The sequence below is a fragment of the Pecten maximus genome, chromosome 10 (assembly GCF_902652985.1).
Source record: "Pecten maximus chromosome 10, xPecMax1.1, whole genome shotgun sequence".
Classification (NCBI taxonomy): domain Eukaryota; kingdom Metazoa; phylum Mollusca; class Bivalvia; order Pectinida; family Pectinidae; genus Pecten; species Pecten maximus.
In genome coordinates this window covers 40,911,624-40,983,712 of record NC_047024.1, presented here as the reverse complement: position 1 = coordinate 40,983,712, position 72,089 = coordinate 40,911,624, and the positions used below count along the sequence as shown (strand labels likewise).

Below are 72,089 nucleotides of genomic sequence, written 5' to 3'. Positions count from 1 at the left end.
CGATTTCCCTGATCAGGCCCATTGCACTTGACTGTAATCTAGCCTGACTGGTATAACACAGCAACATGGAAACAAATGTAATAGGAGAGGAGAAAATGTAGTGGCCAGACCGGGGTTCGAACCCGGGACCTCCGAACACTAGCCGAATGCTCTACCAATTGAGCTACCTGGTCACCGATGATCGACCCAGTCCAGTCAAGCTACACGTCTCCCTCCTTTTTTCCAATTCTTCACCCTCGAAGACACACGAGACCCTTATACCACCAGCGTGTTTATTTTAAATGGGCACCAAATTTGTAATAGGAGAGAAGAAAATCTAGCGGTCAGACTGGGGTTCAAACCCGAAACCTCCGAACACTAGCCGAATGCACTACCAATTGAGCTACCTGGTCACAGATGATGGACCTAGTCCAGTCCCGCTACACAAATACACAGACATATAAACTACAATTATTAATAAACTGTATAAATATCCATTAAATATAATTGTAACATAATTACATAAATAGCATTTTTAGGTGGCAATTGTCACATCATCAACAACGCAAAGTACATATTAATATTATGATATATTTTCTTAATAAATAGATATATAAGATAGTAAGACAAATTTATGACTCGTGCCCTGATCGGGCCGCAAACTCATAATCTACAGCACCTAATTGCATAACCAGAAATACCTGCAGCTTAAACCATTATGTCAAATCCATGTTTTTTATAAGATTTCATATATATATATACATTCATTATAAGTGGTGCATGTTTTGTATAGATAATCAAATGAACTATGATTGTATTGATGATCAAGCCTATACAGTTGTTTGCTTTTATATTTTCGGTATTTAAACATAATGTTCAAAATTGTTCTCCTCACCTTGTACATTTTGTATTGTACCAAACATTATACTCGGATTTGATTCTTATGACTAGAAGCCAAATAAGTCACATGACAAACAGCTTTCTTCTTATTAAAAGATGGAATGTGAGGTTTAAAGTGTGAACAATGGTAATTGTAAGATTTATTCCATGTTGCCATAGAGACTAATTTTTATAATATTGTCAAGGAACCAACCACTGATGATCGTAATTAGTTCTGCATCATTATGAAATATTAAAAGAAATTACCTTCTATAAGCATATGTTTTTCAAGATATAACAGAAAACAAACTGTAAACTATACAATTGTAGTTATATTGTTGAAATCTTTTATAACATCAATATAGTAAGTCTGAGTTACTTAATGATCCCTCCATCATCAGACGGTGGGCTATTCAAATTGTCTTGTGTCCGTGGTCCTGGTCCGTCCATCTGTCCCTTTTTATACAATTCTTGTTACTGCTATATCTCTCTCAGAAAGTACTAGAGATCTTCCTCAGAATTCACATGTATGTTCCCCTTGATCGTTAGTTGTGCATATTGCATTTTGGGACCAGTCGAAAAACATGGCCGACAGGTGGCCATCTTGGATTTTGACAATTGAAGACCACTAGATCTCGGAAAGTAATGAAGGGATCTTTCTCATATTTCATATGGAGGTTCCCCTTGGTCCCTAGTTGTGCATAAAACATTATGAAACCAATCGGGGAAACAATGGCCAACAGGCAGCCATCTTGGACTTTTAAAATTGAAGTTTGTTTCTGCTAGTTCTCAAAAAGTACAGAAGGGATTTTTGTAGGTTTTCCTTGGTCCCTAGTTATGCATATTCCATTTTGGGACTGATCAGAGAACAGCATGGCCGACAAGCAGCCATCTTGGATTTGGATAATTGAAGGCCAATGAGCCTGTATCACTTCCCTTATTATTGAAATGCATGGCTGTAATTTTTGTCAATATCACAATGGGAACATCAAAGACAACCAAATAGAATATCTATCAGCAATATCAAAGGAGGTTTTCTGAACATCACAAAGAGAAATTTTAGTTGGAAGATTTTTAGCTCATATGGTATGAAACAGTGCCAATTGTAAGCTTCTCGAAATTTATAAACAACTAAGAACTGATCTTTGAGCATGAGTCCTTGCTGGCATAGAGTACGTCAAAGTGTAAATGACCTTGACCTATTTTCAAGGTCACAGATGTCAAATAAAATCCTTTGAGAATCTTCTCAAGTTCTAGAAGGTTCAAGCTGCTTATCTTTGGCCAGTAGGTACATACTGAGGAATACTATGAGGTTTCCTCACCACAATGGCATTGACCTAGTTTTAAGATCACAGAGGTCAAGCATGTTAAAACTTCATGAATAGGTTTATATTTTGCATGTGGGTTCCTTGGGCATAGTAATTTAGTTTCCTCATATACCTGAAATTGCCCTTGACTTATTTCAAGGATATGCAATTTAAATAATGAAAAGTTCCTTTGAGAATCTGCTTCTTAAATTCTAGAAGATCCAGAGTACTTCACACCAATGACCTTGACCTGTTTTCAAGGTCACATGTCACAATTATGTTAAAAACTAAAGAATCTTCTTTTTCAAGTTATAGAAGACCAGAAGGTTTGATAATTTGCCAACGGATACCAGAATGAATTGAATGCTTTAATGTTTTGACATACAAATAACATTGGGCTATTTTCAAGGTCGCCATCGTGAAATATGAAATATGTGACAAACTTAAAAAATCTCCTGAAGATCTCTAGATCTGATATACGGTCAGTAGGTATCTGCATTAAAGTACAGTAAATCCACCTAATTAATAACCTTTCCTCAAGGTCACAGGTCAAAAAGTTAATTTTAAATAAAATACTTCTTAATTCTTTTCTTGCGTTCTAAAAGTCTCATAGTACTGATAATATGCCAGTAGGTATCGGAGATTGAGTGCAATAAATTTCCAGGTATGTTTAATTTTGAAGGTCACTGCGGTCAAATTTTTATATAAAAAAAAATCATTTTCCAAAGTGATTCATCGACTTCTGCATGAAGCTTTTAAACTCAAAGTAGCACAAATGTATAGTCTTGTACTTCACAGGATCAAAAACATGCTTTTTATTGTTGTATGTATATGGGGGAAAGGGTTGAAAATGTGTGATTTATCAAAAATAAATAATGGGTAGCATTTTAACATATGGTATCTCATTACCATAAACAAATCATTGACGATGCATCAGTGGCTGCCTCGCATCACCTTTGTTAGCAATATTGAAACATCACTTACGTTAAGGTCAACATGAACACTTTAAATACAAAATGTAGTAATATTTTTATTCTACCTAGTCATGTAAGAAATTCAGGCCCACTGGGCCTTTTGTTTGCTAGATCTACATTATGCATCTGTATCTCTAGTTTCCTCCTTCATAGAGGAAACTGAACCTCCATCATGTGGAGTAAAAACTCCATCTATTTGATAACTACGAAAGCGGAGAGAGGTCAAATTTGAAGTGGCGAATTTTTTTTAAAAGTCGTTATTAAGAGAAATAATAAAATAATAGCGACTTTTCATAATTTTTTCGCAACTTCAAATTTGACCTCTCTCGGCTTTCGTGCTATTGAAACGGAGGGACATAACTCTGATAAACCAGAAGGTAATCTAATATGGCGTGATCAATAGTCAATAGGCTCTCTGCTATTATCTAAAGAAAAAAAAATCTCTGATAAACCAGAAAGTACATCTAACATGGCAGGATCCAGTCAATCAATAGGTTCTCTCCTAAAAAAAAAAAAAAAAAAAAAAAAATTACCCTCTGCTATTTTATATCATGTATCAGATTTTAACAACTTACCTTCTGCTATTCATAAAAAGATCGTTACCTTGGAGTCAAGGTAATTCATTTGAACTAATGCAGTGACCTTCATCACGACCCTTACTATTTTTTAATACTCAAAATTAAAAAAAAAAAAATTGACATTTGACCGAGTACATATTTGACTACATGTAATCCTGAAAGCAGGACCTTTTGAGATAATTCAAACTTGCATGTATCTGACTCAGTTGACATTGAAATTAGTTCAAGGTCATTCATTTTCCTGATATTGTTCTGACCACAGGCGTCTGGTTATGATTACACTGTAGTAGCAAAACAAAAATTCTAGTCCTTTATTATATTATATCAGAGACGAAGATAGTAGGAGAATACTAACCAGAAGCAGGCGCCTGTGTTCCGACACATTTTCCGGACTTACTTACTTTTCTTCAGAAAATAAGTTTTACACAAACTTGACAACGGACCGAAATACCAAGATATCGCTCGGAATCCCACCCAAAGGTCCATAACACAAATTTATACATGCATACCTTAACCCGTGGACGCCATAATGGTATTGTATCATACCACGTATTTTTCTGCAGTGATGGGAATACCAAACGGATTGAGTTATCTCCCCTACCACATTACAAAAAATAAAATGTCAAAATTGTTTTGTACAAGAGGAAGTTTCGGATTTTGGAAAATATACCAACATGTTTGTCTTCGGTATTGTTGCTAGTTAAGGGTGTACTAAGTATAATGAAACGCTTTAGACATTGTCAATTTTGACGGATATGTGTACAAATTGTACTACACTGTAGTACAATTTGTACACACATCCGTCAAAATACAGCGTGGCAGAAGTCTTTAATGTCTGCAGTTGGTGCCAGAGGAAAATTGGGCTAGATAGTCTACAAAAGAACTCATACATGTATTCCATACTCTTTACATAGCGGTAAAGATGGAAGAAGATATTGTAACAAGTCTGGGACGGCAGAGTAAATCTCTATAATTATATTTAGTACACAAATACATTTCACGTGCGCGAGTGGCAACGCATTAAGATAGGATGGACTCGTGCTTGGTGCAAATGTACTTGCGTAGAAACACCTTCACCGAAAGCAGATTTATTGCAATGGCTAGTAGCGAACCGTATAGTTCATAACATGAATTGTTTGATTTTGTCGAGAAGGAGGCGTGTTAAGACGTAAATATTTACACCACTAGAGAAAGAATTTTCTCGTCAAGACGTGTCAGAAGGGATGCCTATGAGGTGTCTCACTAATCGTTAATCCAGACCAGTTAATAATTGGTACATGTGTTAGTGGAAATGGTCTGCTAAAGTGTCGATAACTTCCCAATGATGGCCACAATTAGGCATGACGTGTATCACAACAACAACAACACATGATATGTACAATACCTGTATAGTTTATCAAGTGTAAAATGGTTTATCACAAGTACAATGGTTCATCACGTGTACAATGGTTTATCACGTGTACAATGGTTTATCACAAGTACAATGGTTTATCACGTCTACAATGGTTTATCACGTGTGCAATGGTTTATCACATGTACAATGGTTTATCACGCGTACAATGGTTTATCACAAGTACAATGGTTTATCACGTGTACAATGGTTTATCACGTGTACAATGGTTTATCACGTGTTCAATAGTTTATCACGTGTACAATGGTTTATCACATGTAGAATGGATTATCACGTGTAAAATGGTTTATCACGTGTACAATGGTTTATTACGGTTACAATGGTTTATCTCGTGTACAATGGTTTATAACGGTTACAATGGTTTATCTCGTGTACAATGGTTTGTCACGTGTACAATGGTTTATAACGGTTACAATGGTTTATCTCGTGTACAATGGTTTGTCACGTGTACAATGGTTTATCTCGTGTACAATGGTTCATTACGGTTACAATGGTTTATCTCGTGTACAATGGTTTATCTCGTGTACAATAGTTTATCTCGTGTACAATGGTTTATCTCGTGTACAATGGTTTATCACGTCTACAATGGTTTATTACGGTTACAATGGTTTATCTCGTGTACAATGGTTTATCTCGTGTACAATGGTTTATCTCGTGTACAATGGTTTATTACGGTTACAATGGTTTATCTCGTGTACAATGGTTTATCTCGTGTACAATGGTTTATTACGGTTACAATGGTTTATCTCGTGTACAATGGTTTATGACGTGTACAATGGTTTATCTCGTGTACCATGGTTTATTACGGTTACAACGGTTTATCACGTGTACAATGGTTTATCTCGTGTACACTGGTTTATAACGGTTACAATGGTTTATCTCGTGTACAATGGTTTGTCACGTGTACAATGGTTTATAACGGTTACAATGGTTTATCTCGTGTACAATGGTTTGTCACGTGTACAATGGTTTATCTCGTGTACAATGGTTTATAATGGTTACAATGGTTTATCTCGTGTACAATGGTTTGTCACGTGTACAATGGTTTATAACGGTTACAATGGTTTATCTCGTGTACAATGGTTTGTCACGTGTACAATGGTTTATCTCGTGTACAATGGTTCATTACGGTTACAATGGTTTATCTCGTGTACAATGGTTTATCTCGTGTACAATAGTTTATCTCGTGTACAATGGTTTATCTCGTGTACAATGGTGTATCACGTCTACAATGGGTTATTACGGTTACAATGGTTCATCACGTGTACAATGGTTTATCTCGTGTACAATGGTTTATTACGGTTACAATGGTTTATCTCGTGTACAATGGTTTATCTCGTGTACAATGGTTTATTACGGTTACAATGGTTTATCTCGTGTACAATGGTTTATGACGTGTACAATGGTTTATCTCGTGTACAATGGTTTATCACATGTACAATGGTTTATCACGTGTACAATGGTTTATCACGTGTACAATGGTTTATCTCGTGTACAATGGTTTATCTCGTGTACAATGGTGTATCTACGTCTACAATGGTTTATCACATGTTACAATGGTTTATCACAAGTACAATGGTTTATCTCGTGTACAATGGTTTATCACGTGTACAATAGTTTATCACGTGTACAATGGTTTATCTCGTGTACAATGGTTTATTACGGTTACAACGGTTTATCTCGTGTACAATGGTTTATTACGGTTACAATGGTTTATCACATGTACAATGGTTTATCTCGTGTACAATGGTTTATCACGTGTACAATGGTTTATCACGTGTACAATGGTTTATCACGTGTACAATGGTTTATTACGGTTACAATGGTTTATCTCGTGTACAATGGTTTATGACGTGTACAATGGTTTATCTCGTGTACAAAGGTTTATCACATGTACAATGGTTTATCACGTGTACAATGGTTTATCTCGTGTACAATGGTTTACGACGTGTACAATGGTTTATCTCGTGTACAATGGTTTATTACGGTTACAATGGTTTATCACGTGTACAATGATTTATCTCGTGTACAATGGTTTATCACGTGTACAATGGTCTATCACGCGTACAATGGTTTATCACATGTACAATGGTTTATCACGTGTACTATGGTTTACCTCGTGTACAATGGTTTATCTCGTGTACAATGGTTTATCACATGTACAATGGTTTATCACAAGTACAATGGTTTATCTCGTGTACAATGGTGTATCACGTCTACAATGGTTTATCACGTGTACAATGGTTTATCACGTGTACAATGGTTTATCTCGTGTACAATGGTTTATCACATGTACAATGGTTTATCACGTGTACAATGGTTTATCACGTGTACAATGGTTTATCTCGTTTACAATGGTTTATCTCGTGTACAATGGTGTATCACGTCTACAATGGTTTATTACGGTTACAATGGTTTATCACATGTACAATGGTTTATCTCGTGTACAATGGTTTATCACATGTACAATGGTTTATCACGTGTACAATGGTTTATCACGTGTACAATGGTTTATTACGGTTACAATGGTTTATCTCGTGTACAATGGTTTATCTCGTGTACAATGGTTCATCACGTGTACAATGGTTTATCACGTGTACAATGTCGATGTATTTCATATATATATCAATTAATATTGTATCTTTTTGTTTCATTCATTCTATTGCTTCAAGTGATTATTTGGCGCAAACATTTTTTTACGAGAAATGAAAAAGAGCTGAAATATACCGACAAAATGATGTACCCGACTTGGGGTCATTGAACATTCCTATAGTTCTACAAGTTCATGCTATTGAGTACATACGTATTGATATTGTTAAGCGTTATAAAATCTTATAAAATCTTATTTGAATCTAATCCAATCCAAGGCAGTTTTACACTGATGACAAGTATTCGTTCGTCTAGCCCGAGTTTTCTCTGGCCCTGTCACCATGTCTGGTGCCCTACACCAGACATGGTGACAGGGCCAGAGAAAATTCGGGCTATCGTTCGTCCTGTTTGTTCTTATGAACTTTGACATTTACCTTAACTGGTACACGCGCCATAGTTTTGAGGCAAAATTTTCAGTTTCTTGTGTGTATTACATATGTACCTTCAGGTGCACGTGCATGTACGTGTAATCACGCACGCACACTATAAATAAACAACGACGATATCCATGCACACTATTGTACTTCACGCAAACAGCATTCACGGGATAGCGGGTACAGAAGTTCATTCGATTTCTCTTATTTAGGGGATGGCAGGTACGAACGTTCACTCGATTTCTCTTATTCAGGGTATGACAGGTACAGAAGTTCATTTGCAGTGAAATTATGTAAAGATGAAGAACATCAATGGCTTACACGTTTATTACATTTCAGTGATAATCGATAGATTTGTCTCTAACTGATCATTAACCCAACGGCAGTGTCTACATACTGTAAACCTACTTTATTTGTCGTTCCAAATTTTAGCGCATTTCCGAATTTTAACAGATTAGCACATTGATTAATTGGCCACCAAAATTATTTTATATAGAAACAGTATATAAAAAAGTTAATTTAGCGCAATCATAATTTAGCGTTATGGTTCTGCGCCAAGGAGTTGAGTTGTTAAGGTGTTCCCACATTTTATCACTAGCTCTCCACCTCTAGGTCGCGAGTTCGAAACCTACGTGGGGCAGTTACCAGGTACTGACCATAGGCCGGTGTTTTTTCTCCGGGTACTTCGGCTTTCGTCCACCTCCAAAACCTGGCACGTCCTTAAATGACCATGGCTGTTAATTAATTAATAATATAATAGGACGTGAAACAAAATAAACTGAATTCTGAGCGAAAAGTGCTAAAATAAAACTATCGCTAAAAATGTACGTTTACAGTATATGAGTTTTATAAGACCCGAGACGGGACTTTTGCTCTTGTACATGTATTTCTTATTCTTTTAATCATACAAAAAAAAAACAACAATTTATAGGAAATTAAATTATCCTCACCTTCGATTGATATTTCAATTTTTGTTTTTATTTTTCAGTGTTTGGGCACAAGCTTCACAGACGAGTCCTAAAAGGATGTAACAACTGTATGACCTATAGGGTCATTTCTGGGCATATACTGTACTACTTAGATAATATGTAAATATTCACTATAGTTGTTGATAAGACGTTAAACGCTAATGAAATAAACCAAACCAAATGTAAATATTCTCTGATATTGTCCGTACAAAAATTTCCGGAATTGTAAGTGTCGATAGGACTTTAAACACTATATAACCAGTCAAAGTTCATTGTACCGTAAACGTGGTTATTTTCGCGAGTGGTTAATTTCGCGATTTCGATACGTAAACTATACGCGTGGGGGTAATTTTCGCGATCGACCCACCTTCGTTTGTAGTTCGAGTATACTCAAATTAATATCAAAATAACACACGCGGGGGGAAATTTTCGCGATCAAAAGGACTTAGCGTGAATTTCCCCCTCGCGTAAATTTCAGCGTTTACGGTATTGTCTTTTCCAGCTTAAACATTAACTGATGACTTTTAACATTTGGCTAAGGGCGTCCATTTCTCTAACTACAGATTGGTAAACCCTCAGTAGTTCACTGCACTCCAGATTTTGTATCTCCTAGTGGCATAATTCGATGTTTTAACAAGCTGTCAAAATAAAGCTAAAGACTGCCTCCTGCTACACCAACGTGGGTTAGTTTTTATATGACCAGATGTGATTAAACATTGTATGATGTTTGACTCTCAGGGCGTTCACTTGGATATGAAAACATTCGCGTACACACACCTATAAAGTAGAGGAAAGTCTTGTGAGATGGTCCAGAACATTGACCACTCATTGTATACGTTGACCATTCATTCATCATCTAGGGCTTGACAATTTGTTACAGTCTACGTGTATTTAAACCATGCTGACAGGCTAGATTAACCTAGTATAAACAACAGAGAGCGGTAATTTCCCCCTTAATGTGAATCTAGCCATACACGACGTCTGCAATCAGCCGATTCATATAATCTGTATATAGGATAGGTCAAAATACACATCGACTTATAACGATTTCTCCCCGTTTTCTGTTCTTCTCTCGGAGAAGAGGGCATTGTTCTATATAAAGTATATATCACTATGTTAAATACTTAAGGGATACCGTTTCCATATTGGTAGCAACTAAATACGTATGCATACGTGCAGTATCTAGACACGGATCATCCAATCTTGTACTCATCGCAAACTACCGTGAAAATAAAGGTGTTTATACGAGCTTTGACTGGTTGTGTCTAGTAGTGCCAGTTTATTTTTAGGTATACAAAATGTAATCGGTTTAAAAGCAGAGCGACGCTTTATCTCTGTAAACTGCTCTTAGTTGTTTCCTTTTTTTTAATTCGGTAATCAAAACACGTTATTTTATCATCCGATTCGCACCTAACAAAATATACCCTAGCTAGCACAATGTTGAAATTGACAATATTTGGTGAATTGTTTTTCAACCTCAGAATGTTGGTCATGTGGATATCAGCCCGATCCCGTACGTATTACTAGCACTACGGTAATCAAACACGTTTTCAACTTAACGCACACCGGAAGTGAAGAAAAGTCGAACTCGTATAGATCTATCACATTAGGCACACCGGTAGTGAGTTGAACTCGTAAATAGCGTCATACTAGACGTACCCATAGTGCACTTATCAACAAACCGGAAGTTGAATCAACACCAAAGGCAAACCGGAAACTGTACCCGTACTGAGCAGTACAACAGAAATTAAACTCGAAGCTGACAGCGTACCACACTTTGTACCTGTACCTGATGGCAAACCGGAAGCAGAACACGTACCAGCGCACGACCAACGCCGTACCCATATACTTAACGGCGATCCCTATGGCCGGAAGTTTACTCCTTATCTAACGCACACCGGAAGTTGAACCCACGACTACCTGCACACCGAGTGTCAAACGCGAACAACAACGCGTTAACAACAAAGAACTTTGTTTTGGTGAATGGTTTTGTTTTCATCTGCAATTAAATGCCATGTGTTATTACTAGGGTTAATATACATAGAAAACGCTACGTCACGAGTTTATGTGTTGTTATGTAGATCGTGAATTTTGTTTGGGGTTGAACGACCTCAGCCATGGTCAGGTGGAGATACCAGGTGTAAGATTGACCTTATCAACCTTGCAGTGATTATCGTTATCAAATCTTTGGCATCCAGAATTAATGGCTATTCTACGATATAAAAGAATACTTCAATCCCAGATTTCCGATTCACCCTTTTCGAAAGTAATCTTTCAAAATCTGTTTTTGTAGCACAAGGTCAGAAGTTCAAGGACAACACACACGTAGAGCATGCCTCGTTAATTTCTATCCAGTAAAGTTGTTTAGAAGTCCATTTATTTTAAACACCAGCAACGTTATTTTTATGTTTTTATTAATCAAATGTCTAAAGATTAAGGCAGAAGACCGAGAAAGTCCTTGACCTCTAGATAAATAGCGTGCCGTCTGTAAGTGTAATCCCTTTGAAAAAGTCACGCATGCGTAACGACACACGTGTCACTACGCATAAGTAAACACTGTAACTAGTCAAATGGAGGGAAACAAAGTGGCAGAGACTAAAGAAGGGAATTTTAATGTATCATGTATATAAATAATGTTCAAAAGAAATGTCAAAGAAAGAAATCAAATCTCCAAAGAAATACCATATGGAACCCGTGTCCTTTTCCGCGATAAACATAACCAGCATTGAAATCGGAAGACATGTTTCCAATTTTCACAATTTTTTGATAACCTGGATTAAGTAAGTTAAAAGTTGTCGGTGATGCCATTGGTCGCGTGGTTGCGCGAAATTTATTACCCTTGAACTGTTTTAAGGGTGATATTTGCTCCAGGTCTTTTGCCCCCTTTCGGGAAACTATTGACTGGTTGGTTGGTTGGTTCACCATTGACAATCTATTTATTCTGTTATCCCCTGGTGGAATTGTCATTTGACATATCTCACCTGATATGTAGAGACCGTCTTGGGGACATGCATTAATCTTCCAAGTGTTATATTGTGGACGTTTACCTTCCGGACTATTCATGACGTCATTGGCACTTCCGGTTGTCGAACAAATTATTATGGGATACATATAGAAAGTTTATTTGTATATTCTCCCGAGAAATGTTTTGTGGCGATGTGTGACCGTATCGTATCGTAATCAAAACATTATGACGGGTAATTGTAAAGTAAACAGTGTTCCGGTGATTTTGACCAAGAAGTCTCGATAATGATACAATCACAGACTGAATCGCGGTGCCGTTAATGGGTCTGAGAAAGATTTCTCCGATACTGGCCGTGAAAGTTTTCTTCTCAGTCTGTGGATCACATTTTGACGTGTAAACAACCGCTAGTACAAATAAATAAGGAGCTTACTATCTGCGTGCCCTGCGCGCGCGCGCGTGCTTATTGTTCCGACTGAGGTAGATAAGAGAGAGACAGATCTATACCAAAGTTCGGTACATAGTCACAGTGTTGTTTAACATGCCAAAATGCCGAACTGTATTATCTTTCAGTCATTCGTCAGCATTCCAAAGCTTCTTCTAATGTAATTATCTTTTTCTTGTTTTTTTTTATTCTATGTTTTTCTTTTTCTTCTGACAACGGGTTTATCTAAACCAGAAAATTATAGAAAAGTTATGCATATTGATTTCGTTTAAGATTAGTTTAATGTACATATTGATTGGTATAAGGTCCAATGATTAAAACTGTAAAATAGATATAAAATCTCGCTAAAGAACACAAGTATAGCTAAACCACGAAATAGATTAAAACGTCATTCTCAAAAATTAGATGCAACAAAAACGATAACATGTTTGACCAAGGAAGGTGGTATATGCTTAGGTGAACATCTGCTAATCCGAAAGTCCATTAGTCGGTAGATCAAATAGTCCGAGGACTCAGTATTCCGAAAGTCCATTAGCCCAAGGATCCAATAGTCCGAGAGTTCAAAAGTCAGAAAGTCCATTAATTCATATATCAAATATCAGAGGATTCAATATTCCGAGGACTCAGTAGATCCAAAAGTCCGAGGGTTCAACAGACCGAAAGTCCATTAGTCCAAGGATCCAATAGTCCGATGGTTCAATAGCCCGAAAATGCATTAGTCCATATATCCAATAGTTCGAGGGTTCAATATTCCGAGAACGCAGTATTCCGAAAGTCCATTGGTCCATAGAGCCAATATCAGAGGATTAACTATTCCGAATGCCCGTTATCCGAAGCATCACCATTTCCACTTAATATTGCCTTAATTGGTGAACTATTTTTCGGTAAAAGTTCTATAATAAAACTAAAAGCAGTTAAACAATGGCATTTGCCGTTCAAATTCATATTGGTGTGTCAGTTTATATTATTAGTGACTTTAAGTGTGGTAAACCAATTATAGTATCTGATTTTAGGTGAAGAATTTGTTTCAGGCAAAAAACACATTAATTTCACAGCGAAGAAAGTTAAAAGTTTAAGGTGACAACCAGGTGAAAATATCGAAGTGTCGGATCATCTTCTAAATGACGGACTGTCGGAAAAATGATTCTTCGGATTAATGACTCTTCTAAATGACGGATTGTCGGAAAAATGATTCTTCGGATTAATGACTCTTCTAAATGACGGATTGTCGGAAAAATGATCCTTCGGATTAATGACTCTTCTAAATGACGGATTGTCGGAAAAATGATCCTTCGGATTAATGACTCTTCTAAATGACGGATTGTCGGAAAAATGATCCTTCGGATTAATGACTCTTCTAAATGACGGATTGTCGGAAAAATGATCCTTCGGATTAATGACTCTTCTAAATGACGGATTGTCGGAAAAATGATCCTTCGGATTAATGACTCTTCTAAATGACGGACTGTCGGAAAAATGATCCTTCGGATTAATGACTCTTCTAAATGACGGATTGTCGGAAAAATGATCCTTCGGATTAATGACTCTTCTGAGTGACGGATTGTCGGAAAAATGATCCTTCGGATTAATGACTCTTCTAAATGACGGATTGTCGGAAAAATGATCCTTCGGATTAATGACTCTTCTAAATGACGGATTGTCGGAAAAATGATCCTTCGGATTAATGACTCTTCTGAGTGACGGATTGTCGGAAAAATGATCCTTCGGATTAATGACTCTTCTAAATGACGGATTGTCGGAAAAATGATCCTTCGGATTAATGACTCTTCTAAATGACGGATTGTCGGAAAAATGATCCTTCGGATTAATGACTCTTCTAAATGACGGATTGTCGGAAAAATGATCCTTCGGATTAATGGACCTTCTGTATGGAACGCCAAATTAACATATACATTTAATTATTTGAAGATATGTTCAATTAATTGAAGATGGGTTCAATTCAGTTGAAGATCGGTTCAATTCAATTGAAGATAGGTTCAACTTAATGGAAGATAGGTCCAATTATTTGTACCTATCTTTAAGTATTTAAAGATAGGTAAATTGAATTGAACCAGTCTTCAGTTATTTGAATATATGTTTATTGGGCGTTCCATACTTCCGAGTGACTGGCTGTCGGAAAAATGATCCTTCGGATTAATGACTCTTCTAAATGACGGACTGTCGGAAAAATGATCCTTCGGATTATTAGAACGCCATATGATGTTATGTTCATACCACGGTCATACCCTGTAGAAACAGTATACTCACTATATTACATACAGATACAGTATAATATATCTGTATCAACTAGATATTTGCCACGCCCCTTAGATTAAAGCTTGAAATGGCTTTAGATATAATAACGGAACAACGTTTACGAATTGAGGCTTGTTATTCTTTATCAAACACGTGTTGTAGAGAGTAAATATGTAACGGAACGTCACACTTGTTCGTGGGTGGTCTGACGGCACAGTGGTAACACATTGGCCTTCACAGGGGTTCGATTCCCCGTTCGGACGTGTAATGGTACCCGGTATGGGGTCTCCTGCCCGACCAATTAGGTTTTCTCCGGACACCCCGTTTCCTCCCACAGTAAGACCCCTCGCTCGCTTCCGTCTGACCATCAAGAATGATCAATAAATATCGAATAGAACTTGTTTCGCAATTGTTGTAAAATAAATAATGTTTACACTTACATAATATGTATACACCTATTGTTATGTAACTCGAGAAAGACATTTATCTCTTGCCTTGGTATCTCGCTTTGACGAGCAGACGATTCTACAATTAATCAATGATTTTGTTGTAGCTTCCTCGCTCTTAAGTCGTTATTTGAGCCGTCGAATCGTCCTGTTTGGCCTTTAATGCCACGCGAGAGTTGGTAGCATGTTAATTACCATACGAATACATACCGTTTGATCAGGTATCACTTTGCTCTGGGACCTAGAACAAAGGTATAGGTTTCATAACAGTGCAGACACTTAGTATTATTCCAAAGCTTCCAAAGTACTAACATTCTCATAACAACTGTGTCTAATCTCAGAATGCCAAATCGATTGAAAATATTCCCGACAATTTTTATCATTAAGAATATTGCATAACAATGGTGGAAATAACAGACTGATTGTTTATGAAAACGCGCCAAACGTGATGTGTTATGCTTTCCATTAATCTACTGCTTGGAGACTATCGGGCCAGCGAGTCGGGGTATCCCACTTTGGTGTTTAAAACGAGGCCCTATTTACCCAGAATTACAGTGGCGTTTTTTTCTCTCGCTCTTCCTACACAAACTTTGTAACGTCTACTCCCTCGGAGCAGTAATTTTAGCTCGGCCTGTTTATGAGTAGTGCAACATCAGTCAGTATGCAGGCTAGAAATGGACGAACGTGTTAACGCCCGTGTGTTGGTGAAATGACCAGAAGCCAAGCCCCGAGTGACCAAGCGTTGATAACTGTATGCTGAGGAGGGGTTCTATGACCTAATCAAATCGGCCATGATCTGATCTCGGGCCAAGAGCGGCGAGTAACACCGAGGTGCTCAACACCACACGTATATTGGTAGGTATATGATGGCGCGTGACGTCACACACTAAAAGTTCTGCCCTCGCGCTTTTTGCGCGTGCGAAGCATTGATAGGACCAGGTTTCAGCCCGCACATTCCAGTCTGGTCGAGGACTGGTAGGCGATATGGTAGCTGGTGGCAAAGGTGTGCCTGTAAAAACCGCAGTGGAATATCTATACCCTAGTAATCTCCAACATATGTGTCACAGTTTAATAACTTTAAGGCCGATATAGGACCCGTGAGTGTTCCATCAATTGGGTTGTGCACTATTCATGACATCGTGGATATCATTACTAACGGCGTGGAGGAAATGGGACCCCTTAACACTGAGCAGGTCTGCTACTATAAACTAAAGTAAGTACTTGGTATAAAAGACTGGTCACCAGCCCCTAATATTTTATTTTTGTAAAGAATTGCATCGGCTAACTTCTAATACTAAATTATCTCCCCTAGCTATAAACGTAAAATCTTACATCCTGGAGACCTAAATCATAAAGTCCAATTTCATTCATAAATTGATTATCAATATTCTAGAGACACGGTGCCAGTCTAGTTTGTTTATGGCTGTCCGATCGTCCGAGGAGATGTCCTTTATCCCGCCAAATAACCACCTTGTCAATCCTTTCTGTCACATCCCTTACAAGGGGTTCCGTCTCATCGCTGTCCGATCGTCCTAGGAGAAGTCCAGCTTGTCAATCCTATCTGTCACATCCCTATCAAGGGGTTCCGTCTCATCGCTGTCCAGGCGTCCGTTATATTGTATAAACATTACCGGTAATGTACGGAACTGCTCAGTTGATTGATAAATAATTTATTTGCGTGTTTTCTCTCCATTTATAATTCATTTATTTACGTATTTACATCTCTCCACCTAATATGTCCTACACATCACTGTCCATTTGTCTGTAATATGTCCATGACATATCCGTCCATTTGTTAGGTGTCCATAATATATCTGTCCACTTGCCTATAATATGTCCATAACATATCCGTCCATTTGTTAGGTGTCCATAATATATCTGTCCACTTGCCTATAATATGTCCATAACATATCTGTCCATTTGTTATGTGTCCATAATATATCTGTCCACTTGTCTGTAGTATGTCCATAACATATCTGTCCATTTGTTATGTGTCCATAATATATCTGTCCACTTGTCTGTAATATGTCCATAACATATCCGTCCATTTGTTAGGTGTCCATGATATATCTGTCCATTTGTCTGTAATATGTCCATAACATATCCGTCCATTTGTTAGGTGTCCATAATATATCTGTCCATTTGTCTGTAATATATCCATAACATATCCGTCCATTTGTTAGGTGTCCATAATATATCTGTCCACTTGCCTATAATATGTCCATAACATATCTGTCCATTTGTTATGTGTCCATAATATATCTGTCCACTTGTCTGTAGTATGTCCATAACATATCTGTCCATTTGTTATGTGTCCATAATAAATCTGTCCACTTGTCTGTAATATGTCCATAACATATCTGTCCATTTGTTATGTGTCCATAATATATCTGTCCATTTGTCTGTTATGTGTCCATAACATTTCTGTCCATTTGTCTGTTATATGTCCATAACATATCGTCCACTTGTCTCTTATGTGTCCATAATATATCTGTCCATTTGTTTGTTATATGTCCATGATACATTTGTCCGTTTGCCATAATATATATGTCCATTTGTCTATTATTGTACATAACATATCTGTCCATTTGTCTGTTATATGTCCATAACATATATTTCCATTTGTTATGTGTCCATGATATATCTGTCCATTTGTCTGTAATATGTCCGTAATATATCTGTCCACTTGTCTCTTATGTGTCCAAAATATATCTGTCCATTTGTTTGTTATATGTCCATGATACATTTGTCCGTTTGCCTGATATTTCCCAAACATCGCCTGCCAGTTGTCTGATCGTCCGGTTTTCTGTTATGTGTCCCAAATATACTTGTCCAGCTGTCTGTAACTTTGCTATGTGTAATCGACTCATTATAACATCACACACAATTTAGAATTCACAGATAGCTGGCCATCCTCGCTTTATAAACCATAATTCATTGGTGTCAGGCCCCTGTGGTATTATGTAAAACACATACCTAGATATCAGGCCCCTTTGATATTAGAGCACACACCTAGGTAGCAGGTCTCCGTGATATTCTGTAGGGTGCACACCTAGGTACTAGGCACCTGTGATATAATAAATCATACAACTAGGTATCAAGCCCCTGTGGTAGTATGTAAAAAACACACATAGGTATCAGGTCCCTGTGATATTATAGAAGACGAAAATTTAGACATCAGGCGCCTGAGGTGATACGAAGGACATATACCCAGGTATCGGGTCCCTGTGGTAGAATACACACCCAGGTATCGGGTTCCTGTAGTAGAATACACAACAAGGTATCGGGTCCCTGTGGTAGAATACACACCAAGGTATCGGGTCCCTGTGGTAGAATACACACCTAGGTATCGGGTCCCTGTGGTAGAATACACACCAAGGTATCGGGTCCCTGTGGCAGAATACACAACAAGGTATCGGGTACCTGTGGTAGAATATACAACTAGGTATCGGGCCCCTGTGGTAGAATACACACCAAGGTATCGGGTCTCTGTGGTAGAATACACACCTAGGTATCGAGTTTATGTGGTAGAATACACACCTAGTATCGGGTTTATGTGGTAGAATACACAACAAGGTATCGGGTCCCTGTGGCAGAATACACACCAAGGTATCGAGTCCCGGTGTTAGAATATACAACTAGGTATCGGGGCCCCTGTGGTAGAATACATACCAAGGTATCGGGTCCCTGTGGTAGAATACACAACAAGGTATCGGGTCCCTGTGGTAGAATACACACCAAGGTATCGGGTCCCTGTGGTAGAATACACGCCAAGGTATCGGGTCTCTGTGGTAGAATACACACCAATGTATCGGGTCCCTGTGGTAGAATACACACCTAGGTATCGGGTCCCTGTGGTAGAATACACATCAAGGTATCGGGTCCCTGTGGTAGAATACACACCAAGGTATCGGGTCCCTGTGGTAGAATCCACACCAAGGTATCGGGTCCCTGTTGTAGAATACACACCTAGTATCGGGTTTATGTGGTAGAATACACACCTAGGTATCGGGTCCCTGTGGTAGAATACACACCAAGGTATCGGGCCCCTGTGGTAGAATACACACCTAGGTATCATGTCCCTGAGGTAGAATCCACACCAAGGTATCGGGTCCCTGTGGTAGAATACACAACAAGGTATCGGGTCCCTGTGGTAGAATACACACCAAGGTATCGGGCCTCTGTGGTAGAATACACGCCAAGGTATCGGGTCCCTGTGGTAGAATACACACCAAGTTATCGGGTCCCTGTGGTAGAATACACACCTAGGTATCGGGTCCCTGTGGTAGAATACACACCTAGGTATCGGGTCCCTGTGGTAGAATACACACCAAGTTATCGGGTCCCTGTGGTAGAATACACACCAAGGTATCGGGTCCCTGTTGTAGAATACACACCAAGGTATCGGGTCCCTGTGGTAGAATACACACCAAGGTATCGAGTCCCTGTGGTAGAATACACACCTAGGTATCGGGCCCCTGTGGTATTCGGTGGACTATACACCAAGTTATCGGGTACCTGTGGTTTTTCTGGGATACAAAAACAAGGAAAGCCGGATGCCATTATTTAATGTGCTTGCTCATCTGTTTTACACATCATTTCATCCATGTAATACGCGTGCATGAACAACTGCCCTGTTGATGAGATACAGAGACGAAGCTGCACGCGCTGTTGGTCCGGTTCGGTCATGTTTACACTGTTAATGTAACACACTGTTACTAATTACTTGGCATGTTTGATAAACCACTGTCCAGTTTATGTAGCTGGTCCTGTCGAGTTCACTGATCACGGTTGAGATTGCAAGAATTCCTTTGCTCAGTTGAGGCGGTCAACTTGCCACGATCTAATTATATATAACTCATTGCTAAGTTGAGGCGATGAGACGAGTACAACTCATTGCTCAGTTAAGGCCACGGTGAGAGTACAACTCATTGCTCAGTTAAGGCCATGATGAGAGTATAACTCATTGCTCAGTTGAGGCGATGATGAGAGTATAACTCATTGCTCAGTTGAGGCGATGATGAGAGTATAACTCATTGCTCAGTTGAGGCGATGATGAGAGTATAACTCATTGCTCAGTTGAGGCGATGATGAGAGTATAACTCATTGCTCAGTTGAGGCGATGGGACGAGTATAACTCATTTCTCAGTTGAGGCGCGTTTAACTCATTGCTCAGTTGAGGCGAGTATAACTCAATGCTCAGTTGAGGCGATGAGGTGAGTATAACTCATTGCTCAGTTGAGGCGCGTATAACTCATTGCTCAGTTGAGGCGATGGGACGAGTATAACTCAATGCTCAGTTGAGGCGATGAGGTGAGTATAACTCATTGCTCAGTTGAGGCGATGAGGTGAGTATAACTCATTTCTCAGTTGAGGCGATGAGACGAGTTGAAGTCATTGCTCACTTGAGGCGAGTATAACTCATTGCTCAGTTGAGGCGATGAGGTGAGTATAACTCATTGCTCAGTTGAGGCGATGAGGTGAGTATAACTCATTGCTCAGTTGAGACGAGTTGAACTTATTGCTCATTTCTTTGCCAAAATTATTTAATACCTTTATATTTACACCTCTCCCTTCTTAAGCTTAGTTAACTCTGACTTCGTTAAAATTAGTGTAAAGCAGTGAGAAAAGGCTCAGGGGATAGATAAGCGCGGGAATCGGTAATATAATCATGACGTGTTATATATTGAATATGTCTGAGTGCCATTGCGTCCATACCACAGTAAACGCAATAAAACACCGTTCAGTCCCTATATGTCTGATGTGCCACCAGTGTCCACAAACCATTGATATTAGAACATGTCGTCTGCGAAATGTGGCGCCATCTCAAAAGGTGATTCATGGCGGCGGATATACTTTATAAGAAAACAAACATCGTGTAAAAAACAACATAAACTGTAAAAGGACCAGTTTTAACACAGCTTATGTATAAAGATTATAGAATAACGTTGATCCTCACAAAAGTTCACAGATTACTACCCTTATATATAAATGTAGGTCAGGTCGTTAGTGTGATTGAAGTTCAAGGATTGTATCTCCAATGCCCCTATCGCCAGAAAATGTGAAATTAATTATTGTTATTTCTTGTCAATGATTTTGTAAGTTTGTAGATGAATTAAGGCCATACTTCTTGTTCCTCTTCGTTTATTTACACGAGTTTATATTAACAATGTGTAACTGATGGGATAGAATAGTCTTCCCGGTCTACTGGCCTGGTTCCCTGGGCCATTTCGAGTCCCCAGGTTCTACTGGCCTGGTTCCCTGGGCCATTTCGAGTCCCCAGGTTCTACTGGCCTGGTTCCCTGGGCTATTTCCTGGCCACAGGGCCGGAATTTCTCCCATCACTCAATTTCGTCATTTACAGTTACTACATATGAAATTATAAACTAATGTAAATAAATATAAAGGTCAATAACTAGAATCATGGCCTTCATTAATCTACAAATCCACATAACACATTTTAATAAGAAATAATAATGATCATTTCACACAAAACCAAAGCTCGGCCAAATTACATTGTCCGCCCGTGATTTAAGGGCACGTTTGCTTTCATTGTTACAAGTTTACACGCGTAGTAAATTTAATAAGTGTTTCAAGTAGAAGTTATCATCTTAACTTATCAGAGTCTATAATTACCGATGGTTTTATCACTTTATGACGTGTATATAGGTGTTAAATACGAGACACAGGGACTTGACACATATTCTCATTTTACAGTCCATATATTTATTATATTCATCATTACATGGAACGAGACTTAGGATATTTGCCAAGTCCTTGTGATAAAAGGACAACACATGTAGAATTAGATATATATATATAGTTGTGTAATTGAAATGAAGAAATGATAATCAATTTTGACCTCATCGTGTCATTCGGAACTTCTCAGATGCGTGTCACCTTCAGGAAATACCGAGTAGCAATGCGTTCACGAACTGTTTCGTTCAACACTGCAGAAAAGGTACGAACATATGTAGACTTATAGTCTTAAAAATTAGCGGAGATGACCTTAACAGTAGTGGACATCTTTGTATTATTGTTTTGAATTTTGAAAAAGACTTTTTAGATTAAGCACTGAAAGCAGAAGATAACTGTTTGTGTAACATTTTGGGTTGACAATGTAATGCTTATCAAAAAGGCATTTTCATCTTGAGTAATAGAATTAGTTATATGTAGGTACTGTTAAACTGCTATAAAAATATTTGACCTATTTTAGACAGACAATGTACAGTTATGCGTTGTGTTATGTGCAAGTGATGTAAGTATAAAAACATATATGACTTCTCGCGAAAATGATTTATACCAAAAATAACCAATACCGAACATTAGCACGTGCTAAACCGGAAGTGACGTGTACAAATATCTATATATCAAAAAGCTATATAAGATAAACATTTTGTTTTTATTGTTAGGGATTGTAATAAATGCAATTCGATCAAAAATTCCATAGTACTGTTTTCTTTTTATCTAGAACTGAAATTATTTTAATGTGGATGATGTTGATCAAAATCTAAATATACATTAACAGACAAGAGTTGTTTACATTTTGTACGCACATGTGTAACTTCCGGTTTAGCACGCGCTAATTGACGTTCCGCTCGTACTGGTTATATACCAATGGAGATCCATTCAGTAAAGAGGATAGGTCCCACTTAAGACCTCGAATATTTGGTTAAGTTACAAAGGCTATGTTATTTTTAGATTTGTCGGGTTTTTTGAAATTACGAGATTGTGGTTATGGCCTAGACATGGCGCGATCTCTTCTAAAGTGTTTCAAACCTATCCCTTTTTCTAAAATGGGAAAATCTTCAAAGTCCTCGGGGCACACAATTCATGAATGCAGCATGCCAACACTCGCACGTGGGAGGTACCAGTCCTAGCGAACTGCTAGAAACCACAAATATTTCGTCCTGTATACAGAACGGAAATATACCTACGATACGCGCGTCAAAAACATATCTATTTAAGGATTTCACAGGTTATATATAGAAAATCCCATAGTAATAATTTTAAGAAACCGATAAGATATATTTTGATTTATATATATATAGGTGTGTGTATACATATACCTATAACTGTCATTATCTACCGCTAGTACTATGCTCATCGCTTGTAAAATCCCCTGTCAGAGGTGTAAAGTTCACGAACAGTGATATGGTACAAGCACAGAAATTGTGATAATATTTAATTTTTTTGCTGAAAATTCTATGTCTGACATGTTTAAAGATACGCTGGCATAGTTTAAAGCGATAACCTCAGATAAATTTACTTGTTACGAAAACAAAATATACATACATCTCTGTGGAGGAACATGTAGGTTTGTTTCTGATAATTTTGCGTAGATAGATATTCAAAATCGTTGAGAAAAACAAACAGAGAATTGGCATTTAAACTAAATAGCAGTTCTAACTAAAAATTGATAAAAAAAAGTGGCAATATATGGACAAAATGTGGTTTGTACGGTGACAACAGATCAAAGAAAATTAAAACAGGTGTTCCGGAAGAGCAAACCTCTTCTTCATCTACGATACCAGCAATGTAAATCTGTGACGGGATCAGGCATGACACGTCCTCAAAGTGAGAGTTAGGGTAGTGACAACCAGGCTATTAATCATTGTTTCTCAAGTCAGCTTATTTTCATATCTTTCCGATAAAGAAATATGGATGAGTTTATTTTTGTGACTATAATCGTGGCTTCACCGCAGTTCATAAACTCGACCGCCTCATCGTGTATTCATATATATATACTTGTGTTGATCAGCCATGTGGAGTGGTGGGGCCGCGGTGGCCGAGTGGTTAAGGTGTCCTGACACTTTAACACTAGCCCTCCACCTCTGGGTTGCGAGTTCGAAACCTACGTGGGGCAGTTGCCAGGTACTGACCGTAGGCCGGTGGTTTTTCTCCGGGTACTCCGGCTTTCCTCCACCTCAAAAACCTGGCACGTCCTTAAATGACACTGACTGTTAATAGGACGTTAAACAAAAACAAACCAAAACCATGTAGAGTGGTGCAAAAATATTAACAGATAATTACCATCGACTGAATGGCTCGTGAATAATTTGTGATGAACAGCTCCCTATTCATAACTTTTTTTTTATAAATGAAATAAACAACGATTAGTGCCGCGTAGGAATTTGTCCGAAATGATGTATGCTGAAAATAGTGCGCAAAAATACACAACTGTGTTTACAGCCACGATTTAAATAATTTGATATTGATGCAGTGTTTATCATTTCCGAAGCTGCATGAAGTTACCCACTCATAAAGTTTAAGGACCAATCATGGCACTTTATTTGCATCAAGGATGGATAACAGTTTAATTAAATATAGCACAAGTCAAAAGAAAGGAGGCGTTTAAAAGTTCGTTTCCGGAATGTAATCAAAGTGTCAATCAATACGCCGATTTGCACTTATATATTTATATAGATAACAGCACTTCCGCCACATTTCTAAATATAGGATGATTACATGCAGAAGACGAACTTACCGAGTTGAAATGAACACTTGAACAGCTATAAATTAGTGTTTTTTTTTTAAAGCCATGGAGTGTCCAAAGTATTTGAAGAAATTACGCAAACGATAATTGAAACCATATGTTCAGTTAGTACCATGTCAATAATAAAACATGTATTCCGGAAAACATGTCCGGAATTACAAATGATTGACATTTGCCTACTGTTGCCGGAAATTAACATCCGAAAATAGCCGTATGATATAAGAAAGCTCGAGGGAAACGATCCGAAATTACTGAGTTTTAATTTTTTTGTTTTGATTCCAGTTAATGAGAAAACGAATTATCAAAATAAGTTTAAAAGATCCTTAAAATGATTGTTACCTCTGATAAGGTAAAATCTAGATGTAAGATTATATTGCACACATCAAAAACCGCTACTTCCGCTGCAATGCACATTTCAACATTCATTCAATTTATTTGGCGACATATATCTGATAATTTGTCAATTTCGTATTTTATCAGAACGTATAGAGCTGTCTTGTGTGTTACTGGGAGAAATGTGAGATTTTGTTAATATTGCGATATAATTTCCTGTATGTCTTCATGAATAGGGAACTGTATAAATGAACAGCCATACTTTTGACTCGCTTTATATTCCTACACGTGTGTGTATTTTTTAATAAGCTGAAGCGCATTACACCAAAGCAATGCAATTAATTGTATGGAATACATTTGTGTCATATATATGTATGTGTGGGTGTCGGAAAACACGCGTTTCTTTTCTGTTTCAAAGGAACTATATTTTAGCGCGCATTAATCTGTGATAACGTCTATATTCACGCGTCCTCGCACAAATCTACACCGGATGGGAGCGTCGAACCAAACACCTCGGATCTTCACATCGAGGCTACATGGCCGGCGCTCTAACCCACAGAGCTATCGCGTATATAACGAATGCAATCAGTTCCTTAATTATGAACATTCTCCTTGAACTTTTCACACCTATATAACAAAGTGTCATAAAAACCAACGTTACAATTACTACATGTACATACATAAGCTATACACTCGGTGGTCCATTATTATGACCATACGACACTTATTATATATATACCTTCCTCCGATAAACGTCTCTTCAAAGCCAGTGTGCTGGAATCGATACGGATGACTTAGGACAACATTGTTACATTATTTTGTGTATTTTGTAAAAAAACAAAACACCGTAAAAATTAATCCTACAACTTGCATGTAATTGTTTTGTGTTTTACTGCTTAATTTAATCTTGTTTGTAACAAACATTTTCTTTGGTTTTAAAAAGTAGGTTATCGGCCCATTACGTAAATAGTACGTCACCGTTTGTAACGTCGATTTTGATTGGCTAATACAGGCAAAAAAGTGGATTTCCTGTGATTTTGTAATGTAGGTTATACTATGGGGATTACCTTGAATATATCTTTTTATTGAACCTAAAATTATTAAGATGACACTTTTTTTTTTACTTTAAACCATAAAAATACATTCAATTTTTTTTAGAAAATGACAATGAAATACGTGATACAAACTTTCGGTACAACGATCCCTTGGGATTCGTTATAACTATGTTTACTGAAAAAAATTGGCTATCTGTATTCGGTAAAACCTCTTTTTAGATGTCCACCTTACTTAATGACCACCTCATTTATTTATTTCCAAAATATTTCCCGGTTTCTTTTTCTTAGTCATTATGATACCAGACCTCTTTATAATGCCAACGTATCTAGACAAATACCAATGTATCGAAGTGTACCTATAACTACGAAATGCATTTGGCACGAAACTCTAGACATCCGCGTGTCTGCTCAGTTTTAAACGTAGTTTATATCAAATGGAGATTTATTTATAACATTTCTGCTTTCCAAACGTACAGTACTTGTGACAGAGGTTAAATTCGCGAATTTTAATTCCTTTTAAAAGTTCCTCTGTACTATTTTTAAATCTGCGGAAAGGAATGCAGGTATGTCATGTACTTCCGGTAAGATCACGTGATCGCTAGGATTCCTGAAATGCTTAGACACACACTGGTTTTTGATGCTTATCGACTTTTTGTGTTTTCCTCTTATCAGACATGTTCATTTCGCAAACTTCATCGTCATGAGATAATCTTGAAATATTTGACCGGCGTCTAATATTTTATCACAGATATTGGCTTTACACACAGTGTCTAAGACGATATCTGTTCTCAGACACGAGTAGTTTAATACGCCATAGTTGTGCCAATTTGATATGTATATACATATTTTTTTTCCGAAATAATCTTGTTTATATTTCTATCTTTAAAATGCCAAAGATGAGGACCACAACGGATATGGTCCGAATGCTTTCGACTTCCGGTGTAAACAGTAATTTAGATTAATTGCCAGTTACTTTTCAAATATGATTCAAAATCATGCAAAATGAATTTAGGGGTGATTTTAACGAAACTTTATCAGTTAAATTAGTTCGTACTTAGTTGCAGCGAAACTGGATTGCTGTTTAAAATTGTAAAAATAATTACATATTTGTTTCGTTTTAATATCAATATAATGGTATACTGGTATACAGACTATCAACTCGAAAAAAATCATGTAAATTTTCTTGAAATTTATCATTTATATAGAATACTCGTCGTGACTCGACATATTTTGCCAGATGTCTTACGCATGATTTTTATTTTCTTGATATTGAGATAGAAGTTTTTAAATTGAATAGTTTTTATTTTTTTATGACAAAATTTTATTGGTCAAAAGGCTTTGAATTAAAGAATAGGAAACTGCACAGACTAATATCATCTGACACTCACGTTGATATGAACTAAATATAATTATTAATTAAAGAATCATACAGGTTGATTTGAAAACAGATAGTTGTTTATAGCGCACATCAAAAGAATAATATTTGTGTGGCGCCTGAAAAATTACTGTGGATAAAATGGAAACCACGCCATATTTATTTTGTTGCGCTGAAAATAGCGCGTAATTCCATCTTCAAACGTTCGTCAAACGTAAGTGACCAGTTCTTTAATGTTCAGACTTCAGTTTGAAGGCACCATATCGCAAACATATTTTATAAATGTAACAACACGATTCACAAATTTGTTCTTATAAAAAGAAGAACCGCGAGCCAAAAACTTAATTCATTATGTTAAGTACCACAATTCATAAATTTGTTGTAAAAAGTTAAGCACCACGATGCACAATCTTATCAATCTGAGTTTTGAAACTGGAAAACACAAATTACGACTTTTCAGGCTTTCACTTAACCTGTGACCATTTTGATGAGTTTCTACATTACTTATTGTGATGATCGGGAACTTCCAAATTTTCCATTCCTAGATAGTAACATACGTGCTTTCACAACGTTCGATATTATGACGTCATAACTGATTCGATAATCAAGGGCGTTAATAGCTCCCAATATGAAGTTTGTGGACTTTCATTGGTAAATTGTGTGTTCAAAAGAATCTGCTCACTGAGAAAAGTGCGATATTAAGATTGATATGCTAAGTGTTTGGTAATAGAACTGATGGTTCCGTTGTCACTACCACTATTCTCGATTCGAGAACGTGACAAGACTCGTGTTCGACCTAGTTTAACTAAACTATTTAATTGATGATTTTCAGGTGTATGGTCATTGACTCAACAAAGATGCAAAAGTACACCAAAGTGCATGTTGATGAGAGTGAGCCAACTGGAGGTAAGTACGTGTAATTAACCCCCCCCCCCCCCCCCACTCCCCATTCCTACCCCCACCCCTCAAAAACCCACCACGTGATCATCTTTTAACTATACTAAAGCTAATTAAAAAACCTTATAGACTTTTCAAAAAAAAAACCAAAAAAACTTTAGCTAAATCTTCCTCATCTGTGAAAAAAAAAAAAAAAAATGTTGTTAACGAGACATTTCAGCTCTCTACCAGTAACCCGTTCCGCGTAGAGAATGTCTAAATGCTCAAATATCAATTTTATGAAACGTCCTTGACTCACGTTCGCCCATTCGACCATCGGTCAGCCAATCACAATCCTTTTTCAAATAAGTCATTGTAGTGTTAAAGTTACTATAAAAAAAACATTGGTTTTAAATTTCATCAGCCTAGTTATACAGTTTATATCTGATCAAACACGACTCGGGGTTGTATTTAGAACTTTGTTGTTTATTTTTTTTCCTCTTTGGCCTATTCTTGTGTGGCACATGCTTTGATCTTTGTGATAGGCGCAGAAAAATTGGCGTACACAAAATAACAAAAACTAAATTGTTCAATGGTTGGGGTATTTTTACTTTCGGATTTGTCCAGCATTCGTGTTAAACAATTAACTTGGTCTTAACCCACGCGACGTTAGTCGTTTATATGAATTACAAAAACGAGACAGCCTTATTTCAAAATAGATACAAACATATTTAAACGTTTAATTTCATTTTAAAATGCACCTTATATATTAAGAACTCGGAACATATAAAAAGTTTCGTAAGTAATATAATTTTTATGCCTGATTATGAGCAAATAAAACAACAAGCTCAAAGAAAGGTGTTTCATGTTTATTTAAAGCTTAACGACTTTTCGGGTTTGGATGGGTGGCAATTTAGCAAGAAGAGCATGTTCCATCTCCCAGTATATGCTGAGGTGTAGCTATTAACATTCTTGGCAGGGTAGTCCCCCGGCGTCCAACACCAAGTCGAGGCGTTATATTAATAGGTCGTCAATCATGGCCTCGCTATGAGAGTTGTACGAACGTGTAAAGCACGCGCAGGTTTCCCTATGGTTCTGTCACGAACGGCCATTCCCTTGGGTCATTACACAGTCCGTAATTACCTACCCAGATGGCGATATGTACGAAAGCTGGACCCTTGTTTATTATCTTTCTGCCATCACGTGCAGACTACAACAAACAAATTGCATGCAGAAGGTTCAATGGTCAGATAATGGACGTGCATGTGTTCGTGAAGGTCAATTATTACATTTTGCAACTTCGGTTCCTCTGAGAAAATTTACTTACTCATTATAGTGGGTGTAACGTCCGAAAGCCTGCAAACAACAAAAATTATGCAACAATATGCCCGCTAGGCTCCGCTGCTTGATGATAAGGTGTAACCAGGCTATGATATTTCAGTCGTCTGCCACTTCGATTGACCCCTGGTTGACCCCTAGTATCTGCTAACACCCTCTCCGAATGACCTTGCTGTTGCAAGATAGCAGGAACAATGAAAAAACAAGCCAAAAACTTGATAGGAATGAAACGCCAGCGCTAGTGCAACACACATCGCTTGAAAACAGTTTTACATTTTGAAATATTGTGATGAAATTTGGATATCTTGACATTTTCTAGTCTACCGTGATAAAATATACCTATTGAAAGTTTGTTTTTGTATATTTCCGCCATGAAAATAGCTCGCCATAATTTTGCTGTTTCGCACTCATGTCTAAATGATTTTAAAAGCAAATAAATGAAATTTAAAAATATTACACGTAAGAAGATTAATTATCAACAAGCTAGTTCCGAAAGGGAGAATCGCGAAAAAATAGCTAGCCGCGAATTTCAGAGAACGCGAACACAAATATCTGCTGTAGGTTTATTTAACTTCCGTTAAAGTAAGCACTAAAACAATATCATAAAAGAGAGAGAGAGAGAGAGAGAGAGAGAGAGAGAGAGAGAGAGAGAGAGAGAGAGAGAGAGAGAGAGAAAAGCAAAAAAGTAAAGACGTAGTTGCATATTGCACCGAAAAATACCTCACAATACACCGCTGTATTATCCAAGTCAAAACATATGTTACATTCAAACAAAGAAAATATTTTCGATAAGTATCTACGTAACCATTTTGAAAACACAGATGCCGCCTGAAAGACACGATAGTCTGTGAGGTCCAAATCCCTGAGAATCCTTGGCAGATATTCCAGCCAAACTAATTAATGTCAATACACGCGTGCATTGACCTTGACAAGTCACGTGACCGTAAACGTTCGAAGATTTCTCGAAACGAGAACAATATTTACATGGCTGGAATCAAGCGGAATTCGTACTTGTACATGCTTATGAATACAACGCTTTGTTTGTTAGCCTTTTACGCCCTGTTACGGTTCGTCGCTACATTTTTGGCAGCTGCGACCTCATTTAATTGAAACCTTGCTTTCATTAATTTCGACCACGTGCTGATCAGCGCCAAACCACACGATCTAATGAGAGATAACTGGCCGCAAACATTGCTCGTGCATTACCGCGAGGTCAAGGCCGATTTGTGCACGACCATGACTTGTATATATAACCATATGTTCGCGACACGAACCAAAACAAGCTTACGGTGTGAGTTTTTTAACTTTTAAAAAATATAAGAAAAAAATTGTTTGTGCAAAATATGTATCGACATCTGTGTAATGTGTATATACATTTTTTTCTGCTTTTGCAGATTTGCGAACAGCCGCAGAATATCTTGTTTCATGAAAACTAATTATGTTTGTCAGTTTTCTATCATTAAGTCATGCAGAGACGCGTTTAGACTAAAAACTGAAAACGAAAAAGATTGGATTGGATTTATCTTCCATCAACCTCACCGCTTAGTGCTAAATGTATATATGCATACAAAGTTGTATACGTTAAAAATACGGAAAACCAAGAAAATTTGTTTCGTATTATTATTGGATATAAGTCATTGTGACGTCAGTTCCATTTAGCATGATTTGTTTGTATACTATCGTAACATAATAGATACCTGCCAGAGACTTGTTCAAAGCCATTTTTAATTTCATAGAAATATTTTAAGCTTATGTTTTTACTTTACTTGCATTATCTGAAATCTGATCATGGTTTTTGCTTACATCGCTTGCATGCTAGTTTTCAAAGTCAATAATTTCGTTCGGAACCGTATGCAATAGGGTTTTACCTTCATTACAAACGCTCGGGTGCACCAGAACAACCTAGACTTACTTTATCATTATTATGTATGTGTGCATACATCTACCATAGGTATACATGTATATGTGTTATATCATGGAATCAGAGCATAGCACGCGTGGTACATATGTACAGTTGAGGCCAATCCATTACACAGAAGTGCCTTCTACTTGGCTACTTAAATAACAATGAGATGTAGTGCCTCGGGTCGCGTGCCCCTCGCGGGCTGCGCACGAGATGATTACACAGTAGGTCGTGTCCCCGTGTGTGTTGATACGCCTCTAATGCGAACACTTTCGCGTGCAGCAATGATAATTATGAGAGCAAACACCACTGTGGGATAACGATGTTATATCTGCCGACGTATACTGTTTCTACGTGAACCATTTATACAAATTTTATGTTAATCCCTCACGACTCGTCACATTACCGAATTGTTCGGAAATGACTGTACGTAACTCCTCCACTTCAGTTATCAAATATCTGGAGTCTAGTCCATTTGATTCTAAATCTATAGCTATTTTAGACTTACCCTTCAGGAACGCATGGTCTTTTTTCCCTTACACCATTTTGTTTGTCTTTATTCAATTTGTACTGGATGCAAATACAACTCGGGCAGCCCTTTCATATCATATTGCTTAAATACCACTGTGCGCTATTTACAGTCTTCCTCATGAAATAGAGAATAGGAAGAGGGATATATTTCACGTTATAAAGTTATTCCCTTGAGGGATTTTGTGCAGGAGAGGGTAATATCGGGAATACCGAAGTCGCGAACACCCCGCGAACACCCCGCCCATAAATTTATATCATGCTCATTACAGTTGGAGTCGCATAATATGATTATCAGAAATATAATTATATTTTGGCAGATATACATTGGTGTTCCGAATTAAAGGCGGATAATGTTATTTCAAAAATAAATCGAAGACCCATTTGTGTTCCGAAAGTTTACGATAATTCGCTTTGCTCACATATCTAACCCTACTACGTATCGGTGCCTTGGGGTGGAGCATCCTCACGTGCCATACTTATGAATGAGTGATAAACGTTTACGTGGAATTGATTAGCGCGTGTTGTACTTGAGGTCTCCCAATAATTAGTGCAGTATGTCACGTATTCACGCGCTGACATAAGTAGGACATCGTACCCCGGTCTATTTACCTAATGACGACGGGACGGCACGTTAAACACGTGCAGGACTATAAATTATATTATAAAAACAACCCACAGAATGGACAAGTAGAACTAGATATGTGGCGCAAATCATTACGTTATAGAATGGCTGAACAGGTTGCGGACAGACATTTCCCCATATAGATTGTCGGTGGGCTGTGACTGTCCAACGTCCTTTCTACTATTCGAGTGCTTAAGGGACTATGCCTGCTTGAATTAGACCAAGATCGCATTATAGTGCTATCTTACAGAATTGTCATCATTTCCGGTTAAATATGCTGACCCCGGAAGTGGTTGCCTAGGGGATCCCTTTCATCGCTGAGTGAGGACAGTTTTACTTTTCGAACGTTCAGCTCATGAACAAAATCAAGACAGCGTCCGGAGAGATATTTATGATCAATTAGTTGCATAGCAATATCTTAAGTTGATTAGTTTCTTACGAATTATGATATTAGGGCGGTAAATGTTTGTTAATAAAAACATTCTGTATGCATCATGTTCTTTTAATGATTCATTATTTCCTCACATATTTATGTTTTCACACGTATGTTATGTTTTAAACTGATGCCAAATCCACACCCGGATCCCAAGGTTTGAAACCGCAATAACAAGATAATATTTTACATTTCCATCATAAAATACCATCGTATTGCAGTAAACACCTAATAGAAGCCAATGGTGGCGTAATATGTAGGCAGAAGACATTAACATGCAGCTCTGTAAAAATATTCACGCTAAAGAAATTCTTTCATTTATCAGAACTGGCCTTGATATATCGATGGCCTTGCTATTCCGGTGACCTTCACCTTTCGCAAGATGCTGCCAAAATCCTGTAGGCCTAGTGTATTATAGCTCACGTGATTGTCTGGGTTGGTTCTGGACAAGCTTTGGTCTCCCCTACTGATATACATAATTCTGCCTCGTCAGCCTCAGGTAACCACGGCAAACATTATCGTTAACGTTATTGCAGCCGAACGAAGCCGTTTATTTTCAGCGTATGCATTGATTCTATACATTTAGGTGAACAGACGCAACCATACCCCCAAAAACAATGCCTCTTTGATAATAATAATGTGTGATCAATCAATCAATCAATCAATCATGCAAGCATGCATGCATCCAGCCGTCCAGCTATCCATCCATCCATCCATCCATGAAATTCCATGATAGTGTCAGGTATTACCATAAATTATTAAACATAAAAAATGTAAACAATGCATTTTTGAAATGATTTCCAGCCATGATCAGCTCAATTATTAATTTAAAATATATCATGGTTGATGTACGCGAAGAAGAAAAATGAAATAAATTTGTGAAGTGAAAGTAAAATCCTCTAATTTCGGACTATCGTCAAATTTTTAAAAAAGGTAAGACTTACACTAGACACTGTACTGAAAATAATTTGGATTCACCACTTACTTGTAGATCATTACAGAAAAAGAACTAGGAACAATATTTACCATCTTCAATTTAGGATCGTGATGTTTTCAAAGAATAAAGCGAACACCAAATCGCCAAGGGAAACATTGGACTAGACAATAACTATTGTTAATAAAACAACATCCAATGAATGAGTAACCTTTGCTTTACATTCAAACAATGTTGTGTTGTTTTGCCTCAATATGAATCACGAATGTTATATTGTTTTAATCAATGCCAAACAAACTACGGGCATTGTTTCAATGGTGAATAAGAGGCAAACAGATTGAAGTAAGTTTCTCTGTTTCGGTCTTCACCTATAGACGTAGGACTTATTATTTGGTGGTATTTACATACAGCGGACAATGACCTCCTGGCTGCCTGTTTAAAGGAGTCATCAAGTGTACTCCGTAATTACGCCATTATTATATTACCATCAGTTCTTTCCTACACAACAGTTCAGACAATTTTCACGTGGCAGTGTTTACTTTAATAAAAACTAAACGCTTAAAAGTCAGCAATCTTCTAAAGATTAATCAAATCTGTGCGTGTGTTTTTTTCGAAATATGTTTATATAGCATTCTTCAAAAATAATATAGGAAACCAAGTGCACATTATTTCTTTGAATGTCAGTCGAATGTTGCAACAACCCTTTTCGTTGTTTATATTCATTCTTGCAAAAGTGTGTATAGATTTAATATCGGTATCATTCTTCCGAAGAGAAATGAGCATCTCAAACCAAATTCAGCATATAGATTAAACATCACTTGCTTAACGATAACTTGAATCATGACGTGATTCAGCAAATAAAGGAATGCTGCGAACAGGTTGACAGAACAGACAAGAGTCCTTTTGTTTGACAATAGCATCTCCTAATACCGGGCACATTCCTAATATGCACTATTTACAGTTATCAGATAACGTTTGAGAAATGGTTATAAGCTTTAACTATCACGCACTACCAATATTTATATTGAGCTTTCATATGTTTCAGTGGATGAGTCCCCGTTTGAAAAACGTGACGTTCACGTGAAGACCTCGCGTTGGGTGACTCAAGATTATGACATCACAGACCTGCTGCTTGGAAGGTAAGCTCGTCTAGAGTTTTTGTGACAAACTCAATCTTTTTTAGATATGTTGTTTTGACACTTGCTCGACCTTGGTATCAATACCTTATGTTAACATGAGTTTGATAAAAAAAAAATGATCAAATATAGAAACTGCAACTCAATCAGTTCCATGAAAGTAAATCTATATATACATCCTCCCAAATTACTTCAATCAGGATCTTTTCAGATTTTTTCAACATACTGCTAGTTTAAGCGAAGACAAATAGATTTGCGAAGTCAAACTCGAAAGACAAAGTCCCGAATCATTTTGTGGTTGAAAGAAATGACAATGCTAGAATGTTGACCTTCCAGTAAAAATGATTTCCCCGCCATTTGGTAAAGCAACATGCTTAAAATAGATATTGAGTGAAAAGGAAATACTAAGAAAAAATGAATGATTTGAAATTTCTTTGTAGTTCCGAACAAAAAAGCAAGAATCGGAAGAATCCATTCTATTTTAAGGATACAGTTTTAGATATTCACTGTTGATTTAGTGTGAATCAAATTAACACAGGTTAAATAGATTTCATCTCCCAACAGAATAACAATATAAAAAGAAAATTATTTGCTACAGGGGCAAATTCGGAGAAGTGAAGAAATGTCGAGAAAAGCGAACGGGACGCAACCTAGCGGCGAAGTTTATCGAGATAGAGGGTCCACAAGAGCGGAAGGATGTAATGAATGAATTCGACATAATGAAGTCTTTACAACACCCACGATTGCTACAACTTTATGACGCGTTCGAGAACAAAAACAAATTCTGCCTCGTCACAGAACTGTAAGTCGTTTTCATTAGTCATTTCTTCATTAGTTTCTACTTGGCACAAACTATTTGATATTCATTCTTTGATGCAAATCCGTGACTAAAAAGTTGTATTAGTCACATGATACCTTTTACCTTAGTCACCTTAGTCACCTTAGTCACATAGCTTAAAATTAGCTTCTTATAAAACATTACTCTTATAATAAAGAGGCATTCCTTCGTTTGAATAAAGTTTAGGTCGTCAAAATTTAATTTAAGATACGTTTTTTTCCAAGTGATAAAAGTTATAATCTTTACATTAATACAGCAGTTTTATTCTCAAGATATACCAACGTTCTTCGAGTGTTAAGTCCTGAAAATTCTTAATTCGAGCCGAAGTAGAACTAATTACCGCAAAACATAGGTACTTGTGCACGATATGCCTTTTTCCTGTACATTTCGGTGTTTCATCAATAGAAATTTCTGACGTCCGAACGAAGGAACGCCCCTTTAATTTCACTTGAACCTTGATATGATGCCCCTTGCTCAACGCCAAGATTAATCATCTCAGAGTTTAACTCGTTATAATGTCACATATTTATATCGAGTTTACCACTTGGCGGTATAATCTCTATGCCTCTCGATTGACATATATGGTTGTGAGCCGTGCTTCATGTGTCCTCCTCACTTAGCGCCATCAAATTGCACTGTCCACTTTTACTTATATCGTCAATAATTCTTTTATAAAGTCCCCATTATACTGCCAAGAAGAACCTGTTCTCGGCAAAAAAGTGTAGTATAACGAGACAATTTCAGTGTCTTGAAATTTAATACCAAATGAAATTTCATTCATTAGACACTTTAAAAACTAATTAATGATAAGGTTTGATAAAAAGAGTAGATAGGAAAACGTCTTAATGGAACTGAACAGGGCACCCTGTTATTATTAACTAGATTCCATCCCTCTGACGTCTAAGGCATTTCCGCTCTATCTCAGAGTCCCTATGTCTACAAATGTACACCGCAGAGTAGAAAGCACCTTTATGATAGTGAATGACCTGAGGTTTCAAACGTTGTATAAATGATTGTTACATCATTAGCAAAAACGTTATGAAACAGGAGTACACTATATAGAGTACTGGAAGGGATATAGCTCTGTGTCATTGCCAAGGTAACGGTACAGTGTAGTTTATTTGTCGTGCTGGTTCCAAAATAAGGTTTTGTGAATGCTTGAACATAATATTACACAACGGATAGCAGAGTATGCCTTGACAAAGCTCCGTTTATTTGCGGACCTATTTTCTGGGGATTTCTGAAGACATTGTTTTCAATATTCTCAATACTCTTGGGCTTACATTCAATTTCACTCTCTGCACCCATGGAAAATGTCATGACAAAATCGAAGACTTAGTCATCGCAATCAAACGAATTATGGGGTCGCCAAGCCATTAGACTGACTAGCTTTGAATTTGGTTGTCGCTCCTCAGTCAGTGACCTTCAAACGAAATGCACCAGCTTAGCAAATGGTTAGTTTCTTTCCTGACCAATCAAATAGCTATAGATGTATGACTTTGATGTTGTCATGACATAGTCCAGGGGTGCAGAGAGTGAAATTGAACCTAACTCCTGGAAAAGAATGGTTATCCAATGGGAAGCTTTAGCCGTCGCCCATCGGGAGACAGTGTTCCATTGACACAGAGAAAGATGTAGGATAATTCGAGATATAATCGTCTCCATTATAGCTGTAGGACAAACTGTACACAGAAGTGTACATGACACACAATAGAGAACTGTTACGGTGCCAACGATGGCAGACCAGGCATTGTTCTGAACGCCCCCGAATTCTGGCGAGGCTATAGGTGGATGCTGGCAAAGCTGTGTGATTCACGGGGAGAAAATGCCGAAAGTCTATCTGTATCGTACGATATGTTTAAAACATGCTTGAAAAAATAGTTCCATGTTTTATAACAAAAAACGGCGGAGTTTTCCTTCTTTTGTGAAATGTTTATCAACGTGTACCTGTTACAAAATATGTTATGTACCTAAGGATTGGCCAGGTTATGATATTGTAATCATACATTTATTACGCTGGTAAATGATACTCAAACACATCTTGGCTTATCTCTGACTATGATTTTTAAATTTTTTATTTTCTGATAATCATTAATATACTCTCGCCAACTTTTCCTTATGGTTCTGTTTCATTATCATTTTATGTCTCAATATGTTTTTACTGTTTTCGTTGAAAAACGTCTGACATGGCAACGATACTCTTCTTTACGCGAATACTTCGTTACACTGCCAATATCTGGAGTTTGGGATATACAATGTACATTGAGGGAGTGGGGGTGCGCTTTAGTGAAGGTGACTTTGGCAGTTAGCGCCAAGAAAATGATATAAATGATATGTCGTTGCATCGAGAGAGAGAGGCGACAATAATCTCATTCAAATAAATAGGGATACTGCAAATGTATATTGTTAGTGGTGCTATTATTGTTGTGTTTTGTTGGAGTTGAATTATAGATATGATGGCACTAGCTACAGACTTGTATGACTTATTTATTAAAACATATTGTCCCGTTGCGTCCATTCGTTACCGAGATATTCCTTTATATGACTATACACTAAGATTTGGGCACACCTAAATGTGTCGGCTAGCAGATATACTTGGTTAAGTGGTATCATTTCAGCACATGCGCCCACGGTAGTAGCTCTTGATCACAATCTACATTGTCCTGTACTGATCCTATAAACTGGGGTCTTCAGAGTCACGTCTGATGGTAGTCATGTGTGATCAGGCCATATAATTAATACCCTGTGCCCCGAGTGTCCCACTAGACTCCACAATACACGTGCTTTTACTTACCTTGGCCGAGAGTTCATGGCCCATTTGACCTGGATGGTAAATATATACGTATACCCTGTACATCATTAATTGTTGAGCAATACTGTAGGACCTATCACGTAGCGAGACTCTAAGAATTGCACAAAAGACACGATTTATTAATATTCAACATAAATTTAGTTTATGTGAATTAAATTGCACCATACAGCTGTTTCGTTCTTTTAGGGTTTGTCAGTGATGTTAAGTGCCCAAATCATAAATACATAGAGGGGAGTAACGAAAAAAAACAACAAAACAAAACAAAAAAACAAAAACAAAAACAAAAAACTCATCATAGGGTCTCTTTAATGGTATTGATTATGTATCAAGTGAAACCTATAATTGTTCACGTTCATCATCTTAATAGGAACTACTTATCATTTTCGTGAAGACTATCACGCGCGGCAGGGAAAACTAACATACATTAATGTTACGTGGGAAAACGCCTATATTAATGTTTGTATGATCTTATTTATAATGTGAATACATTTCCCTGTGACATGTCAGACATGCGCAATACTTCCGTTATCACAACTACCCTAGTTCTCATTTTGAGAATGTGGAATTTGACGTTACCGGAGTTAACCTAGATTTGTATGGCGGGTGTCGTCGTGACTTAGATTTGTATGGCGGGTGTCATCGTGACCTAGATTTGTATGGCGGGTTTCGTCGTGACCTAGATTTGTATGGCAGGTGTCGTTGTGACCTAGATTGTATGGCGGTGTCATCAATGAAGCAGACGACGCTTACTCTCTAGGAGCACCTTGTCTTATCATCCTTGGTGTCTCCATGCAAATATAGAATGAAGAAAATTAAAATTATGGTTTTATGATTATGTTAATATTTTTATTGTTTGTGTATATTTTGTTTGTTTGTTACTCTTTAATGTTTTTAATATACAAACACTTCTTTATGTATGTATTTAGTTGGTAGTTGTTGTTTAACCTGCCGTCAACACATTTAGGTCATTTAAGGACGGTATGCAGCATGTAGTGTAGAATTGCAGTATCCCTTGGCAATGTTTACATCTCAAAACTCTAAACTTACTGGCACATGTTTAATGGGATCGTTTGGCATTTTGCTTTCAACGCTCGCATGTTGTAGAGGAGCTAAGGCATTTTATCATAATTGAACAGGAATTTAGTTTTAGACTGAGTATCTTTAACACTTCACTGAAGATTTTCATCACAAGCGTGATAAGAAAATTGTGAAAGTAAAAGATAAATTCAAACGTTGATTTGCGTTTTCAGAAGATTAAATCCTTGTGGGAAGACCATTGTATTACACATATGACATACAGGCATGGTCCCGCGGTGGTGGCCGACACTTTAACACTAGACCTCCACCTCTGTGTCGCGATTTCGAAACCTACGTGGGGCAGTTGCCAGGTACTGACCGTAGGCCGGTGGTTTTCCTCCGGGTACTCCGGCTTTCCTCCACCTCCACCTCCAAAACCAGGCACGTCCTTAAATGACCATGGGTGTTAATAGGACGTTAAACAAAATAAACCTAAACCACATACAGACGTTTTATATACATGTATACTATATAAAAACTAATATCTTTATATCTCCCATTCAATATTCAGGATCTTCGTTAAGTTGATTTAAATTTCCCAAAATTTTTATCTGGGTTTCCACAATTTTGACTCTTGGCCTTACAAATATATGAGTCATAGATTGACGAATAATTGGTATACAGTAATCCTTTTTCTGTTACTTATGTTGGATTTCAAAGTACATTTACCTATAGCTTGTTTTGAGTGCAAAAGTTCTCGTTCATGAATGGTTTCTAAGGTCTGTAACTAAGGACTGAAGTATCGGTATATAGCGAGATTTGATTTGGCAATGGGCGTGCCTGTTTATTTGTTTACAGAACATTGTGTTTGTAATGTGTTATGGGTGGGACTAGGGAAGACATTAATGTACTGATTTATAACAATACTTCAATAGATGCATTCATTCCTTTACGTTGATGAAGACGTTTATTGTGGTTTATTGTCTCGCGTGAATTGATGCTATTTAACAAACAACAAAGGCGCTGTAGACATCCAATTAATATCATCATCTCTAATGTTGTTTACGTTCATAGCCATCTTTGTAGTTTCCATTTCATAATAAACAACCTGATTTAACAATGGCAGCAGTCTCCAACTTTTTATGAACCTCCATTAATTTCGAAATAAATCCCAAACTTTTATCTATTGTTTTACTCTCACTTGGTGTCATTCATGCTACTTAATGGGAACACTAAAGTCAATGTACGCTCGTGAAAAAGAAATAATACTTTATTTCAACGAACTCTAGGGGTATATGGAGCAGAAGATAATAACAACCAATTAGGTTGATATTTACATGTTGTTTTCATATCGGGCATTTTTACTTATGATAAGGTACACCAATTTATACTATATACATGTTTATCGGATACAAGATCTACGATATCATGACATTTTTACATTTTACTTATATCACAGTTTCTGCTTGCTACTCCGAAACTTATTTGGAAAGCGATTGTATCAATGATATTGATGTTATCGTCATTCATACTTTTGTTTATTTATATTTTTTTCGCAGAATATCCGGGGGAGAACTGTTTGAACGTGTAATAAACGACGATTTCATATTGACGGAAAAAGCTTGCGTTATGTTCATGCGACAGATTTGTGAAGGGGTGGAATTTATGCACGCGCGAAACGTTCTCCATCTGGATATGAAGGTAAGTTCTCTTTTCTTTACACGCACTTAACGACATTTTGGATGTCTGCTGTTTGATCGGTCTGATGTTTGTGCATCAGTGGGTGCTATGTGTTGGAATAAAGGTTTTCAAGTGAGCATACTGCACATGCATGTTTCAAGTATAAAGCCCCTTATCGTTACTCATTATATCAGATGAGTGCGTATGTGTGCAATAGCCAATTAGTGTAAACAAAACACAATCTGAAATACGTTTTTTTTTTGTACAATGTTGTTTACATAGAAATATCGTTTTACCTATTAACACATTTTTGGTGTACCAAACATCAGCAATAAAACTCTGTGGGGGTATTTTATCATTCTTTACTACAAATAAATCCGTCTTAAAAACCTAATGGATGTTTTCGTATAAGTAGGAAACGCTAAATCCTCATCACCTTGGTGTTTGTATTGCAAGTAGATTAGCGGGCATATCGGCACCACGACGTTTTGTAAACCATACCCCCTTCTCTCTGAAGTGCGAACACAGATAACATTTATTTCACGGTTGTAAATACAGTTATATATACCACGACTGCGGCAACTCTTGTGAAGTTTTATGACCGTAGCTGAGTCAGGTTGCCGTGCTTAGTTGTTTTAACCTTGAGATTATTTTCGTCAAGGTCATATATATAACTTCTCTACATCAATGTAGTGATAGAGAGATGGGGATGTAAAATGAATATTGCTAGTCTATGCAAAACACGTGTATATGTTTCAAATGTATATTTTTAACCCTCTTTTTCGCAAAATACGTTAAATCAGGTGAGCCATCTTCCCGGCAGTCTCGTTATCAGAGATGCTGGCGTTGGATAAGTGTCGGTACATATGGTATATATAACGGTTGTCAGTTATAATAGGTACACAGAGGTTAAACGAAGGTTTAACCCGACATAGGGGAGCTAGGCAACCTAACATCGACTTATCATTCAATACGACCAATTATCAGAAGCCTTGAACTCTTTTTAAGTCATCGCCAAGTTTAGTCTTGTTTATAGAAACCTCAAAAACTTCTTACAAACTTCTAGTGAAACCAGTGTTTGTTGATTCAAGAACATCCCTGGATATTCCCTATTCCTGTTGGTTGTAAAAGATTGAAAACATTTGACGCTCTCCATTTTAGTGTGTTTAACGTTTCACGTTTATTTATTCAGAATATATACACATGTGATTAACGGTTGTTTTCAAACCCAATATTGAAAATATCAACAAAAATATTTATTTATAAAAAAAAAATTGCATCTCCCCGTCCAGATTTTGACACCTTTTTCGAATCAGTTTAAGTATTTTTGATCACTTCCTGGGTATCAATCGTTTAGCGCATTACAGCTTTGAGGAGACCTAGAAAATTGAAACATTTGTACACCTCAGTTAATATGTTTTGTCTGTGTTATAGTTGTTTTTCTAAATATATCCTGTGTGTCTTTTGTACGACCCTTCCAAACTAGGTTTGATATTCAATATACTTGAGACATATAATCACGAATATGATTAATATGGTGTAAACATATTGTTGACTCCACTGGAGAAAACTGTTTATGTCGCAACATCTTTGCAAATAGAGAATATTCATGTTGTTGATTAAGCTGTAATACCCGAAACAGATCAGCGTTCTTTGCCTGCGACCTTCGTACATTAACACACATATTTTTAAACAATACTGAGAGACAAGTGTTTCCCTATTACACTCCCGCGCGGTAAGCGAGTTACTCATTATAATATCATTATACCTGCATTAGCCTTGGAGAGAAACTGTTCTTGATATGCAAATCGAGGCGAAGGTAGCCGAGGTTTGAGTTGGTCTTGAAGTGGTTTAGCTTTGTGCATATGAGATGATTTAATATACAGATGTAGACATTATATAACAACTCCGAAACCGTAATTAAGTGAGCTGTGGCTATAATTTACAGTTTCCAAAGAGAACTAATCTGCATATTTATTCCTCATGGTTGCTAAGGTTTTAAATGAAGACTTTTTAATTTTGTCGGCACAAAGACATGTAGGTAAAATACTACGTATTACTGGAACGCCAACCATATTTCTTATCATGTTGTTAAATAAGTATTGATTCTTCTTGGTATTGTAAACCATACTCATGCCCACAAAAGGTGCTAAAATATGGTCTGTTCTCAGCATCATGTCCACAACATGACTTCTTTATTGATAATTTACTATAGCTATTTGCATTATGCCTGAAGTTGTTTTCTGTATAAATCTCTGCACTGTTGAAACATTTTCAAATGTGTAATCATTTCATTTTACAAAACGTCAATTGCCCTGAAATATATCAATAATTAATCAGCACTCCTAGCTTAATCAGATTATTGACATTTGATTCAAGTATCGCACAGACAGGTCACAATATATTGCAATAGGGAGGTCTACTGTTTTGATTTCAAGATGTTTTTTTTTTAAATCTGTACTGTTGAAAGCATTTTCAAATGTGTACTAATTTCATTTTACAAAACGTAAATTGCCCTGAAATAAATCCATAAATTGATCAGCACTCCTAGCTTAATCAGGTTATGACATTTGATTCAAGTAGGGAGGTCTACTGTTTTGATTTCAAGATATTTTTTTACAAGTAATCCTTAGCGAGACCGGTTTATCCTCAAGGCCGGCTCATCTTTTCCATTTCTATTTCCGTTTCCAGTTGATTCATGTTTTCATATGTTGTATTGAAGCCGGAAAATATCCTTTGTCTAACAAGAGAGGGAAACAGAATCAAGATAATTGACTTTGGACTAGCCAGAGCCTGTACCCCGAAAGATGAACTTAGGATTCTCTTTGGAACCCCAGAATTCATGGCACCGGAAGTGGTGAACTATGACCCCGTGTCTCCCGCCACTGACATGTGGAGTGTGGGCGTTATATGCTATGTGTTGTAAGTATTTTGAATCCATGCTGGCAAATCTAACATTTTTTTGGTCGAAATACATTTGGCAGGACAGGAACTCTTATAAAATAAAATTACACTATTAAGAGAAAGAAAAATAGGCGTTTATTGAAACCTTTTCATCAAAATTCAATATTTTTCATTAAATTATATTTTTTTGATCACATGTAATAAAATATTACAAAAATTTTAAAATATAACGATCGTTAAATGACTATAGCGTTTCCTACACGCATAATGAACATTCAATACAAATTTAACTATTCCTCTACAAAAACAAAATATGACAATACAGACATTTATATCTGTCTTGAAACAATATCAATGGTTGTCTTGGAGTTACTTCCTTTATTGTCTTGAGAAAATAAACTTTAAAGAGAGTTTATTAATATGTAATACAACAATATACTATAAATCAATTTACAAATATTATATCTTTATTGATAGATAAATTACATTCTATAAGTCTGGCATTCATCTGTATTTAACATCAGTTCACAGTTCGGTGATGGTAGCATATCTCCTTAACACATTGCATAATCTGATAGGGACTAGTTCTTAGTGCACCTTTAGCAAGGCATTCGCTGAAATGAAATATTATCATTGAATTGGCCTGCAATGTTTATACAGTACAATGTTCGTGCCAATGCACGTGATATGTATGTGTTGTAAGTACACCGTACCCTGACAGTTCCGGTCGTTATCCGTACAGCAGCGATAGGATCACCTCGCGTACCAAAAGATACCGCGCACCTGTTGTAACATGCATGCATTCATTATCCCTGTGTTTATGAAGAACATCTTAATATATATATACATAACAATGTCACTACGAAAGAAACAGATTGCAATATGAAACACACAACATACCACGTCAGAAAACACAGTTAAATGAAGTTTAGTTTTTCAGTGCATACGTTCTCGTCCGAAAATACCAAAATACCTGTTAGTTTTTCAGTGCGCTCTTTGTCGTCGGTACATACCTGATAGCTGTCTGTTTCTTTCCGAGTTTCAAAGAATACTTTTCCGCTAAATACGTCATATATTTGAACTTTTCGGTGTTCCAATATCTACTGTCTCCATCATACAGAACATGTTTTTTATGGTACAATGTACTCCCCTTTACATGTTCTTGTTTATCGTAATAAAGAATCATTCTATGATCTTAATTGAAATGATGTTATAGGTAATAATAAAGGGCCGATATCCATGATATCATTTTAAGACAGGACTATAAGAATCTCATTCAGAAGCTTTTGATAATATTCATACGTTTCTTAGCTGGGAAACTGAGATTTACACCAAAAATCATCATTGTTATCGAATTCACATAATAAAACAAGCATTCCTGTTTTCCCTAGACATAATCTTAAACTATATAATAATGCTGCTTTCTTTTTGACTGTGCATATAGGACATATTGTTAATCTATAATATACAAAATACTGAAGCAGCGAAAATAATTTTAGATAATTTTCTTCAGTGTCGAAGTCTTATATTTATCTTACAACGTACTATGTATGGGACAACTTTATATTTGTACGTTTTTGTATTATTATCATCTATCCATTATTATAATCTATTATTATTTTATATATATTACTATCATTATTATGTATTGTTATTAGATATTTATTATCAATATCTATCTATTTTCATTAGGAAAATAAACAATATATATTGAATAAGTTTGGAAATATTCGAGATTTTGAAAAGAATATTCAGTTATTATGAACAGTATTAAATTCAAATCAAATTAAAATTACATATACATGTACATATTTATATATCTATTATCATAATCTGTTCATCTTTTATCATCTATCTATTATCATTGTCCATCTATTATCGTTATTTCTGCATTATTATTATATATCTATTATTATTATCTGCATTATTATCTATCTATTGTTGTTATCTATTTATCATTATCTATCTATGTTTTATTATTATATATGTTTCATTATTATCTATCTATCATTATTATCTATGTTTCATTATTATCTATGTTTCATTATTATCTAGGCTGTCTGGACTTTCACCATTCATGGGGGAGGCGGAGGCGGAAACACTTGTCAATGTAACGTATGCGAAGTGGGATTTCACGGCGGAGGAATTTGAAAGTATTTCTATGGACGCCAAAGATTTCATCACTCATCTTCTAGTTAAGGATCCAAAGTGAGTAATTCCGGAATTCAATTTATGCCCGAAAGTAAATTAGAAAAATAAACAATATATATTGAATACGTTTGGAAATATTAGAGATTTTAAATAGAATGTTCAGTTATTTTGAACAGTATTGAAATCAAATTAAATTAAAACTACATATACATCAGCACCTTAAATTGAATAAAATACATATAGATGATATCTATATAGTGTATATTTATTTAACCTTTTTCCTTAAACAGGAAACGCATGTCTTCCAAGGAGTGTATGGAACATCGCTGGCTTCGGGTAAGTTGTATCTTAATACTATTTCATCAGTATAAGTGATTTATGAAAATAACTAATTTGCACTTAACAAAGAGATTATGTTTTGTTGACTGACCAGACACACTGTGTTATATCACCTTATGTTGTAGCGATTTTTTTTCAGAAAAAAATAGAACAATAAGGAATATAGTTTGGTTCATTTTTAACCTTGACTAGCAGTCGATTTTTCAATATTAGTTACAAAATACGGATTATTCATACTTTAATAAATTTCCCAGATTTCTCAAATTTGATACAACCATTTTATGTTTTACTACATTTATGCATTTTCAAAACAATTATAACAGCGACATATTTTTAACAACACTGGGTTTTTCTTCGTAGTATCATAAATATCCATTATAAGTGAGCAGGCCTCCTGTTTCTTAAATATGACATTTAAAAAGAAATACATGTTTTAATTTTCAACCCTATTTTATATTTTAGCGATCAGTAAAACGAGAAGCCACCGTCGAAAGATCGCTGTCGAAAAAACGTTTGAGGAAGTTTGTTTTCCGGCGGAAGTGGCAGGTAAGGACAATTTCATTGTAACGGACGAAATGTCTTCATATTCATTTAAGCTCTTCTTTTAATGTAACCATTCTTTCAATCGCCTGTTCATCGCAAGAATACTGTGATCCTAAACTCACGCGGAGATTCTCTGGCAAATTTGAAAGATTTGTTTATGTTAATATTATTGAAAACGAGGTATCAATATTTAAATCGCATAGTACTTAGAAGAAATTTTAAGGTAAAGTTTGCGAAACACCTTGCATGCAAAAATGAAGCGGTTTCCACTTAAAAGGGTAACATCTGATCAATGCATTTATTTATTTTTCAATAGAATGAATAATGAAATTTACAGATCTCATAAAATTTATTTTTCGACATGTTATGTAAACGTTGATAGGAATTTAGCATAATAAGGATAGAAACGAGACCATTACTTGATGATGTATTATAAAAATATGTACAGATGCAGCGCTGAGATCGTGTATGTTTACTCTATAATGTATCTCAAAAGCTTCGGGAAAAGAAGATATTTTATTACAGTTTTCAGTCTGTGGTTCCCCTTAACCGATTTATCAACATTACAAATAACGTCATCGAAACAATAAGATTGAATAACTAAGTTAAGATCAAACAATGGATTTCTCTTTCATTAGCAGAAGTCAGCAGAAGTCATTCATTGTTAAGGAGAGCTGCTGCTTGTAGTCAATCAAGTTTATGTCCAATTTAGCTTGATTTACTCTATACACGATCTTCATATTTACGCATTAATTATTAGTCAGCATATTGGCATTAACAAGTGTACATTGTAATAAACAGAGCATTTATATAAGTCAGGATTTGTATGTGAACGAAATTATATCAATACCGATATAATTTAAATATATGTACAACCGAATTACCAAGTAATGAAGCTTTGGCATTTTTCTCGCGAACATTTTAATGAATAATAGACATAACTCATAAAATCTTTTTTGTCCACTCATCGTAAAACTGTTTTACTTACTATTATCGATAATTAGAACTGTACTAATGCCAATATAATAAAATTAATCTACAATGTGATTGTCAAATTTCACGAACTATCAAGCTTTGACATTTTTCTTGTTGATTGATAGCAGATACTATATACGACATCACTGATTTATCGAAGAACAATTATTTCAATAACAAGACACCTAATGTATGTCGTTAGTGATCTAGCCATACAGATTCATTTTAATTCTTTACAGCCAGGTTATGATACAGGTGAGCGTATTAGAAGCGTGCGCCGTGTATGGTAGTCATCGTTTCTCTTCTATTTTTTTTTAGTATTAAACATGTATATTTGTAGCATTAGTTGAACACAGGTAAGCAACGGCGTAAATGTAGTGTCACCAAATACCTCCCCATCAAAAATACCAAATACAAACCATTCCAAATTGATTGACATGTTTTCATAATACCCCCTCATTGTGGTTCCTTCATATTCAACCTATAAATCAAATTAATTGCAATTTAAGTGTTTTAAAGACTTATATATCATAACAGTGTGCTGTATATTTAGTATATATGAGTTCAATTGTGAATTCCCTCCTCATCAACAATAACAAACTGACTGGGAACACAACCTTGACCCTTACTTGTCTACATCTTAAAAAAGGGCATTGCTCTTCTCTATAGACACCTTCGCATTTTTCGTAAAATTTCAAAGTTTGCATGACGCGTTAAAAACGATACAGAGTATTATATAATCGCCGGCCATTCTTCTTGACAAAAGACAAGACAAGCTGTACTATTTTTTTTCAAATTATACCCTGATTTATAAAGTATATAATCCTCTGCAAGACACTTAGTTTTTAAAACAGATATGCTGATTTATTATTATGAACATTTTAATCAATATGGAGTTTTCACAAATTCAGGATTAGTTTTCAAACTGAGCTCCTTATATCATTTAATGATTGAAATATTCCTAAATCAAGAGGTGCATGCGTTTGATAATAATGGATTTCTTTAGATCTTCATAGAAACAATTCTATTTTAGTACTGACGTTAGATGTAGGCCGTAAGACTAAATACAACTTACATCGCGACTTTCGTAGCACAGAAACATGCATATAATATCTGAACCTAACTATCAGTAGGGAATGTACTTTGTGTTCGCTTAGATGGTGCATCAGTTAAAGTAAACAGTCATCAGCAGTCTAAGTGTTCCATCATTTCTTCTCTCTGATAATACTTTCTCTACTACGCATGATTCATATAACTTCTTTATTAACGCCAAATTGATAATTAATAAACAAATCCTAATTCTAAAATTTAATTAAATGTAACTTTAGAAGATATTTGACGTTTCAGAGAGGGTTAATTAGAAATAAAAGCATAGAGCTTTGGGCTCATGCTGGTTTTCGATTTATAGAGTACGGGTGACCTATTTCTTAATTGGTATTTATGATGAATAATTACCAGAAAATATATTGCGTTGACTAACTGATGAGCAATGCATCCCAACACCTCAAACATCGATTATTATACTGATAAATGAAGGCATTTTGTCAATATTTATCATTAAATTAGAATATTAGTCACGCAAAGGTCGTTTCTGTCTGTTCCATATTGACAGTTATTGGGTACATGGAACATTCTGGACTTTTTTTCGGTATTAAAATGATCTGTTGTTTTAATAATTTTCGAAAACGAACATATTTTAAGGCAAAAGTCCAGAAATATAGTTAATATTTTTATTTTTGTTCCAAAGTCTAATTTTTCTCCTCTATACACGTGCAATTTTTGGATGAAACAATTATTATAAGAGTTTGCGATTGTTTTGATTACGGTTAAAAGTCATGGTTATAGAGTATTATACACATAATATGAATATCAAATTCAAAACCGAATTGATATTTGCTTTTTCAACCATCGCCAATTAAAGAAACTGGGTTAACATACGAGATATTTTGGGTCTTTAGATATGTTCGGCGTAGTCTAGTGTATAAAGAAATGAACCCCCGGTGTTATGCCTGACGGAGCGCTTGTTCCCTATAAATCCCCTTGGATACATACCATATTTCCCCCTCTTATCAGCGTACTCGTCTTGTTTTTGCAGAAAGCGGTGAATGCGATGTTGGCTCTGAAGAGAATGGGTGTCAATCTAACATAGGCACCAACACGGCACGGTAAGATACTGTTATCAGGGCGGCACTAAGCGAAGAATATTTTTGTTGGTATTGTATTTCAATTAGTACTCGAGAAAAGACGTTCGAATATATGATGATATCCCTGGAAGTTTGCCTAATGGACACATACCATAACATATTGTGTAAAAAAAACCCCTTATCATTTATATTCCCGGTTAATTTGCGTTTTTTTTTACCGATGGTTAAGCTGGAGACCAAACCGTCTGAAGATTCTTTCTCTCTGCATATCTATACAGCTATTATTGTTCTATGTTTATAAGAAGAGTATTTTGGAACGGGTTTAAACAAATTCGCGTTATACTTTTCAAAATAAATGCTCATTTGTGTTTGGATTGTTAAGTTATGCAGTAAAAAAATCATTCGTCTGGAAATGTTGGCCTCCATGAACCTTAAATATAGACTTTACATGCAATTAAAATATAATTCTGTAGTCTTAAGTTGGTGTATGAGAATACCCGCACGTATGAGATGCCATTTTAAGAATTTTATAAATACCGAGCGCAATACATAGTGGTTCGTCGTTGCAGTATTCGTTATACACAGCTCTTCAAAATTGATCACTCTTTTTATAACAACTTCAATATTCTTAATTAAAGAAAAAGTATGATTAATTTTCATCTATATATTTTCATACATATATAATTTGGTTTTGGATCATCTGTGAGATCATGATGCTGTTTCAAAGATAAGAAACTATTTATTTAATCTTTTATCTAGAAAATAGCGGTTACTCAGAATAATTCAAACCACATTAATTTTTCTTTCTTTCTGTTGATATGAATTATTTAAGATGTATATATCATATAAACTTGCCGTCAATAACATCATGCTGAATTCTGCAGTAAAAGTAGAAAATAATGGTTTTCACTTGATTATGTTTTGTATTTCCTACAGGTGATCATTATTGTTATAAAGCATGGAGCTACTGAAGTTAGGATATTTGGACTTTCACACATTCACAGACGGAGAAGGATGCCTGGTCTTTCTTTAATAATATGCCACTCGCTTGCATAACTTACTTAAAAAACATTATCGGAATGGTGTGGGAGAGGCGAAGTCCTTAGCGTGAACAGGAGTTTGCATTCCTGCTATGAAGTCACAAAAGTCGATCTGCAACAAAGACATTATGTTCTGTGCTTTGTTAGGTCTGTAGTTTAAACAGATGTGTATTTGCTTCATCGACGTAGCAGGTTAGAGATATGATGACTTCCGCTGAAGCAATCTCCTGACACGCTGATAAGCTAACATTTAACACTCATTTTCTGTTTCATTATATGACATTGACAAATTTATATTCGAAGTCGTACGTGTATTGTAAAGTGGTGTTATGTTAGTGTGTTCCCAATTTCAACATGTGTAGTGTTTATCATTTCGAATTGTCATTTATTATATTTCTTTGTCCATTTGCTTTTGATCTTATCAACAGACTGTTTCAATACTTTATGTTTACTTTCTTCCAGACAGGAAAATATTTTTCACGTATTCCACATTCCGTTCGTTCTATGTTGTTCCGGAATGCAACTCAACGATAAGGTTCAAGGACGAAGTGTCTTGATATGTAATTTCGAAAATAAAAGCTACTTCCTTAGAATAAGTGGAATTTTTTAGTAAAACCTACAATGACGTAACTCCTACTACATATATGAAATCTGGTATATCCAGTGTTTGATTCAAAATGTATCTTCCTCTTTGAGGTTCTGTTCACAAACATCTGCAATATTCTCTCTCCATCCCATATTTATAAGAATCCATCAAATGTAGAGCCCAGGTTCTCTTCCCATTTATACCCAAATTACCGGTGTTACTAACGCATACTAGACCCACCCACCTCACACTACTTACGCTTTTCCAAGTTATATCCCCTCACCATGCCACTAATAGTATTCATAGAATATAGCAGAAGCGTGAACGAGATATTCGTGGGAATTTTGTAAAATTAAATAAAAATCTAAAAATCTGGAAGATCTTCACATTAGTCCCTTTTTGGAAAAAGATTGAATTAATAAATTTGCTTAATGATTTATTATGTGTAAATTATTATTTAATTAGTGACGTAGGTTATATGTACTGCATAAAATGAAAAATACTTATATTTTGTCTGACGAAAGTGGATTACCTTCTTGATTGCGATTTTATCTACGTAATTTATAGATAGATATATACTGGCTCAATGGATAAAAGTAAATCATGCTAACAAAATCGCACAATTTTGCCACAGTGTACGAGAGTAAGTGTCGAGAGTAAATGGTGGTGTTTGGGATGGGTTAATTATTGTAATAAACATTGGTAATGTGGAGCAGATTATAATCATACACATATTTATATATATATATATATATATTGTCTATGTGGCTGTATCATCATTTTATTGATTCCGCATGCAATACAGAATAGCTACGAGAGTTTGTTACTATTTATCGGTAGAACAAAGCTTGTATATACAAACATGAAGACCTAATCTTGTAATTTTTTTTATCTGTAGTTTGCTGATATTTTGTGTACATAATTGTTTGAGAACTAACCATCATGTATTCGTTTGTAATGTTTTTATCTCGGATTAAACGTGTATGATTTATAATTGATATCAGTTAGTGGACAAGTCATGCTTGAACTCACCGTCGATGTTAATGATGCTACGTCGCCGACTCGCCGACAGTGTTAACACTGTTCTCAAATGGAACCATGATATAAAATATATCTAATAGCATCTACAAAAAACAACAAAAACAACAACAACAACAACAACAATCGTACAAACATATAGCGTCAAACCTTTGGATATCGGTACCAACGCTTAGTATGTAACTTTTGGAATTGTAAAGATATAAAAGTATATTTTTGTTTTCAATATTCAATGCTAAGTTTTATAATGACTCTTTGTCGGAGACGTAATGTCTGTGTTTTGGGGAAGATATATGTATACTTATATATAACAAAAGCAATTTGGTAGGCCTGTATCATCACTTAATTAATTTAATGCATTAAGTAGACCCAGATAATAACTCAACATATTAAGACAACTATGAGCAGTATTACATGTATATAACAATATACGTTACGAGTGCTGCATAACATGCAATATTCGTGGATGTTTTTTTAGCGAGTACATTTTTTCGTGGTTTACAGCTTTTTATATTGTATCTGGTGAAGCCTATTGTGGATTACAAAAATGAAACGAAGAGGAAGAAAACAATCTTAACTAAATTTGTAATAATTTTCTTGATAACTGAAAGCCACGATTTATGTTAAACAATTGTTGTTTGCCTAAGTATGCATTACATTTTTTATGTGTCAATTTATTTTATAAGTTGCTTTTTACGATTTTTTTCCAGAATCATCGTAATTAAAATAACTGGTCATGTGTATGACATTCATCATTATGAAAACATACAACATGTATTCTAAACAAATGTCACTTCATAATTTATTTTACGGACAATATTCTTAACGCCAGTTAAATATTTGATAGTTAAGCATAAACGACCTCTATAATTAAACACATAGTTGGATCAAGCATGCGTTTTGAAGTTGATGTGTGGTCTAGAATAGAGAAAGATCTTTTCAATAAATTAAATTAAGAAATCTGCCCTTTGTTTGTGTTAATTTTTTATGTGTTTTCAAATTTTAAACCTTAAATGAAAATAGAAAGATATTGCAGATATGATGTATGAACATTATTGACAGGTCTTCCAGTCACCGTCATGTTATTTGCACACACTTACTTAGTTAACCAATATGAAGTGCTTTAAATCGAAACTTGTCATAAAATGCTGAATCGATTTTAACCATATTTGGTTAGAAAGATCCTTGGGAGAAGGGGAACAGATTTTCCACTAATGACGATTCTGACCATGAAGGGGGCCGAGGGACGGGACCCAATAAGGGAATTGTGGTAAATCTTTTAAATTTCTTGTAGTCCTAAATGGCTACATGGATTTTGAATAAACTTAGTCTGAATCATTATTGAGCTAAGGAGATCAAATGTTGCATAAATGGAGTGCATGGGTCACTTCGGGCTAGAGAGAGGGGGCCTTATCGGTGAAACGTTGCAAAATAAGGGGGGGGGGGGGGGGGGGGGGGGGGGGGGGGTAAACAACCAAAAACAACAACAACAACAACAACAAAATTCAAACCATACTTGGAAGATGCAGCAATTGTTATGTAACTTTCGCTATGATTACTGAAATATCCAGGTGAGCTATGCAGGCCCTCTAAACCTTTTATTGCATTTGGCGCCGCAGTAACCCTGATTAACCAATCCGATGTCACACTTCCTTGGTGCTTATATTTGAGAACGTAACATCAGTTGGATTTGACGAAGATTTCACATGGCATTATTGCTACTCACGTTCGAATGACTGCGTGTCCATGGCCATGTACAAGAAAATATACATGCATGTATGCAAGAAAATATTCATTCGCCTTATGACGAATTCTCAAAAGCCGGAGGGGGCTCAAAAATACGAAACTGTCATTCTCAGCACAACCAAACTTCAAATTCCTGATGAAAACTGTTACAAAGTTAACATGAAAATTAGCGAATGTACATATTATGGGTCTTTCACTTCGATAAATATATGGACATGCAAGTAGGCCTTTTTCATAACAAAATTATTTTTAACTTGTAAAATATGATTGACCATGCCTTCCCTACATCGAGTCAAAGATTTGATGATTAAGATAGTTAGTAACCCAACTGTACATAGCACCACCTCCATCGATCCGAAGAGAATTTCATTTGATAGTGGGTGCTGGGCCAAGAGAAGAAAAGTTAAGCTATAGTAAAGGGGAATACAAAATATATTTATAAAGTCTGGAAGTTGGTATTGTTTTGTTTAAGGGCAGTATGAAGACATCAGAAGAGGATGTTATATTGTCATCTTGAGGCAGGGTATTCCAGACTATTATGGTGAAAGGGAAAACAAATTTACACATCTATTTTCAAACATGAGAGTGTTTTATATCAGGCTTGGGGTTTCGGGTGAATGAAAGCAACAACTCACGTAAAACATTTCAATAAGTTTATTAACAAATAGAATAACAGTTCAACAGGTTACAAATGACACGTACACACGTCGCCCCTTACCTAAGGCCGCCGCTGGGACATACACAGAAAGGGGCCAGCACCCGGCTTCTCCCCGACAACAACTTACTAGGACATTACGGACCCATACTTGACATTACATACAACTCATCATAGACATGCACATCAACAGTCAGCACCCACCCCTGAGACAGACCGACAACGACACGGGATAGCCTCAGCTCGTCAAGCTCCTGACTACCCGCGCACACACGTATACACGATACTATATCAAAACAGACGGGCCAATCAGTGACGCCGACACAATGACACATCCACCCAAACATTCATCCAATCACAAGACATCTAGCTAACACTCCACGGAAGTACACACACACACAGCATGGTTGACAAGAGACAACAACGATAGTTCCCAGCGACAGCAACACAGATCATATAACATTACAGGTAATAAAATAGATCCAATCATACACAGACTCACGCCGATACACTCATGTCACATTCTCCCACAGTAGATACTAGTACCATGCACACGTAGGAAACACCATACCAAACTTCCACAGAAGCATGCCACCACCTCTGGAGGTGGTATTGAATTTGTTGGCGATAAATCTGACCACTCTACGCTGCTCCAGTTCTATTTGGTTTGTCTGTTTCAGTAGAAAGGTTCAAAACTGAGCAGGCATATTCAGGTAGTGATGGTATGACAACTGTTTTATATGCTCGCTACCTGATGCTAAGCAAATCTTTAGATTTTGTCTGAGATGGTTTTGTTTGTTTTTGTTTAACGTCCTATTAACAGCCAGGGTCATTTAAGGATGTGCCAGGTTTTGGAGGTGGAGGAAAGCCGGAGTACCCGGAGGAAAACCACGGGCCTACGGTCAGTACCTGGCAACTGCCCCACGTAGGTTTCGAACTCGTAACCCAGAGGTGGAAGGCAATTTTGTCTGAGAAACCTTTTGGAGGAAATAGCTTCCCACGTGTTATTTATATGTCATTCCTAGCTGGAATTGGACTGTAGAGTGACATACGAATATTTTGTCCACGTGTTGTAATTACTTTCCGTGCAACATATTTGTGATGTTTTGTGTGTTTGTTGTTGGTGATGAAAACGGCGATACATTTGTCAGGATGGGGGGATATTTCCCATGCTTTCTGCCATAGAGCTAAATTTGTCTAAGTCTTGTTATAGAGATAGACCTATATTTTCAGGATTTACTGTAGAGCCCTTTTTATAGACAACGGGACCATGCGCTAACCTTCAATCGGAGGGATCTTTGTGAATGAGGAGATTAGTTAAAGATAATGAAAGATATAGGGACAATTTCAGAACAAGGTTACTTCAAGATCCCGAACTTCAACTCGATAGGTTTAGCTACATTTCTTTGGTTTCGATTTTGCAGTAAACCTATTCGCTCAATGACGTTTCGCCCTTACCAAAAATGTTTCGCTCCAATAAATTGTTAGTTTGAATTTAGATTCGTGAGTTAATCTCCCTATATTTACCATTGTATGGCACTGCCACTATATAACCCTACCAATTCAGTTGCGCGCTCACCAGCTTATGAACTGTCAACTGAAATTTGAATTTGAAAATTTCAAAAAAAATCGCACGACAAATAAAAAATGGTAAATATAAGCATTGAACGGCTTTCAGTTGGCATTCATAGTCAATATGAATGCCAACTGAAAGCCGTTCAATGCTTAAATGAACTCGACAATTGTCAGTGTCATAAGAGTTGAAATTTTGCTGGTATTTTGGTAAAAAAGATTAGGAGTGATATCAAAATCGGGGATTTGGGACAGGATATCATAGGATGTAACATTTTCTAATGGATTCATTTGGGGATAATTTACCGATTATAAGCTTTCAGTCTTGTCGGCAGGATCATTTACCATTTCACCATTATATGTTAGAGATGATATACCATTATAGACGGTCTTTTTAAGCTTCATGACTGACCTGAGTCTGTTGAGTCTTTTGGAGGCACTGATTGTTAATTGTTATAAATCCCAATATTGTTTGTTTGTACTAAAACAACAGAGAATACGGACAAAATAATGAAACCATAATCGAAATTCAAAAAATGAGTAAACAAGGTCAAAATATCAACAGAAATATAGACCTGCACGTAGACTCATGAAAAAGGACAAGGTGTTCCGGAATATTAACCGTCTTATATTTTATCGACAACACCCGCAATACTAAACTATATAAAATCCTGTCAAGTCACAGTCACGAATGAGAGTTTTGGGGATGACTACGGAACCACAAGGCATATCATCAATCACCACACGTCTGTCATCACAAATACGATCACGAAGGTCAACCTCCTCGGCAATGATGACGGATGTCAAGGAGACGCACCCAACAGCAGAAAAGAAACAAAGAATGATGGAACGGGCAGAAAGAAGATAGAAAGGAATAAGACAAAGACAGTAAGAGTGTTTTAGTGTGAACGGCAAAAAAGGAGGAAAATTGGCAGTACTGCAAATATTGCAGTGTGTGTGTAGACAGCACTGAGTTACATAGAAAACATTGGGTAAACTACCAAGTATTCTACAAGAGAGAGGCAGGAAGCTTTTTGTTTGATTTCTTTTTAAGCATATTTTATTATCTTTTTAATAACAACGGGATTCGGCACACGAGTTGTGTAACCTATTCATTCCCTGTAATATAACATCTATACATCTACTCTTAGAAATCAAGATGGCATACAAAATTATTATTATTATTATTATTTCTTTATTTCCTCCAAGATGTGAAGAGTATACAGAAATAATTTACAAATTAGAACAAAATTCATTCACACTCATTATCACCTCTCGCATAAGGATTCACGCGTTACACAATAAACTACAGATATAATAATGATTACATGATGTTAATAAAGGAAATTTATTCGCATGTTTCTTAAGTTAAGACACATTAGATTCTTATTAGCACATGTATACGTAATTCATTTTTAGAAAATGAATAGCAGTCATTTCATTCTGTGGTCTAACGTGAGATAATATAATTTAAGTGCCTACATGTGTTATGTAGGCTTGCAAATGCATTTTATATACATGTATGAATATCTATAAAACAACATTAATAATAATTACAAGTTCTCTTTTTCATATGAAATAATTACAAAATACCACTGCATTGAAGAATCTTGAATACAATAACGATTGAATTAACTCTGAAGTCCTCGAGTTCGTATGAGGATAAGTCATAATTGACGATACCCCCAAGAAAAACATGGAGAAGATGGTAATTTGACAACGTGTTAAGGTAACATACAAAATCGACATCTTTTATAGTACAGAGAACACACCACAGTTGGTCACGCAAAGACTCTGTATGAGAGCATTCAAGCACGCTATGTAAGATTACATCATTGTAAATTAAACCACAATATTGACACAAAAATACATTTTCGTCATCTCGCATTTCAACACAAAGTTTAACAATTTGTTTAAAACATGAACTGTATTGGGGGAAATGTAGAGCTAATTTACATATTGAATATGGTTGTATTTTATTATGCAAAAGACCGAAACGAGAAAATTCTTTATCAGTTTTCATTCTTTCACATAGATTAAACTCCTCACAATTTCTTACATGGTCATTCACTAATCGTTTCCATTGGCATCTGTTTGGGAACAAGCCACTCTTCAAAAATTCACCAAGAACATAATTCAAATTATATTTTGTCAAAATATTGACAATGTCGGGAATAAAACCTCTGGAGAAAGTACACAGTTTGTAATCAAATATGCGCTTTATAAAAATTTCGCGCGTCAAAACTCCAACATCCATGGAACATATTCTACCAAAGAATAGTAATTTTTTCACACTGATATATACTTCTATTGAAAACCAACCGATCAATGACGTACACATGTCTGTTCTTGTTCTTACATTAAAACCCTGAATTGATTTTACAATGAAGTTCTGTGCTTTTTCAAGCATGTACATTTCATTTTTCTTTAACTGCCACAATTCGCAACCATAGAGTGCGGAAGGATATACTTTACATTTAATAATTTTAGCAATGGTTAAAGGATTGAGGGGACATTGGTGTGCTCCAGAACGAATTAAGGACATTACACCACATTTTAATTTGGAACAGGCACGTTCTGTACGTTCGACATTGTTGTTTCTATTGTTTAATAAAACACCAACATGATTTGTGCTATCTACAATTGGTAAATTCTTTTCGTAAAAGGATACATTTCGACAAGTACTTGGGTTCTTTTTGTATGTGAAAACAACAATTTTAGATTTAGAGGCGGAAAATGTAAATCGCCACTTTCTGCTGTAATTGTCACACATAGATAGTAAGTGTTGGAGACTTTCAACGTTATGGTAATTACACATATATCATCTGCTTGTGTAGGTATATTAACACGTGATGAATGGACTACTGCTCCTTTTCTACTGGATTCTACTTCGTTTAATAAATCATTGATAAAAACAAGATACATTTTAGCAGACAAAGAACCTTCTTGTAAGATCCCTCGTTTCATAATTACGCTTTCTGATTTAAAACCATTAAAAACAACATTACTAGTGAAACACGAATACATTTGTTTCATAATAAGCCATATTTTCCCTTTAATACCCATATTGTACAATTTGTAGAATAAGCCTTCTTGTCATACAGAATCAAAGGCTTTATTGCTATCAAGAAAAGCAACAAGAACTTCAGATCCGTTCTCCAAGTTATAATTAATACTTTCTTGTAAATTAAATGAAGTGCATAGACTACACAGTTTTTTTCCGATAAGCTGATTGCTGTCTGTTAGGAAAAGTATGAGATTCTAGCATGGGATTTAAACGGGTAGACAAAAGTGTTTCAAAAATCTTAAACAATACAGGAATTAATGTAATACCTCTGTAGCTATTGGGGTCATCTTTCGGTTTTTTATCACCTTTATAAAGAGTAACAATGATGCCGACTTTCCAAGATTTTGGAATATACTCGTAGTTAACGATGAGATTAAACAAAAACGTGATATGGTCAATCATCAGATCATTACAATATTTGACATGTTCATACACAAGACCATCTGGACCACCAGATTTATCATTCTTCAGACATTTGCATATATTCGAAACCTCTTTCACACTGAATTCTTTTTCAAGAAATACATCTTTGTCATGCTTTGCTTTTACACACATGTTTGATACATTACTGTTCACATGATTTGAGAGCTCTTCATCGAATAATGTATTGGATTCGTTTTGAAATAATTTACTAAAGTGTATACCCCCATGCCTTTGCTATTTCGCTGGGATTACGTAGGACCTTACCATCATAATTATTTTAGTTCTGTCTGTGACAATTTGGGTTTATGTGATTTACTTTTATATAGTTGCCAAAACAACGTTTGGTCAACTTCACCTGATCTATCAATTTCTTCGACTTGGCCTTTCATATATTGGTTAAAAGCAATTCTTAGCTTCTTTCTAAAAATGGTTTTACATGGCTTATAGTCTAAAAAATAAACATCAGTACCTCTACATTGGCCATTGTCTTTCCAAAGTTGTCTTTTACTACGCATTATATTGTGCACAAATGTTAACTATTCATTCCAGTAAGGCTTTAAGTGCCTTCTGAATTTGCGTTTCTGTATGCATTGACTAGATGCACTGAGCAAAACAGATTTCAGAACAGAAGTCGCCTAAACCCCTGTCCAGATTCCCCTTGTGTGAAACTTAAAGATAAAGAAAATTAAGAGGCAGTATATAATATGGTGAAGATGAATACTTTTTTTTAGTTTCTGGAACAAATATTCATTTGTACGCATCTCAATTTGCTTTCAATAGTACCCGTTGAACCTCAAATATCGTAACAAATTGTAGGGACTGAAATGTAATATATTCAATGATAAATGTATACCACGTGTGTCCAGTGGTCAGTCACACATACTGACCACTGTATTTATATAAACACTGCCCTCGATCGATGCCAATAAACTATTTAAAGTCCTAAGTCGTGTTTGGGCCATAATCCTACATTGTAACCTATATACTTATCCGAGCGGAACGGCGAACAACAAAACTTATGAAAGTGTTCATTGGAGTCTAGGTTTTTTGATACCGATTTCACAACTGGTAAGTTCATTATAAATTATAGAAATTTACACTGTCTTTCATGTTATAAGAATGTCACTTTGAGTCAGGAAGCGTGAGAAAGTCCGGGATATTTTTTTCCCTGACGTATATTATGTTAATCTTGTGTTGTTTCCTGCGAGCTAAGTATGTACAGTACATATCCACCCAGTTAACAACTCACCCCTCCACATTCATTAATGTTTTCGTTTGAATTTACATTACAATATTGTATATACAGAGTAACAGCAAAATGCAGATGTGTTCCGAAAGTTTACTATGAAGTTCCACATGTACATGAACGATACATTTTCAGACTCTATTATGCAATGGCTAGACTAGGTAAGAATTACAGGTCAGGCCCTTAGAATCACTGGCGAGTCTTAGAACAACAAAACAACTGTAGTATGGATGATGGAGTTTATATATTTCTTTATTTTTTAGTTATTATTTTTTTTTTTTATTATTTATTTGTGTGTGTGTGTAGGGGGGGGGGGGGGGGGGGGGGGGCTACGGGCTACTGTATGAACACTCGATATATATATTGAAAGGTGTTTAGTTTATATGCTGTGTGTCTGCGTCTTTTGTACAATCCTTCAAAGGAAATCAATTAGTGATCGTTTATTCGAAGTTTAATAATAGTAGCAGGTCTTGTGGTCTAGATTAATTTATTCCTGGTAACCTGAATATTTAGATGAAAATTTTCCATCCAGCGTAACACAACAGTCAAAAATCATTATACTAAACTTTCCATTGCTGTTCAATTTTCGTTTCAGTTCTATATCAATGGAGGCGGAGTCAAAACCTAACAAGAAGGTTCATCCAGAGGAGTCACCCGACCTCCCGGGGTATTGTCCCGACCCCCCATCGTACCAGCCTTACCCCTCAACTTCAGGGGCGGGGCCATACCTTATACAGCTACCGGCAAATTATCCACCCCAGAATCTCCGATGTCCTCCCGGCTCTCAGGTCATACAGATACATGGCTCGACGGTAACTATGTACTTGTATTATACACTGTATGTATCCATCTTGTCATGCTTATTTCTATTTTTGTCACAAATGTCCTCATGTTACACATCTTTATGTGTCTGAGTGTATCAATAAAAATCTTCTTAAATCTTGTAACACCGCACGGACTCCGTATTGTTTTGTAGCGCCTTCACTTTATTAAGGGACTGATCATTCTATAATGTTTGATTTTGTTTGTGACGCGGTTTTCAATTGATTTATCAAACTAAAGACAAATTAAAACAACATGAAAATACAATAAATAAATAGATAAATAAATAACTTGTTTTTTTAGTCAATCTCTTATACACAAATTAATATTTTTTTCCACTGTCGTTTGAAGTTGAAGCTATCAAAATCAATGACTTCATTCCGGAGAATGTCGTGTTGGAAATTTGAAACACGGTTCCACAGATAAAAATATCCTCTTATTGTAAATGAAACATATTCTGGTTAAGATAATTTTTCTCTGTATTTTTAAAATTAATCATAAGAATCGTTTAGAACAAAATCGAAATGCACTTATTACACAAACAACTTCGCGGTTTATTCAGAGTACAAATTTAGTTTTCAGTTTATGCATCGATAGACCAATTCATTACGTCTTTCTTAAAAAACGATCTGTATACTCTCACGTGGTTGCGAGATTTGATATGTCTACATTAACAGGTATTGTTCTGTTACAGGTGGTGACAGGAAGGGCCCCGATCTCCGTAAAACCGCGTCCCCACGCGACAATCCTGGTCATGCTGTGTGTGTTTCTGTTTATGCTGTTCTTCATTACGCCCATTATTTTCGGAGTAATTTTTGCTTTAATGTGACATTTTTTGTACCACCTCCTTATAATGAGTATATCTTCATATACCGAGCCCTCCAGGTATTGTCATTAATTTTAAACCGCTTTATAATGCAGGGAAAAGTGTCGACTTGTTTTATTTTAGTTTTTATTTCCAGCACAATAATTTCTTGACAATGATAAAAGACAACAAATGGATTGAATTCAGGGCTATGAAAGAGAGAGAGAGGGAGAAAAAGACTATTGCAAGTGTATAAAGTGTTATAACTCAAGCGAGGTAACTCCCACGTCTGTGAAAGATAAGAAATCCTCACAATTTAAACATCATTATTAAAAAAATGTAAATTGGCATTTTTATCGCCTGCTCTCTCAAATCAGAATGGAAACTTGTGTATATTCCTCGATTGTATTTGTTAAATGAGCAAACAATATATCTCATACCAGTTATATGTCATTCTGATCATTTCCGGTTTTATTGTTAATAAAATACCGTAAATGGACATATTTTAGCGGTAATTTTATTTTAGCGGTTTTCACTCAAGCATTGCTTCACTGAAGCCTTGCGTTGAATTATGATCGCTCTAATTGTATACAGTGTAATTTGTGAGCTATTTCTACGGAAAATGTAAGAATGCGCTAATCCGTCATTGCACTGATTTGTTATAATTTGGAAAAAGACGAAAATTTGAGAACGCCAAAATTAATACGGTTACAGTATTATTAGGTGTAATTCATAGTGATTCAGTTTTGTTACGTTTTTATGATAATTTATGGTTTTGTTAGAAATAAAATGTTATGTATACGTCACCATAGAGTTGTTCTTCATAAGTACAAGTTAAGGTATTATGTTACCTTATGTGGTGAGACTGTTTCACTGTAAAACATGACAGTCATATTATACATATATATCTATATATATAATTTCAAAAATATCGTTATTCAAGAACATTAAAGCCCCGTACTCCCAAAAAACATATATAAATGTTTAGATTTCAACCTCTTGAGTTTTCAGATTTAGTATATACCGAACAAATGATCGCGAATCAAAAACTGCAGGAAAATTTGTATTTATGAAACTATACGGGAAATTCCCAAAAATAATAACTGGGTCCGATGGACCAAGTTTCTATGAAAATTAGCCCCGCAATGCAACGAGCGGGTTATCAGTCAGCACAAAATGGCGGAACGCAGAAAGCGTGGGCCTGCCAAAACGCAGACAAATTCTGCCAAAAAGAAACGTAAAAGAGACTGGAATCGGCAAAACCCAAACATTTTTTTAGAAAAACAATTAATTCGTTGCACCTTGCCATGAGAAGAAAAAGGAAAAGACTCGAATTCCGATATTTCCGGACGTCTTTTGGATTGCTGGTTAGCTTTTTTCGTATTCCTTGAGCATTGTCAACCTCACCGATCTGCATTTTATTGATGTTTTGTTGTATGCATATTGCTATATCTTAAAATTAAGTCGTAGTTGTATGCTAATATTGATTAGTTATTACGAGAATATTTTGCTAAAATGTTCAAATGGAAGCATTATTAGTCAAGTTCACGTTTACTCGATATGTAAACAAAACCAAATGTGTGTAGATTAAGTGTAATGTACGTTGTTGTAGTCACGTTCTCGGCTCCGAAACAAATCTCGCCATAAAGATAAATGCGGCGAATTATTTTTATACAGTGATGTCGCAAGGATTTTTCCGGTCAAGCGTCCAGTCCAATGGTCATTTTGGTGTTAGGAGAGCGTGAATGAGCATCTTGGACTGTCATTAATACATGTGTGAAACTAGAAATTGAACTTGAAATTGAACTGAAATTTTAGGTTGTTTGGGAGTATGTGGCTTTAAAACTCACATGTTTACGTCTGTTTTTTAGACTCTCACAAGTACTTGCTGTCTAATATTGTGACTCCATCGCACATAAACCAACGATTTGTTTACTACATATGGAGTTCACATACTCGTTAATTAATATACGTCTCTGTATACTGAGACTCACAAGAACGATGATTAATAAAAAAAAACCCAACATGTTGTTCAAGGTTTTATCTAAGATAATGCGGTATATAAATGTTTATTACGACATTTTATCGTTATTCGTAAACATAACAATAGGAATTATGTAAACAATAATCAAATATCGTGGTAAACATCTACAAGTAAACAGGAAGCAATGTGAGTAGTGTAGAAGGGAAAGACATTCATGCACCAATATACAATAAAAGGTCAAAGGAAAATGATCAAATTGGTTTTTCGGTAACTATGGACAAAATCTTATTTAAACAGAAAATGTTCACCAGTTTTCTGAGAGTTGTCGCCCTTCAAACACACAAGGTTCATCTAAAGCCTGAAAGACACTAATTAGGTGCAATTAAACAGAAGTAACTTAATCAGTTGTTACTTTATATCATGGTTAACCATGGGCCGCGCTGTTGACATGTAATTTGGTAAGCTTCCTGTTAATTACGGGGGGAAAACATGCGTAAAATGCAAGTTTCAGGAGAGCACGGTAAGCCTATGTCGTTATGCTCAGGAGTGTCCATAGCAGGATTGCGAGAATTCGTTTGACCGAATTTGACTTTATGAAAGCATAAGCATTTATTCTCTATTGACCTTGAAATGCAAAATATAGCTGTGGATGATAATGCACAAATATGACATACAAAATGTATATTAACGTATTTCAATTAATAAAAGTGTCCCTATTTGATACCAATAGATAGATTAGTATAGTAAGAAGAATGGTTTCGGGAAAATAAACAGTGGGTTTGTGGCTATTTTCAGATTTTAACATATCTTGCTTCAAACTCTACGGTTGAAGTATATATTCTAAAAATAGATTACTTGTCTATGTTCAGAGTTCTTCACCAAGAACATCCAAACCAAATGTTTATAGACAGCCTTCACTAATATAAAACCGTTGGTTCGATTTATGTTTCTGAATATTGTGTATCCTCCCTTGTTTATGAATTTAAACAACTTTGGTCTATCCATTCTGTACATGTAGCATCACTGAGGAGTTCTAGAAGTCCGAAACAATTGTAAGATAATTTTTTATTATGTTTTAACATTGTTATTGACCCGAGACAAAATATGACCACAAGTTTTTTTTTTTTTTTTTAACATTTTTATTTAATAAATATAGACCTATATAGGTCTAATTTGAATTTTTCCGTAACTTGTCCATTAGTTTCATGTCAAACTCATTATAGCCTCGTTTTATAAGAAATTGATTTTAAAAGAAGATCAATGCCCTGGTTAGAGTTTCTATGTAAGAGACATCAGGAAATGTATTTAATGTATTGGGTTCTCAGAATCACAACATCGTGTAACATACTGTTATATTCTTCATTGTATTTGTCTACAGCTGGGTTTAACATGACTACATTTTACTGTAAACGTCTAATCATGTATTGGGAATTCCTAATCAAATCGATGGAAATAACAATATTTGCAAAAAAAAAAAAAAATAAAATAAAATAAATCGTCATAATAAAAAAACCATAACTCCATTTCAAAAATGATAAAAAAGGGCCAAAATAAAAACTTATATATATATATTTGCATTTATATCGTGAAAAAAAATATGATTAAAATAAGACCAAATGTTCCGCGAGAGAAAGCGTCTTCTGCTTCATCGGTTAAATCCGGGTTACGTCATATTCTCAAAATAAGAACAAGGGCAGTGACAACACCACCACCAGCGATCTAAGACATATGACCCAATATCGCACAGGGACAGGTCATGATGTCAACCATAATCTTTCCATGATCCTCGTTAATCTACATTACTCGATACCTAAAATTAAGATATTTGAAAATGTTTCTTCGATCAGTAGTACAGAATTAATTGCCGCCAACAACTTTCAATGAACGAGCATGCGCAGACGAGCTGTTATACTTCACGGGGAAAATGAGGGGTTGGGTAGCCCTGGAGTCAAATAGAAGAAATATCTGTAAGACATGTTAAATGTTAAAATTTGTAATGTCCCCTGTCCCCGGATTAAAATATGACTAAAGGGAAAGTGCAAATGACTAATTGACCTTTGATAAGATCATAGTTTCGGCCATAAACTTTGCGTTTTGGAGTTTTCATCAACCTGCATCACTCGAACCTTGTGTGGTTAATTTCTCCTTTATCAGCCGACATCTGTCACGAACATCCTGATATATGGCAGTAACTCCATTTCATTGTTTTATTCGTATAGTATCATTTCTTGTTCTTCAAATCATCAATTTCCTCTCGTAACAAATATCCCTTGCGTTACGAGGGATGTATATGTCATCATTTTTGTTCAAAACAGCAAAGAAATTGGGATGATGTAAATTCCTCTAGGTAGAAGTTCTTCAAATGCTCGTCATCCGCCAATTAGCGTTTCATATTGGTTTCAGACGTCACGTATCGCCCATTATAGAGTAATTAATAAGCGTGTATCCTTGGAATTATTTCTTCTATTCTTTAGCACCAATCATTGTCTTCAATGACATTGTAAATATACACTGTGAATGCTCAATTAACGCGTGTAATTATGTCAATGCAATGAATATGGCTTATGAACCAGTCATTGATGAATTTATCTTGCAAGTTTATGCTGAAGGCCTTTCTGTCCTTACCGAGAAATCGATCGAACTAAATGGGCTGTTTGATTTATATTATTTTCTATCTATGACTGGGCAAGTCATATTACTGATTGAAATGTCTATATACAAGGGTAAAAGTATATGTTTGTTAAAAAGTAAGGAAGCATGGTTTTGGCCTAATGGTTCGATACAAATGTAAGAATACAATAGAGAAGGTCAAAATATTCAATAGTTTCCTGATTTTTGGATACTGGATATTTTTTCTGGACATATAAGAAATGGGGCTGATAGCAAAGACGTCTGCATCTTGTTACTATATATAGAAAAATAGCCCCCATTCCCTTTATATCAACAAGGCGTAGCACTTGAAATGTCAGAAGTGGGGGATGAGCTTCGATTCACGTAAGCATGTAAGCATGATTGACCCCGGATCGGACACACTTGTGACGTCATTATGTGAGAGGCATCGCGACATTATTTTTTTGGGTGTGATATATATAATGGTAGTAATGGCAGTGATGACTACGTAAACACAATGATGTATCACCAGTTAAAGGGGCATTCTTTCGTTTGAATAAAGTTTATGTCGTCAAAATTCAACTTACTGGAAAATATGCATTTTTTCCAAGTCGTAAATGTCAAAATCTTGACATTAACTCTCAAGATAAACCAAAGTTCTTCGAGCATTAAGTCCTGAAAATTCTTAATTCGACCCGAAGTATCACTAATTACCGCAAAGACATAGGGTATTTGTATAAAATACGCATTTTTTGCTGTACATTTGTAAGAAGAAGGAGGAGAAGAAGAAGAAGAAAAAGAAGAAGAAGAAGAACATAAGACAGAGCAAGAATTGAGAATTTTTTTTTGTTTACTAACCCAATAATACGGTTGTTGAAATGGTTAAATGGTTGAACGATAAAGTATTGTAGTAACAATTAATTAATTTCTTGCAATCTTTTTGCCTATTTGATACACTCACTCCATTAATATTGGAATTCTTTTGTCATACTTCAATTTAATTCTATTTTAATTTTTGAGCCGACATATTTATCCGCACAGAAGTTGTGAATTGGAAAGACTTTTCGACTATTACTGTCTGCTCAAAGGCAGCATAAAAATCCTGTAAATAAGCTGTCTCGAGTGTCAAGTCACACACGCAGAAACCTCTTGTATAACCAATCCAATTTCTCTTGCAATCTCAAATCAATTTTCATTATCAATGCATGACAGCATTCTGATCTATATTTGAGAATGGCCTTTGTCCACCATACCACTGCCCGCTACATATCGCTGAAGAAATGCATTGGAATCTCGACTCGTCCAACGGACATTTTTATGAATAGTAGACCACAAGATACATTGATTTTAACCAGACCGAAAATAACAAATGTTCTAGAAAAACACCGTAACGCGTCAAGCATGACCAGGCCAAATTGTCGTTTAGACTATAGCAACAATGTACTACAAAAGTACAGACATAGATAATCATACTAAAGACACATTTGAACTACACCGTAACATGGCTTTAGTAATAGTTACGGTGCAGAAGCGCCTACAGCTTTTACTAAAATGCATAATAAGGTAAACATGGTAGATATATATATATATATATATAGCCAATTAACAACAACAAGTGAAAAACTGAATTACAGCATTCTAAAATTGATCGATTATTCGATTTATTATTGATGAACTCTAAAAGTCACCATGGTGACTCTAAAAGATAAGAAGAGAAGTGGTGATCGTGTAATTTTGGGAGCCTGAAGTTGGTTCCGAGTTCCGAGTTCCGTTTATCTTAAACGGAACTCGGAGTTGGGACCAAAACCCGTATAGCTTATACATAGTAATTCCGTTTTACTTAAACGCAACTCGGAACTCGGAGCCAACTTCGGGCTCCCGTAATTTTTGGTATTGTGTAAGAATTTATAACACTCTTGTAAGATATATCTTAATTCCCTTTCGTTGGCGATGTGGTATCTTTAATGACGAGTAATGGACATAAAACATGTTTTTTCCCTTAAATCTGTTTCGTCTTTCTAGGACCGGACGGTAAATGTACATGTATCAGTGACACGAAGTGTTTATAGCCTTCGTTTGACTTTTCAGAATCAATACAATGTGTTATGTAGGTAAAGTGTAAATTTTACCGTCTGATTTGTTAAACCGTATCAATGTATCCCCCACAGACCATATTTTTATACAGCGTGGCGCCAAGATCTGATAAATCTGAGAATCTATCGCAAAAAAATGCATTCGAAACAGCTTTTATCTATCCAATTCACCTTGATGTTTATCCAAAAATTAAAACAACTTTCAGTCAGCCGAAGTGGCATGCTTAATAGCTTATTGTGAACGTTTTGTAACTTTTTCTTCTTCAGCATTTGACTGTGGAAAATGGGATGTTTGTCTCTCTCTTGTACATGTCAATAAACTTCATTAAATTCTATTCAGTTGTACACGTCAATAAACTTCATTAAATTCTATTCAGTTGTACACGTCAATAAACTTCATCAAATTCTATTCAGTTGTACACGTCAATAAACTTAATTAAATTCTATTCAGTTGTACACGTCAATAAACTTCATTAAATTCTGTTCAGTTGTACACGTCAATAAACTTCATTAAATTCTATTAAGTTGTACACGTCAATAAACTTCATTAAATTCTATTCAGTTGTACACGTCAATAAACTTCATTAAATTCTATTCAGTTGTACACATCCTTAAACTTCATTAAATTCTATTCAGTTGTACACGTCAATAAACTTCATTAAATTCTATTCAGTTGTACACGTCAATAAACTTCATTAAATTCTATTCAGTTGTACACGTCAATAAACTTCATTAAATTCTATTCAGTTGCACACGTCAATACACTTCATTAAATTCTATTCAGTTGTACACGTCAATAAACTTCATTAAATTCTATTCAGTTGTACACATCCTTAAACTTCATTAAATTCTATTCAGTTGTACACGTCAATAAACTTCATTAAATTCTATTCAGTTGTACACGTCAATAAACTTCATTAAATTCTATTAAGTTGTACACGTCAATAAACTTCATTAAATTAAATTCAGTTGTACACGTCAATAAACTTCATTAAATTCTATTCAGTTGTACACGTCAATAAACTTCATTAAACTTTATTCGTTTGTACACTTCATTAAATTCAGTCAAACTGTTTAGTACACGTTGTTTTGCCTCATTCTAGTGCAATTTGCAGGCACGAAATAAAACCACCATATTACTTCCCAGTATAGACCAACAAAGCTGACGTGGATTGTTGAGTTATTCAGGAAGGAAGTGTTCCAGATTTTTATCGTATTGTGAAGCACATGTCCAGCTTTCCAATGAATTAGGGCGACTTTTGGTGCGTCACAGGCCGTTTGTGCAACACTGATCTGTTTGATTAACGAGACATTGTCACAATTATTTATGTTTTTTTTTTTACATCATTAGTTAGCACTATCTACATTTTATATACACATACTCTACGGTACTGAGAGTCAAGCAGTAACAAAAACGCCCTCTATTGTCCAAATTATCTTATTATCTCTCTGAATTTCCACGCTTTCGGCCAATGACACTTCTGACTAGTTCTGAAAATAAAATCTACCTTGTTTTACAAAACATAACATATTTTACCCATTATTACTACGTTATCTCCTTTACACAATAAGCTTCCATCTGTAGTATGCTTAAATCTGTTTTGAGTTAAATATAACCGTTTGTGATAGCTAAACTGATCATATATCTTGGCTGTGATATGGGATTACATGTCAAATTACAAAACAGACGTACACAGCAAATTGCACAAAGACATTATCACGAACAGGAAAACCCAAAT

General features: G+C 35.9%; 1 protein-coding gene and 1 long non-coding RNA gene across 5 annotated transcripts; both read left to right on the top strand.

Moving 5' to 3' along the window:
• Positions 1-15,885: 15,885 nt before the first annotated feature.
• On the top strand, positions 15,886-54,291 carry LOC117335576 (myosin light chain kinase, smooth muscle-like). 4 transcript variants are annotated; one of them, XM_033895660.1, is made up of 12 exons: positions 15,886-16,083; positions 28,320-28,393; positions 35,170-35,263; positions 35,859-36,062; positions 41,487-41,628; positions 44,330-44,529; positions 46,567-46,719; positions 46,953-46,998; positions 47,464-47,547; positions 48,759-48,774; positions 50,615-50,684; positions 51,600-54,291. In XM_033895660.1, the coding sequence occupies exons 2-12, from the start codon at positions 28,324-28,326 to the stop codon at positions 51,601-51,603; spliced, it is 1,083 nt and encodes a 360-aa protein (XP_033751551.1). In that variant the 5' UTR covers positions 15,886-16,083; positions 28,320-28,323; the 3' UTR covers positions 51,604-54,291. The 4 variants fall into 4 exon arrangements, 3 of the variants coding, with proteins under 3 accessions (XP_033751551.1, XP_033751549.1, XP_033751550.1); XM_033895658.1 differs by lacking the exon at positions 15,886-16,083 and adding an exon at positions 16,144-16,441; XR_004534454.1 differs by lacking the exons at positions 15,886-16,083; positions 48,759-48,774 and adding exons at positions 16,145-16,441; positions 48,860-48,875.
• A 7,447-nt stretch (positions 54,292-61,738) lies between these two features.
• Positions 61,739-64,469, top strand: LOC117336854. The gene is made up of 3 exons (XR_004534670.1): positions 61,739-61,858; positions 62,632-62,848; positions 63,553-64,469. It is a non-coding gene; the product is annotated as an uncharacterized LOC117336854 (long non-coding RNA).
• The last annotated feature ends 7,620 nt before the right edge of the window (positions 64,470-72,089 follow it).

Bases quoted from the DNA above. Each gene is read 5' to 3' on its own strand.
- LOC117335576 (XM_033895658.1), top strand. From the start codon at position 16,398: ATGGGACCCCTTAACACTGAGCAGGTCTGCTACTATAAACTAAA. The intron at 28,394-35,169 runs GTAAGTACGTGT...CATATGTTTCAG, and splicing joins TGAGAGTGAGCCAACTGGAG to TGGATGAGTCCCCGTTTGAA. The intron at 35,264-35,858 runs GTAAGCTCGTCT...TATTTGCTACAG, and splicing joins ACAGACCTGCTGCTTGGAAG to GGGCAAATTCGGAGAAGTGA.